A 72,089-nucleotide genomic window follows, 5' to 3' on the forward strand; every position below is an offset into this window, starting at 1 on the left:
ATCTTGAGCACAACAGTCTGAGATAAAAAAACAAAACCAAAAGCAGCTCGGACGTAGGCAGAGTGAAAGCAGGATTGAGAAATGAGCTTGGGGGCTCTTCTGTGGAGGGCCTGCAGACTGGGGGTGGGATGATCAGCCCCAGACCCAGAGGACCCAGCATCCCCACCGGCATCATGCCAAACAGCGCTGAGTCTCAGGGAGCAGCACAGTGCCACCCGCTGGAGGCAAGAGTCACTGAAACCCACCCGGCCCCTGACCCTGCAGGTGCATCACCTAGGCAGATGTGCACCTGACAATCAGCACCATGGGCCATCCCCAGACCCCGCACAGACCACTCACTGCCAACAAGTTGTCGGACCACAGAGGCTGTAGAGATTCAGCACTGCCTGGAAAGTAGGGTCTAGCTTCCTTTGTAATTTGTGCTTTATTTTCATTTATTTTCTTTGATTCTATTTTATTAATTGCCTTATTTTAATTTTTATGTACGTACCATATATATTTCTTATTTTTACACTCATGGTACTTTAATTGTGTTTGTTATTTTGGGATTTAGAATCTTTTAACAAGGAGGCCGAAATAATCTGGTGGTTTTTTTTTGGGGGGGGGGGAGGGAAGTTGTTATTGTTTTTCTTGGTTTTTCTTTTTCTTCCTTCTTTCTTTTCTGGAAAAAATAATGAGATGTAGAAATTCAACTCCATAAAATAACATGAGGTAGTACTCACAGCCAGGAAGTCCATCAATACAAATATATGATGTCTAACTACAGTTTAAAACAATGATTATAAAGATAGCAGCTGGGCTAGAAAAAGAGCACAAAAGAAAACTAGAGCATCCCTTACTGTAGAAATAAAAGAACTAAAATTTAGTCAGGCCAACGTTAAAAATGCTATAACTGAGATGCAGTCCCAAATGGAAGCCTTAAAAACAACGAAGGTTATGGACCACAGAGACAGATTTAGGGAACTCAGCCACTTATTAATAACATTCATGTCATAGGAGACTCAGAAGATGAAGGGAGAGAAAAGGTGGGTCTTGCTCATCCATTAGAAACGACAAATACCCACCATTTGCTTCAACGTGGATGTAACTGGAAGGTATTATGCTAAGTAAGTCAATTGGAGAAGGACAAACATTGTATGTTCTCATTCACTTGGGGAATATAAATAATAGTGAAAGGGAATGTAGGGAAAGGGAGAAGAAACGTGTGGGAAATATCAGAAAGGGAGACAGAACATAAAGACTCCTAACTCTGAGAAACGAACTAGGGGTGATGGAAGGGGAGGAGGGCAGAGGTGGGTGTGAATGTGTGATGGGCACTGAGGGGGGCACTTGACGGAATGAGCACTGAGTGTTATTCTGTATGTTGGGAAATTGAACACCAATAAAAAGTAAATTTATTATTGAAAGAAAGAAAGAAAGAAAGAAAGAAAGAAAGAAAGAAAGAAAGAAAGAAAGAAAGAAAAGAAAGAAATAGGGTCATCTGGGTGGCTCAGTCAGTTAAGCTTCTGCCTTAAGTCAGATCATGATCCAGGTCCCAATGTAGGCTCCCTGTTCAGCAGGGAACCTGCTTCTCCCTGTCCATCTGCCCCTCTCACTCATGGCTTTTCTCTCCTCTCTCTCTCTCTCAAATAAATAAATAACATCTTTGAAAAAGAAAAAAAAACACACAAGGAAGAGAAATCTCACATGTAGAAGAATTTCAAACAATTTTTGCAGACTTTCCACCATCAAGTTGGTGAGCATAGCTTCCCACTCTTACGTGTGGAATACACATAGTAACTTCCCTCTACAAAATATATTATGAAAAACTTAAAATAATAATGATAATATAATGATAATAATAATAATAGGAAGAAGAAGAAAGAAGAAGAAGAAGAAGAAGAAGAAGAAGAAGAAGAAGAAGAAGAAGAAAAGAAGAAGAAGAAGAAGAAGAAGAAGAAAGAAGAAGAAGAAGAAGAAGAAAAAGAAGAATCACTTAACTACGGGGAAAGATGACAAACACTACCTCAGCAAGATGATCAGATCCATACCAAGACGGATAAATCATGTTGATAGTATCTATCCTTTATATGATATAATAAAAATGGCAGTATATCTCTGTATATAATCCACAATAACAGTTCAATCATGAGATAAACAACAGACATGTCTCAATTGAGGGAAATTTACAAAATACTCTACTTCTCAAAGTGTTCCAGTGCAACAACAACAAAGAAAGGCTGAAAGACTGTCACAATCCAGAGGAGCCTAAGAAAACAGGAGGACAAATGGAATGTCATATGAGGGGAGGTAACTTAGCAAAAACTAAGGAAATCTGAATAAAGTATCGTCTTTGGTTAATGCGAATATTTTAATATTGATTCATTAGCTAATATTTGTACCGTACTGATATAAGATATCAATCATTGGAGAAACTGAGTGCAAGTGCATGCAAATGCTCTGTACTATCTTCTCAATTTCCCTATAAATCTTTGTTTTTTTCCTAATAAATAAGATTTATTTGGAAAATTGACTTAAATGAATCAGCCTCCAAGTGTGAAGACATTTTAAGAATGGTTGAATTAACTTTTGCCTTATTCTTAAAGAGTTCCTTTGATGGAAACAAAGTAAGAATTTTATATCAGAAGGAAAGAAAACCACTTATGAACACGTATAATGCCTCCTCAACCTGAAAAGCAGGAACGATTAATAAATAGCAAAAATTAGATAAAAATACTTCTATTATAATAGACACCATATTGCAAGTGCATTTAAAATTAGCAAGGCATAACATTTATTTCCTTGACATTTGTCTTCCAAAGAGTTCAAATTGTTTCAGTGTCAGTTGAAACAGGGGAAGAATCTCAGGGAAGGATCCTTCACATAATGATAGGACCATTGGTAATAATATCTCTCAGTTATTTCCAAATCCATAACGATGCATTTCCTGAGGAGTGACTGAGCTGTGAAGAAAGAGATGAGAAACCCTCATCCCTCTGAATTACTTGTGTCAGAATATTTTAACCATAGTACTACGGATAGTAAATTATCCTTATTAACAGGAAATACGTCTCACATTGGAATCTGAGCAATCAGATGGGCAGACAAAAAAGGCTTTGACTGGCTCTTCATCTTTTGAAGATAGAGGAGAGCTTTTCTATGTATAAAGTCAGTTGTCAAGATAGCCTTAGGGAATGAATCTGCAGCATCAAATCCCGATGCACAGCCGGTATGCCCGCACCCCAGGTCTTCCTGATCCCAAATCCCTGGGCCTGTCCCCCAACAGACCCTGCCAAGCTGAGGTCATTTGCAATTGCTCTCTCAGGAGCTCCGGGGAAGGGGGAAAGTACTAGATAGGATGGGAGGGGTTGCAAGGAGGCCAAGAAAATGAAGGTCTTTCCTCTTTAAATTCAGGGTTCGAACAGGTCCATCCATCCCAGGCCCCTGTGAAGAAGAGGTAAAATTTACATTACTTCAGTTACAGGAAAAAAACAAAAGTTTGCAGCTTAATGTCCTAGAAAGCCCCACAATATAATAAGATCTGAGCCCACTCCAAAGGCTGGAAGCGCCTATTAGAATGAGAACAGAGGTCAATGTCCTTGAAAGCCCCATATCAAAATGTAAACAGAACTTGAGGAATTACTCCAGCCCTTCTGGAGGTCCCTGAGACAAGTCCTAAAAACTAAGCAAAAACCCACCACGAGGTCCAAGTCCCTGCTCCTCTGTGTCGGGTGAACTTGGACGCAAACTCGAGTTTGGAAATCAACCCTTGTGGGTTTGCATCAGTGTCAGCTCCATAGTGGTTTCTTAAATTCACAATCTTGGGCACAACACCTCCATGTCCCCTCCCACCTGGGCTGAACCCCTATCCCCTCCCAACCAGGCTGACACTCAGTCACCTCCCCGCCCACAACAGCTGGGCACAGGCCCTCACACAGGTGTCACGGGCACGGTGGGCACTCCCGCCATGCCCGGCCTCCCAGAGGAAGGAAGGAGGTGTCGGCAGTACACACTCCCATGGTGGCCCCAGGGTTCCCTGCCCAGCACGGCAGCTCGTGAGAAGTCGGGGTCTGTTTCCCTGACGCCTGCTCCTCCTCCCCGGTTTTCCCACAGGAAATGAAGGAGGAGGCCCTGGTCTCCTCCAGGGACATCACGCAGGTAGACTTGGACGTCAACAGGACGTTTGGCAGCCACACCATATTTTCGGATGGCTAGGTGGTCGGGTGAGGCTGCTGGGCCAGGGGGATTCGAGGCCCTGGGGGAGGCCCTGGTCCTTCTGGGTAGGGAAAATGGGGCTTCTGAGGCCGGGGGAGCAATAGAAGCCAAAAACACACGGCTCCATGGTAGGATGCTGGGTATGACTCCCGTGACCACACTCCCGATGCCTCGGGGATGAGGAGCCCAGAAGGATGGGGCCTTCAGGTGTTGTCATGGGAGCTGAACACCAAAGGGGAGAGGGACGGACCCTTGAGAAGCAGGGGATGGGGTGGGGGACGTGGGGGGAGAAACCGGACCTGGTGGCCAGGCTGCATGGCCGCTGCTGGAGCAGGACAAACATCAATCCCATGAGGGTCAGACGGGTCAGAGTGACACCCACTCTTGATGCTTTATATTATTCTAAATTCTATGCATTTAATTTGAGACAATTTGCAATTTGAAAACATACATAGTATAATGATCCTCAGATAATGCTGCTGGTCCAGCCAGGGCAGGGGCAGGTGTCACTGCAAACCCCAGACTAGTCGCCTTTAACTGTAGACGTCTCCTTGTGCATCTCAGAGGAAGGAGATGCCCTGTGTCCGCAGGCCCCCCACGACATCCCCTCATTCCCCACTCCCACAACATCCCCCTACATCATCATCCCCATTGGCATCCCACCTACACCATCCCCCTCAAACCCACACAGCCCCACACAATCCCCACTCACACTATACCCCAACGCCATCACCCCTACACCATCCCCAACACCCCACCACCATCATAACCTTGCTCCCACACCATCCACCACCACACCATCGGCCCTCAGCAAGGACCCGGTGCAGGTGCCCCCTGTGGGACATCCTCAGCCTCCCCGGGTTTCTCTGGATACCCTGCTCCCATCAGAAGCCTGGGTGTCCCATAGAATACCCAGGGGTTACAGGGAGGAGGGAAGACAGGGAACCCCCAACAGGGTGAGTACAGGTGAGTGGTGCAGAGGACCCACTGTGCCCTGCCTCCGCCCACTGTCCCTCATTTAGCGTACACACCCTGCAAAGGACACCAGCCCCTAACCCATGGGGATCTGGGCTGGCCTGGCCCTGGGATCTGTGAGGGTTGGGATGATTTAAGCCTCCGCCCCAGGCCCAACACAAAGACTAATGGGATCCAGCCCTCATGGCCCTGGCCAGCCCTGGATTCTGGCCCTGGGCTGAGCGAGCCCTCTCACAGCTGAATGTTGACTCCTGGACCCTGGGGTAGGATGGTGGGCCTCACCCACACCCACACAAGGAGGCAGACTCCTCCAGGTGCTGGGGCACCAGGGAGCCCGAGGTCGGGTTCCAGCTGCCCTGTTGGGACCCAGCGCAGAAGCCCATGAGCTGCAGGTCCATGTCAGCTCTGCTGTCCTCAGAACCATCTCTCAGACTGAAACCTCAGGACACACGCCCCCACCCAGAGTCCACACATGCTCCCATGTGGGGGACTCCAGCACCCGCCCCCCAACCCATGTCATTCTTGCCCTCCCCTAAAGGACAGAAAGGTCTCCCTCCCCAGGGGAAGGCGTGAACCCTCAGCTCTGAGCCCATTTGCTGTAGAAAGTCAATAAAGTGTTGTGGTGCGAAAATGCACAGCCAGCCCGTTTCTGTGTCTCCCAGAACACTGTTCACGGGGCATGGAGAGAACCCCAAAGAGGAGGACGGGGTACCACCTAGGTCCCACCAGCCCCTGCAGGGGCGCCGCCAGCAACACCCAGCTGACATCCCAACGTGCCTTCCACTGGACCAGACGCTGGGGTCAAGACGCAACAGACTTTACTGGGACTCAGGCTGGGCCCCGCGGGCCAGGAGGGCCTGGGACAGAGTGACAGCCAGGAAGCCTCAGGTCACCAGGGTCTGTGCAAAGCGACCCGGAGGTCTGTGCTCCCTCTGTCCAGGAGGCTGTGGCTGGCTGGGTGTGGGGCTCTTCCTACCCTCACTGCATTCCCTTGACTGTGTGCCTGGGACAGAGAGGGCCTGCAGGGCGGTCAGCATGGCCCTAGAAGGGATGTCAGGACAGTAGGCCCTTGTGTTGTGCCCAACATTGTGAATCTGAGAAACCACTGAGGAGCCAACACCATTGCAAACTCCCAAGGATTTCTTTACAAGCTGGAGCTTGTGTCCAGGTGTACCCGACACAGCAGAGCAGGGACTTGGACCCCGAGACTAAAAGGCATAGCAGCTTTATACGGGCCAGTGGCCCATGGGATACGCAGAAAGTTGCACTGTCATGTCAGTTCACATGCAGGTGGCTGATTGAATTACACCTTACCCTATAATATCCACTTGAGCTGGCCTATTACTTTGGTCGAATCGGCGCACAGATTTGGCGGGCACAAAGCGGGGTTACATTGTTATGAGCTGATTTCTGATTAGGGTGTGTTGAGCAGCCTGACTAGGGTGGGGCAGCGCCCTAAGCAACAATCAGGTCATGTCAGGGTCATAGGGGTAGTGGCGGGTGTAGCACAAAATGGAATCAGTCCTGCTCTGTGTGCCCAGGGGTAGGAGATTTTTGTTAAATTTCCTGGGTCCCACACTTGCAGCTCATGCACCTGGGCCACCCTCACCAGGTGGACTCAGCCTGCACACCTTGTGGTGCTGGATAACTCACACCAGCATATGGAGGACATCTTCCTCACCCTAGTGAGTAGGGGCTGGGTGAGCATGGGTCTCAGCCTGAAGGCCAGGCAGCACAGCAGACTGAAGAACACCAGCCCCATCCCCACCCCGACTCCCACACACAGGCAGTCCCAGGGCTCCCGCCATGGGCAACCGGCTCCTCAGGAGCTCCCCCCAGAGCGGCCCAAAGGTCTGGCTCCCTGCTGACGAGGCATCGGGGAGAATAGAAGCACCCGGCGCCTGGCGGGACCCACTGCAGGTCATGAGAATGTGGTTGAGCCGGAATTTCCAGCTCAGCTGACCCTCCAGCTGAAAGTCATTGCACCAGCGAGCACAGGGTCGGCCAGGAGACCCCAGCTAGCTGCCCAGATCCAGCACCAGAAATGATGTTGTGCCAACTATTTCGGCATTTGGGTGACCCAGCCAGAGGATCCGATAGCTGCACATGATAGCTGCATGTGATAGACACACACACACACCAAAAGCAACAAAAGTCAGAATCCCCCCAATGTTGTCAAAAAGTAGCCGGATGATTCCATACACGATGCTGTGGTCCCCAAAAGGATACATGGAAGATGGTATAAACCACGACTGCAGAGTTGTCAGAGGTACCGAGATGTGCCTGGTGGGTTCCAACAAGAGGTGCAGAGGGGAAGGAAGCATCCTACGGAGGGGGGGGGGGCTCCTTGGAAAGGACACCAGGTCGCTGTGAAGGCTACGGAGGGTGAAATCTGTCCTCCTCCCTTTCAGCTCTGGTTTTCCTCCTAAATGCCATTTTCCTCAATGAAAATAGCAAAAATTTATTTTATGTTTTTAAATTTCTTTTTACAGGTGTCCAATTCATATGAATTCTTTCTTCAGCAAGGGTGTCATTCAGGATAGAAGGAGAGATAAAGATTTCCCAGACAGACAAAGTATAAAGGAGTTCATGACCACTAAACCAGTCCAGCAAGGAATTTTAAGAGGGATTCTTCTAGTGGGGGAAAAAAAGAGACCAAAGCAACAAAGACTAGAAAGGACAAGAGAACGTCACCAGAAACACCAACTCTACCGGTAACACAAAGGCAATAAGTTCATATTTTTCAATAATCACTGTGAATGCTGATAGAAAAATTGCTCCAAACAAAAGATATAGGGTATCAGAGTAGCTTAAAAAACAGGATCCGGGATGCCTGGGTGGCTCAGGGTTTGAGCCTCTGTCTTGGACTCAGTCTGTGATCCTGGAGTCTGGGATCCAGTCTGATATTGGGCTCTTGGTGGGGAGCATGCTTTTCTCTCTGCCTAATTTTCTGCCTCTCTCTCTCTCTCTCTCTCTCTCTCTCACTCCCTCATAAATAAAATCGATATTAAAAAAACAAGATCCATCTGTATGCTGCCAACAAGATGCTCATGTTAGACCTATAGACACCGGGAGATTGAAAGTCAGGGGATGGAAAATCATCTATCACGGTAATGGATACCATACGAGAGCTGGAGGACCCATACTTATATCAGACTAACTAGATTTGAAACCAAACCCTGGGGGACACCTGGTGGGTAAGTGGTTGAACATGTGCCTTCGGCGCAGGGTGTGATCCTGGGATCCCATGACCGAGTCCCACATCGGCCTCCCTGTATGGTGCCTGCCTCTCCTTCTGCCTATGTTTCTGCCTCTGCTGCTCTCTGTGTCTCTCATGAATAAATAAATAAAATATTTACATTTCAAAAAAGAAAGAACAAATATTGTAAGAAGAGATGAAGAAGGGCATTATTTCATAATTAAAAAGACTATCAAGATGAAACAACTAAATATTTATGCTGCCAACATGGGGGTACCTAAATATAGAAACCAATTAACAACAAACTTATAGGAACTCACTGATAATAATACAATGACAGCGGATTTTCACACCCACTTATGGCAATGGACCGATCAACTATACAGAAAATCAACAAGGGAACAATAGCCTTGACACACTGGACCACAGGGACTCAACAGATATAGTCTGAACATTTCAACCTAAAGCAGAGTACACATTCCTTTCAAGTGCACATGGGACATTCTCCAGAACAGATCATATCATGGGCCACAAATCAGCCCTAAACAGGTACAACAGGTACAAGAAGGTTGATATAACACCCTGTACATTGTCGGACCACGACGCTATGAAACTCGAAGTCGACAGTAAGAAAAAATTTGGACAGACCAAAAATACGTTGAGTTTATGATCATCTTACTAGAGAATGGAGCAACCAGGAAATTAAAGAGGAAATTTAAAACAAACGAAAATGAAAATATTTTTCTGCAAGCCTCTTGGATGCAGCAAAGGCAGTCCTAAGAGGGAAGTACATATCAATACAGGCCTACCTCAAGAAACAAGAAGTCTCCAATACACAGCCTAACCCTACACCTTAAGGACCTGGAAAAGGAATAGAAAGGAAAGCCTAAAGCTTATAGAAGAGGGGAAAAATAGAGATGAGAGCAGAAATAAACAATACAGAATCAACGAAGCAGTAGAATGGAATAACGAAAAAAAGAGATGGTTCTTCAAAATAATTAATAAATTGAATCAAGCCCTAGCCAGCCTTATCAACAAGAAAAGAGAAAAGACCTAAATAAATAAAATCACAAATGAGAGAAGAAAGATCACAATCAACACCAGAAAAATAAGACAACTATAAGAGAACACCATGAAAGATTATACGCTAACAGACTGGGAGACCAGGAAGAAATGGACAAATCCCTAGAAATGTCAAATGAGGAAACCTAAATAGGAGGAAATAGAAAATGTGAACAGACATATAAAAGCAAAGGAATTGAATCAGCCAGGCACCTGGGTGCCTCAGTGGTTGAGCATCTGCTTTGGCTCAGGTCATGATCCCAGGGTCCTGGGGGATCACGTCCCACATCAGGCTCCCTGCATGGAGCCTCATTTTCCCTCTGCCTGTACCTCTGCCTCCCTGTGTCTCTCATGAATACATAGATAAAATCTTTTAAAAAGAACAAAGAAAAAAAAGAGAATGGTCCCAAATAAAATCACAAAGGAAAAGAGAAATAACAACGAACACTAGAGAAATACAAACGATTATAAGAGAACATTATGAAAAGTTGTATGCCAGCAACCAAGAACCTGGAAGAAATAGATCAATTCCTGGAAATATATGACATAGCAAAAATGAAGAAGGAAGAAATATAAAACTTGAACAGATAACCAGCAAAGAATTTGAATCAGCATTCAAGGATCTCCCGACCGCAGATGCTTAGATCAGTAGAACAGAATGGAAATCTGAAACAAGATACAAACCTGTAACTCTATGATCCATTAATCGACAACAAGGCAGGAAGGAATATCCAAACGCACAAAGACAGTCTCTTCAACAAACCCTAACCCTGACCGCAGGATAAGAACAAATGGTGTTGGGAAAACCAGGCAGCCACATGCAGAAGAATGAAACTGGACCACTTTCTTATACGATATATATAAAAAATAAATTCAAAATGGATGAAAGACCTAAATGTGAGACCTGAAACCATATAAAGAAGAAAAGATAGGCAGCAACATCTATGACATTGGCCATTGGATCCTCTTTGTAGATATGCCTCTGAGGTGAGGGAAACAAAAGCAAAAATACTATTGGGACTTCATCAAATTGAAAAGCTTCTGCAAAGTGAAGGAAACAACCAAAGCAAAAGGCAACATACAGGAGGAGGGGCAAGATGGTGGAAGAGTAGGGTCCCCAAGTCACCTGTACCCACCAAATTACCTAAGTAACCTTCAAATCATCCTGAAAATCTACGAATTCGACCTGAGATTTAAAAAGAGACCAGATCGAATGCTACAGTATGAAAAGTTCGCGCATGTATCAAGGTAGGAAGATGGGGAAAAAGAAATAAAGAACCAAAGGGCATCCAAGGGGAGGGGTCCTGCGAAGAGCCAGGCTATGGCCACAGCGAGTGTCCCCCAGTCAGGAGAGCTCTGTCCCAGAGAAGCAGGAGCTGAACCAACCTTCCAGGGTGGAATTGGGCCCGCAGGGAGTCAGCACAGGACCTTGGAGGGCGGGGATGCCCTCGGGCTCCCTGGGACACTAACAGACACCTGCATTCCCAAGAGAGTCCACTGAGCAAACTAAGGGGTACACGGCACATGCATTGACCCTGGAGCAGCTCCAAGGGGCTCGGGCGGTGGCTCTGTGCTGAAGGGGCTGCACTAACCTGGGAGGGGCTTGGCAGCGGCGCCTAGGGCAGAGGAAAAGGCTCCGGGCAGAGGGGGCGGTGAGGTTCCAGGAGCAGCTCATTGGGGCTGGGGAGGCGGTTTGGTGGAGAGGCGGCTGCACGGTTGGGAGCTTGAATCCAACAGTGCAGGCCCCGGAGGACAGGACTCCGGTACACAGCCCAGGATCTGGCCTCGCCTGAGACAGGCAGAGGCCGGGGGGCCAGGACCCCAAGGACCCTCCTGCCCAGAGCTGAGCAGATCAGAGGACCTGCCCCGGAGCCTCCTGGACCGTCAGACAGACTGCTCCGGAGTAAGTGGGGGTGCTGAATCCAGGTTTCCAGAGCTGGCCTCTGAAACTGGGATTGTTCCTCCTGGGGCCTCACGGGGTTAACAACCCCCACTGAGCCCTGCACCAGGCAGAGGGCAGAGCAGCTCCCCAAAGGGCTAACACCTGAAAATCAGCATAACAAGCCCCTCCCCCAGAAGGCCAGCTATAGGGACAAGTTCCAGGGGAAGTCAAGGGACTTAAAGTATACAGAATAAGAAGAGACTCCCCCATGTTTTTTTTTTTTTCATTTCTGATTGCTTCCCCCAACCTTTTCCCCCTTTCTTTCTTTTTCTTTTTTTTATTCTCTTTTTTCCCTCTTTCTTCCTTTATTCTTTTTTCTCTTTCTCTTTTCTTTCCTTCTTTCTCTCCTCTATTTTTCTCCTTTTCCCAATACAACTTGTTTTTGACCACTGTGCACTGAGCAAAATGACTAGAAGGAAAACCTCACCTCAAAAGAAAGAATCAGAAACAGTCCTCTCTCCCACAGAGTTACAAAATGTGGATTACAATTCATTGTCAGAAAGCCAATTCAGAAGCACTATTATACAGCTACTGGTGGCTCTAGAAAAAAGCATCAAGGACTCAATAGACTCATGACTGCAGAATTTAGATCCAATCAGGCAGAAAGTAAAAATCAATTGAATGAGATGCAATCCAAACTAGAAGTCCTAATGACAAGGGTTAACGAGGTGGAAGAACAAGTGAGTGACATAGAAGACAAGTTGATGGCAAAGAAGGAAACTGAGGAAAAAAGAGACAGACAATTAAAAGACCAGAAAGACAGATTAAGGGAAATAAACGACAGCCTGAGGAAGAAAACCCTACGTTTAATTGGGGTTCCAGAGGGCGTCGAAATGGACAGAGGTCCAGAATATGTATTTGAACAAATCCTACCTGAAAACTTTCCTAATCTGGGAAGGGAAACAGGCATTAAGATCCAGGAAACAGAGAGATCCCCTCTAAAATAAATAAAAACCGTCCAACACCTCCACATTTAATAGTGAAGTTTGCAAATTCCAAAGATAAAGAAAAGATCCTTAAAGCAGCAAGAGACAAGAAATCCCTGACCTTTATGGGGAGGAGCATTAGGGTAACAGAAGACCTCTCCACAGCGACCTGGCAGGCAAGAAAGGGCTGGCAGGATATATTCAGGATCCTAAATGAGAAGAACATGCAACCAAGAATACTTTATCCAACAAGGATCTCATTCAAAATGGAAGGAGAGATAAAGAGCTTCCAAGACAGGCAGGAACTGAAAGAATAAGTGACCTCCAAACGAGCTCTGCAAGAAATTTTAAGGGGAACTCTTAAAATTCCCCTTTAAGAAGAAGTTCAGTGGAACAATCCACAAGAACAAGGGCTGAATAGATATCATGATGACACTAAACTCATATCTGTTGATAGTAACTCTGAATGTGAACGGGCTTAATGACCCCATCAAAAGGCGCAGGGTTTCAGACTGGATAAAAAAGTAGGACCCATCAATTTGCTGTCTAAAAGAGACTCATTTTAGACAGAAGGACACCTAAAGCCTGAAAATAAATGTTTGGAGAACAATTTACCATTCAAATGGTCCGCAAAAGAAAGCAGGGGTAGCCATCCTTATATCAGATAAACTAAAATTTACCCCGAAGACTGTAGTGAGAGATGAAGAGGGACAGTAAATCATACTTAAAGGATCTATCCAACAAGAGGACTTAACAATCCTCAATATATTGCCCCATATGTGAAAGCTGCCAAATATTTAAAACAATTAATAACCAAAGTGAAGAAATACTTAGATAATAATACACTTATACTTGGTGACTTCAATCTAGTTCTTTCTACCCTCGATAGGTCTTCTAAGCACAACATATCCAATGAAACGAGAGCTTTAAATGATACACTGGACCAGATGGATTTCACAGAAATCTACAGAACTTTACATCCAAACTCAACTGAATACACATTCTTCTCAAGTGCACATGGAACTTTCTCCAGAATCAACCACATACTGGGACACAAATCGGGTCTGAACCGATACCAAAAGATTGGGATTGTCCCCTGCATATACTCAGAGCATAATGCCTTGAAAGTAGAACTAAGGTATCCCTGAGTGGCGCAGCAGTTTGGCGCCTGCTTTGGCCCAGGGCGTGAATCTGGAGACCCGGGATTGAATCCCACGTCGGGCTTCCGGTGCTAGAAGCCTGCTTCTCCCTCTGCCCGTGTCTCTGCCTCTCTTTCTCTCTCACTGTGTGACTATCATAAATTAAAAAAAAATAATAAAATAATGAAAAAAAGAAATTAGAACTAAATCACAACAAGAAGTTTGGAAGGAGCTCAAACACGTGGAGGTGAAGGATCATCCTGCTAAAAGACGAAAGGGTCAACCAGAAAATTAAGGAAGGATTAAAAAGATTCATGGAAACTAATGAGAATAAACATACAACTGTTCAAAATCTTTGGGATGCAGCAAAAGCAGTCCTAAGGGGGAAATACATCACAATACGAACAGGTGCAGCCAATGTGGAAAACACTGTGGAGGGTCCTCGAGAAGTTAAAAAAAGGGGATCCCTGGGTGGTGCAGTGGTTTGGCACCTGCCTTTGGCCCATGTCGCGATCCTGGAGACCCGGGATGGAATCCCATGTCGGACTCACAGTGCATGGAGCCTACTTCTCCCTCTGCCTGTGTCTCTGCCTCTCTCTCTGTGACTATCATAAAAAAATTTTATAAAAGATGTTAAAAATAGGGATCCCTGGGTGGCGCAGCGGTTTAGCGCCTGCCTTTGGCCCAGGGCGCGATCCTGGAGACCCAGGATCGAATCCCACATCGGGCTCCCGGAGCATGGAGCCTGCTTCTCCCTCTGCCTGTGTCTCTGCCTCTCTCTCTCTCTGTTCGGCTATCATAAATAAATAAAAATTAAAAAAAAAAGATGTTAAAAATAGAGCTACCCTACGATTCCAAAATTGCAGAGCTACGTATTTACCCCGAGGATACAAAATTCGTTTAGTAGTTTCAAAGAGGGACACGCAGCCCAGTGTTTGTAGCAGTATTATCAACAAGAGCCAAACTGTGAATACAGCCCAGATGTCCATCGACTGATGAATGGGCAGAGACGATGTGGTAAATATACCCACTGCGACATCACTGGGTCATCAGAAGGGATGAAATGAAGCCATTTACAATGACGTAGGAGAAGTGGAAAGGACTTATGCTAAATGAACTCAGTCAGAGAAAGACAGATACCAAATACCATACAATTGCATTCACATGTGAATTTTAAGAAACCAAACAAACTGGCAAAGGGGCAGAGGGGGGGATGACAGAAGCAAACAAAAAAAAACCACACTCTTAACCACAGAGATTAAACTAATAAATACCGGAGATATGTTTGGGGGATGGGGAATCAGGGGATGGGGATAGTGGAGTGCACCTGTGACCAGTACCAGGCGTTCTATCCAAGGGTTGAATCACTATGTGGTAAACCTGAAACTATATCATACTGTGTTAGAAACAGTAATTCAAGTAAAACTTTAAAATAATAATTGGTCGTATTGATGAAATATGTGTGCACTAGAGATAAAATCAGAAAGGCAACTGAAAATCCAAATAAAGAGTCTTTAGAGCCTCAAAGCCCCTCCTCACCTCAGCTCGGGAGAATCCTGCCATGTCTATTCTGACCCCAACAGAAGCCTGTATTTTGATTCTCTGGGGAGGTCAATGACTTGGTGGAGTCAGGCTATCTTTGAACCCAAAACCTAAATAGAGTGCATAAATCTAAACTGCACAAGATACTAGGAGTTCCCGTGGAGGCACATGCCAAGACCCAAACTCTAACCATACACAGACATAACCCTAACCCTACACTTAATCATAATGTTAACCTAACCCATAAACAAGACCCATCACTAATCGAAAAACACACACAAACCCCAAGACCAAAACACATTCACTGAACCTTCCTGCCAACCCTCACGCTAACTCTTAATCCTATTATGAACTCTTCATCCTGACCCCTAACTTAAATCTAACCCGAACACTGACCTCTAACCCTAACCTTAAAATAAGGTATTCAAATCCTATTCCTAACCTTAACCTGTACCCTAACCTTAACCCTCTAATACTAATCCTATCTCATACCCCAAACTGTACCCTAACCCGTACCCTAAAACCAACCCCTAACCCACTCCCTAACCCTATATCTTACCCTTTTCCAAAACCGTACCCTGACCCTGACCTGACCCTAACCCTAAACCCTAACCAAACACTAACCCTAACCCCTATCCTAATCCTAACCATCACCCTAACCCTAAACCTAGCACTAACTTTAACTCTAACCCTTAACTCTAACCCCTAACTCTAACCCCTAACCCTAACTCACACCCTAACCCCTAACCCTAACTGCAAACCTAAGCCCAACACTAACTCTAACCATAACCCTAAACCCAACTCCAAAACTCATGCCCTAATCCCTAAAGCCTAAACCCTAACCTAACTCTAAATCCTATCCCTACCCCTAACCCACATCCTAACTCCTAGCCACTGACCCTTACCCTTATCCTTCACCCTAACCTCTAATCCATAACCATAAGCATAATCACTAACACCTAACATCTAACCTAAGGCTAACCACCAATTGCCTCCCCTCCCCTGACCCTACCATTCATTCTACCCATTCACTTACCCTGTGGTTCAGAGGAGTCCCTTCTGATATGGACGTGGCCCCCAACGGCGCCTCCAGGTCCTCCAGGGGGTCCTGAGGAAGCCAGGCTCCTGTGAGTGCGGACATGGCCCCACGTGTTCCTGTGTCATAGTCAGTGGGTCCAGAGGATGCCGCATCTCCTGTCACTGTGGACTATGCCTCACATCCTCTGGAAGCCTCACAGCAAGTCCTCAGGAGGCCAGGGGCTCCTGTCAGCCTAGACATGGCCTCACATCCCCCAGAAAACTCACTGTGGGTCCTGATGAAGCTGTGGGCTCCTGTCAGCATAGACCCAGCCGCATATTTTCCGAAGCCAAAGTGCAGGTCCTGATGAGGACGGGGGTCCTGTCAGTGTTGACGTGGCCCCACATTTTCCTCAAGCCTCACCATAAGACCTGAGGAGGCTGGGGGCTCCTGTCAGCATTGACAGGGCTCCAAATCTTCCCAAAACTTCACAGTGTGTCCTGAGGAGGCCGGAGGTTCCTGTCAGTGTGCATGCGGCACCCACATCTTTCGTAAGCCTCACCAAAGGCCCTGACAAGGCTGGGGTCTTCTGTCCGCATGGACGCATACCCATATTTCCCAAAGACTAGACCAGGGGTCCTGAGGAAGTCAGCGTCCTTTTGTGTGGACATAACCACACGTACTACCAAAATGTCACTGAGGGTACTGAGGAGGCCGTTGCTCCTGTCACTCTGAATGCGGCCCCCAGCTTCCAGAAGCCTCAACTTATATCCTGAGGGGCCTGGGAGTTTCTGCCAGAGTTGATGCGGTGCCACATCTTCATGAACCCTCCCCGCGGGTCCTGAGGTGGCCCAGGGGCTCCTGTCAGCGTGAATGCGGGCCCACAATATCCTGAAGCCTCCCCGCGGGTCCTGAGGTAGCTCAGGGTTTCCTATCAGGGTGTATGCAGGCCAACATCTTCCTGAAGCCTCACCGAGGGTCCTGAGAGGACCGGTGCTCCTGTCAGCATGAACACGGCCCAATATCCCCCTTTAGACTCCCTGCGCGTCCTGAGGAGGCTGTGGCTCATCAGGGTGGATGCGTCCCCATGTCTTCATCAGGTTTCCCCAGCACAGGCTGGCTACTATTAGTGTAGGCAGACGAGGCCTACTGCACGTGAGTGCATCCTGGGTGAGGCCTGGGCTTGGGCTCCAACTTTGCGATGCTAGGCGCTGCAGGAGGCTGTGCAGGAGGCGGCTTGCTGGTGCAGGCGGCCGCACCTGCCTCCTTCCAGGCTCCAGCTGTGGCCTGTTAGCATTGGAAACGTCTCACTGAAAAGGAGCCCAACACCCGGCTTCCCAGGAAATACTTAAGGACAAGGAATTGGAGCCCACAGACTGCAAAATGAAATGTGGACCAGACATTAGCAAGTCCTGCAAAATTCACTCAACTCCCTTCCACTGTGGGTGGGACTGCGGGCTGGTGCAGCCGCCCTGGAAACAGTGTGGAGGCTCCTCAGGAAGTTACAAATACAGACGCCCTGCGACCAGCAGGTGGAGGGCCTGAAGCTGACTCCGAAATACAGATACAGTGAGACTCGGGGCACCTGCACCCCAATGTCCACAACAGCCAGGTCCACAGTAGCCACACTGTGTGAGGTATCTCGGTGCCCTCAGGCAGATGATGAATAAAGAGGATGGGAGATAGATGATGGTCATAGAGAGAGGAATGGTGCTCAGGTATCAAAGAGAAGGAAATTTGCCATTTGCAATGACGTGGATAGAACTAGAGAAATCATGTTAAGTGAAATAAGTCAGTCGGGAAAGAGAATGACTGTGGGTGTCATTCATAGGTGGAATTAAAGAAGCAAAGCAGATGAACATCTGTGAAGGGAAGGAAAAACAAATAAGATGAAAACAGATGCAGGAAATACAGACTCTTAATTATAGGAAACAAACTGAGGGTCGCTGGAGGGTAGGGGACGGGTGAGGGGATCACAGTGGACCGGCATGCAGGAGGGCACGTGATGTCACGTGCACTGCTGTTATCTCCAACTGGTGAATCCCTGAATTCTTCCTCTGAAAGTATAATACAATATCCGTTAATTAATTGGGTTTAAATTAAGTTAAAAAAATCAGTGGTATCAGAGCACAATTCCTTCTAGAATCTCTGTTCTGCTCCTTCAGCTTACGCCGGGACCACCCCCGTTGAGTCTGGTTTGTTTAAGTAGGCTCCATGCCTCATCCATGGCCGAGCCCACGGCTAGAACTCACGACCCCGAGATCAGGACGGGAGGCGAGGTCAGGTGTCGAATGCTTAACTGACAGCCAGCCTGGGGCGCGAGTACAACACTGCTATATCCTGTGTCTCTGTGACATCGTTTGAAATAGGAAAGTGCCATGTCCCTCTCTGGTCTGCTGCTCCAATACTGATTTGCTGTCCGGGGTCACTTTGGGGGGCGGATGGATGTTATGGTTTTTTTTTTCCTATTTCTAAGATCTGCGACCATGATTATGATTGGAATGACATTGAAACTGAGGGCGGCTTCAGGAACTGCGGACATTTTCACAAGATGAGGCTCCCACCCCCGAGCCCAGGAAGGCCTCCCAGAGCCTGGTATGGCTCAGTGCACGAGTCTTGTGCTCCTTTGTTTCTGTCTCATTATTTATTCTCTGTGATGCTCCTGAGAAGGGAGTCACGTCCTTCATTTACTTCCTGAGTGCTCATTGTCAGGATACAGCAAGGCTATTCTGCTCTGTAGGGTCAGTTTGTGTCCCCTGACTTTACTGAACTCACTCCTCAGTTCTAACAGGCTTGATGGAGGCTCTCGACTTTCCTGTTTCTAGTACCATGTCTTCAGCATACAGGGACAGTGTGAATTCCCCTTCCAGTTGTGGAATCTTTGCTGTTTACAGCTTAATGTCCTAGAAAGCCCGACAATAGAATAAAAACTGAGTCCAGGCAAAGGGCAGGAAGCCCTTATTAGAATGAGAACAGAGCTCAATGCCCTTGAAGGCCCCATATCAAAATGTAAACAGAACTTGAGGAAATTGCTCCAGCCCTCCTGGAGGTCCCGAGACCAGCACTTAAAACTAAGCTAAAACCCACCTCGGGGTCCAAGTCCGTGCTCCGCTATGTCGGGTGCACTTGGACACAAGCTCGAGCTTGTAAATAAACCCTCGTGTGTTTGCATTGGTGTCGGCTTCTCGGTGGTTTCTCGGATTCGGAATCTTGGGCAAAACAGTCTGAGAAAAAAAACAAAACCAAAAGAAGCTCGGACGCAGGCAGAGTAAAAGCAAGGTTCTGAGAGAAGCAATGGAGAGCCGGGGTGTTGGCTGGTCTTTTGTGTAGGCCCTTGCAGACTGGGGTGGTAGTGGTGGTGGCGGGGCTGGGGTGGGGGGGATGCTCAGCCCCAGAGCCAGAGGACTCAGCGTCCCCACCCACATCCCGCCCATCAGGAGAGTCTCAGCGAGCAGCACAGCGCCGCCCGCTGGAGGCCAGAGGCGCTGACGCCCACCCAGCCTCTGACCCCACAGTTCCATCTCCCAGGCAGATGTGCACCTAAGAATCAGCACCATGGCCCATCCCGAGACCCTGCACAGACTACTCACTGCCACCAAGCTGTCGGACCACAGAGGCTGCAGAGCTTCAGCTCTGCCTGGAAAGTAGGGTCTAGCTTCCTTTGTTCTTTGTGCTTTATTTTCATTTATTTTCTTTGATTCTTTTTTATTAATTGCCTTATTTTAATTTTGATGTATGTTCCTTATATATTTATTATTTTTACTATCATGGTACTTTAATTGTGTTTCTTATTTTGGAATTTAGAATCTTTAAAAGGCAGTCCAAAATAATCTGGTGTTTTTTTATTTTGGGAGGTTAGTTTTTATTTTTTTCTTGGTTTTCCTTTTTCTTTCTTCTTTCTTTTATGGAAAAAATAATGATATGGAGAAATTCAACTCCATAAAATAACATGAGGTAGTACTCACAGCCAGGAAGTTCATCAATACACATATATGATGTCTAATTACAGTTTAAAACAATGATTATAAAGGTAGCAGCTGGGCTGGAAAAAGAGCACAGAAGAAAACTAGAGAATTCCTACTATAGAAATAAAAGAACTAAAATCTAGTCAGGCCAATGTTAAAAATGCTATAACGGAGATGCAGTCCCAAGTGGAAGCCTTCAAAACAAGAAAGGTTATGGACCACAGAGGCAGACATAGGGAACTCAGCCACTTATTAAAATAATAACATTCATATCATAGGAGACTCAGATGATGAAGAGAGAGAAAAGGTGGGCCTTGCTCAGCCATTAGAAAAGACAAATGGCCACCATTTGATTCAATGTGGATGGAACAGGAAGGTATCATGCTGAGTGAAGTAAGTCAATCAGAGAAGGACAAACATTGTATGTTCTCATTCACTTGGGGAATATAAATAAGAATGAAAGGGAATATAAGGGAACGGAGAAGAAATGTGTGGAAAATATCAGAAATGGAGACAGAACATAAAGACTCCTAACTCTGAGAAATGAACTAGGGGTGATGGAAGGGGAGGAGGATGGGGGTGGGGGTGAATGGGTGACGTGTACTGAGGGGGGCACTTGACGGGATGAGCACTGGGTGTTATTCTGTATGTGGGCAAATTGAACACCAATTAAAAGTAAATTATTATTAGAAAGAAAGAAAGAAAAAGTGGCATCTGGGTGGCTCAGTCAGTTAAGCTTCTGCCTTAGGCTCAGATCAGATCCAGGTCCCAAGGCAGGCTCCCTGAAGCAGGGAACCTGCTTCTCCCTCTCCATCTGCCCCTCTCGCTAATGGTTTTTCTCTCCTCTCTCTCTCAAATAAATAAATAACATCCTGAAAAAGAAACAAACAGAAGGAAGAGAAATCTCCCATGTAGTAGAATTTCAAAGAAGTTGTCCAGACATTCCACCCTCAAGTTGATTAGCATAGCTTCCCACTCTTATGTGTGGAATACACATAGTAACTTCCTTCTACAAAATACAATATGAAAATCTTAATATAAAAATAAAAATAATAATAATAAAATCACTTTACCTTGGAGAAATCTGACAAACACTACCTCAGCAAATTGATCAGATCAATACCAAGACTGATAAATCATGTTGATAATATCTATCCTTTATATGATATAACAAAAATGGCATTATATCTCTGTATATAATCCACAAAAACAGTTCAATGATGAGATAAACAACAGACATGTCCCAACTGAGGTAAATTTTATAAAATACTCTACTTCTCAAAGTGTTCCAGTTCAACGACAACAAGGAAAGGCTGAAACACTGTCACAATCCAGAGGAGCCTAAGAAAACACGAGTACAAATGGAATGTGATATGAAGGATAGTAAGTTAGCAAAATCTAAGGAAATCTGAATAACGTATGGTCTTTGGTTAATGCGACTATTTTAATATTGTTTCATTAGCTAATATTTGTACCGGACTAATATAACACCACAGTCATATCCCTGCCCCACACCATCTACCACCACACAACCGGCCCCCAACAAGGACCCAGTGCAGCTGCCCCCCTGTGGGACATGCTCAGCCTCCCCAGGGTTCTCTGGATACTCTGCTCCCATCAGAAGCCCGATTGTCCCATAGAGAACCCAGGGCTTGCAGGGAGGAGGGAAGGCAAGAATCCCTGAAATGGTGGGTGCAGGTGAGTGGTGCAGAGGACACATTGGGCCCTGCCTCCGCCCACTGTCCCTCCTGGAGGTCGGCACACCCTGCACAGGACACCAGCCCCTAACCCAAAGGGACATGAGCTGACCTGGCCCCGCGCTCTGTGGGGGCTGAGGTGACTTGAGCCCCACCCAGGCCAACACAAAGACTAATGGGATCCAGGCCCCCATGGTCCTGGCTAGCCCTGGATTCTGGCCCCAGGCTGAGTGAGCCCTCTCACAGCTGGACGTGGCCTCTTGGGCCCTGTGTGTGCCCCACAGATCCAGGTCACTGACCTAGGGCAGGCTGGGGGATCCCGGGACAACCCAGGGTGGGGAGAGGATGGATAGGCCGGTTGGCCACACCCAACCCCACACATGGAGGCCAGCTCCAGGTATTGGGTATTGGGGCCCCAGAGGGCCCAAGGCCGGGGTCCAGCTGCCCTGTAGGTCCCAGTCAGGAGCCATGAGCTGCAGGTCTAGGTCATCTCTGCTGTCCTCAAAACAGTCACTCAGGCTGAAATCTCAGGACACACGCCCCCACCCGGAGTCCACACATGCTCCCACAATATGGTCTCTAGCAGCCGCCCCCCCACACTGTGTGATTCTTGCCCTCCCCTAAAGGACAGAAAGGTCTCCCTCCCCAGGGGAAGGTGCTCATTAGGCTCTGAGCCCCTTTGCTGTAAAAAGTCAATAAAGTTTTGTGGTGCGAAAATGCATAGCCAGGCCATTTCTGTGTCTCCCAGAACTCTGCATGGGGCGTGGAGAGATACCCAGAGAGGAGGATGGGGCACCATCCAGGCCCCAAACAACCCTTGCAGGGGCGCCGCGAGGTACACACAGCTGACGTCCCCACGTGCCTTCCAGGGGCGGCCAGATGCCAGGGTCACGACCCACAGACTTTCCTGGGACTCAGGCTCTGCCCACCGGGCCAGGAGGGGCTGGGACAGAGTGACAGCCAGGGAGCTTCAGGTCACCAGGGTCTGTGCACAGCGACCTGGGAGGTCTGTGCTGCCTCTGTCCTGATGAACGGAGATGGCCGAGTTCCGGGGCACTTATTCTCCTCCCCGCATCCCCGTACCTGTGTGCCTGGGGCACAGAGGGCCTGTGGGGCGGTCAGCGTGGCCCTGGAAGGGATGCCAGGACACCAGGCCCTGGTGTTGTGCCCAAGATTGTAAATCAGGGGAACCACCAAGGAGCCCACACCGATGGAAACTCCCGAGGGTTTCTTTACAAGCTGGAGCTTGGGTCTAATTGCACCCAACACAGCGGAGCAGGGACGTGGATCCCGAAACTAAGAGGCATAGCAGCTTTATAGGGGCCAGTGGCACATGGGATTCGCAGAAAGTTGCACGATCATGCCGGTCCACAAGCTGTTGGCTGATTGAATTACACCTTACGCTATAGTATCCAATTGAGCTGGCCTATTACTTTGGTCAGAATCGTCGCACAGTTTTGGGGGACACAAAGCAGGGTTACATTGTTATAAGCCGATTTCCGATTAGGGTGTGCCCAGCGGCCTGACTAGGGAGGGGAAGCACCTTAAGCAATAAGCAGGTCATGTGGGGGTCATAGGGGAGGTGGCGGGTGTAGCACAAAATGGAATCAGTCCTGCTCTTCTTGTCCAGGAGTAGGGGATTTTTGTTAACTTTCCTGGGTCCCACACTTGCAGCTCATGCACCTCGGCTACCCTGACCAGGTGGACTCAACCTGCACACCTTGTGGTGCTGGATCTCTCACACCAGCGTGTGGAGAGCACCCTCCATGCCCTAGTGAGTAGGGGCTGGGTGAACATGGGGATCGCCACAAGGCCAGACAGCACAGGGGACCGAGAACCCCAACCCTCACCCCAACTCGACTCCCACACACAGCCAGCAACAGGGCTCTCCGCCATGGGCAGCTCCTCAGGAACTCCCCCAGGCAGCGCTGATGTCTGGCTCCCTGATGGAGAGGCATCGGGGAGAAGAGAAGCAGCCTGTGCTCAGCGGGACCCCCTGCTGGACATGGGAATTTGGCCTAGTCGGATCATCAAGCTCAGCTGACCCTCCAGAGAATGTCACTGCAGGAGCGAGTCCCGAGTAAGCAAGGAGAGCCCAGCTATCTGCCCAGCGCCAGCACCAGAAATGATGTTCTGCCAACCATTTCGGCATTTGGGTGACCCAGCCAGAGGATCAGATACCTACACTTGATATCTGCATGTGATAGACACACACACAACCCAAAACCAACAAAAGTCGGAATCCTCCAATGTTGTCAAACAGCAGTCGGATGGTTACCTACACGACGCTGTGGTCCCCAATAGGATACATGGAAGACGCTATAAACCATGACTGCAGAGGTACTGGAGGCACGGAGATGTGCCTGCTGGGTTTCAAAAAGGAGCACAGAGAGGTTGGAAGCATCCTACGGACGGGGTGCCCCTCCTAGGAAAGGACACCAGGTCCCTGTGAAGGCTACAGATGGTGAAATCTGTCCTCCTCTATTTCAGCTTCTGGTTTTCCTCCTCTTTTGTTCTTCCTAATTCTAGTTTAGCCTCCACCTTGCATCCAAGACAATGACCAAAGAGGCTTCGTTATGACATCGCGTCCCAAAGGAGACCGAGCTCTGGCTACCGGGTTCAGAAATGGTCATTGCCTAAGTGTATGCTGATCCCCCGAAGTCGTGGCTTCACGGCTCTTCTCTCCCAGCAGAACGAGGGGAACCACAGGTCTTAAATGAAAGACGCCCACTTACACTGAGGCAGGACTATCCCTTGTGGAGGACGTCATCTGGGCTAAGTAGTACAAGCGGGGCGATCAAGAATAGTTCGTAGGTGAGACATAAGCAAACACTTACCTTTGATGTCATGCTTTATTTGTTCATCCATTTATTATTTTTAAATATTTTCGTTTCATGTCCTCTCTATACCCAACATGGAGTTCAAACTCACAACCCTGAGATCAAGATCCCCCAACCAGGCCAGCCAGGTACCCCACTGCCATGTTTCATAACTCTTTGCTTCCTTGCCTATCTCTGCATCGAACTGGAACATTAAGTCCTGGACGGGAAGCTTTAGTTACCTCCGAATCCTAGAACGTTCTCACTGTATCCCAATCCTAGATTGACATTTACCATTGAATAGCACTTTAAATAAATAGTAAAATAACTACTACAGTAAAGGAAATTATCAACTTTTCACGTGTGTGGCCCTGCTTCCTGGGCTCCCAGGGAAGCTATGGTTTCTTTCACATTGATCAGGTCCAAATGACTCCACCACACCTCAAAGCGTGGGCTCAGTTTCTGCCCTGACACATGCAAGACCCCTGCTTCATTTAACATGTATCAATCAATCAAAGAGAGCCTGACCGGCTCAGTGTGGTTCGTAAGAACATGGGACTCTTGTTCTTGGTGTAGCAAGTTCAATCCCCATGTTGGCTGTAGAGATTACAGAAAAATATAATCTTAAAAAAATCAATCAGTTGATCTTGGAGAGACATAGCCCCAGATCTCACAAGTGCAGAGAGCCAACTGACGAATCTACTCACAATATTATAAGCAGCAGTGCACAAAAATTGAACTTTCAGATGTCTCCTAGAGTGGGGGACACACCAGCCTTAAGGTGTTCAGGTGGAGAGGTGGGGGACAGTCCCTGGAGCGACAGGGTGGGCTCAAGATCCCAGAGGTCCCAAGGATGGTGGCGCCAACTGTTCCCAGGCACAGGATCAGGAACCCGGCTGAGAGCAGCGGGGCTCGGGCCAGCTGTCTGCCCTGTGTGGCCATAAGCTGCAAACCCCTGTGCAGTCATGGGGCCCAGTTCCTGGGACAGACCAGCAAAGGCCAGGAGTGTGAGGACACCCTCCCGGGCAGGAAGAGAACAGGTCTCCACCAGGGCAACCCCTAAAATTTGGAGTTTTAAACTTCAGTCACTTGTCTGTGGGGAGGCTGAGAAAATTGAGGCTGTTCCACTTGAAGTTCACGGTTAGCACAAGTACTGCCATCCCAGGACCCTGTGTATAAGAGCTAAAATTTACATTTCTTCAGTTTCAGGAAAAAAAGAAAAAAATCTTACAGCTTAAGGTCCCAGAAAGCCCCATATTAGAATGAGAACAAAGCTCAATGCCCTTGAAGGCCTCATATCAAAATGTAAACAGAACTTTAGGAATTGCTCCAGCCTTCTGGAAGACCCTGAGACCAGCCCTTAAAACTAAGCTAAAACCCACCTCGGGGTCCAAGTCCCTGTTCCGCTGTGTGGGGTATACTTGGACCTAAGCTCGAGTTTGTAAATCAACCCTCCTGTGTTTGCATTGGTGTCGGCTCCTTAGTTGTTTCTCCGATTAAGCATCTTGGGCACAGGGATCCCTGGGTGGCGCAGCGGTTTGGCGCCTGCCTTTGGCCCAGGGCACGATCCTGGAGACCCAGGATCGAATCCCACATCGGGCTCCCGGTGCATGGAGCCTGCTTCTCCCTCTGCCTGTGTCTCTGCCTCTCTCTCTCTCTCTGTAACTATCATAAATAAATAAAAATTAAAAAAAAAAGAATCTTGGGCACAAGACCCCCATGTCCCCTCCCCACCTGGGCTGATCCCCTGTCCCCTCCAACCCAGGCTGACCCTCAGTCACCTCCCTCCGACAGCAGCTTGGCACAAGCCCTCACAGAGGTCCCACGGCCACGGTCGGCACTCTCGCTGTCCCCGGCCTCCCAGGAGAAGAAAGGAGGTTTCGGTAGGACACATTCCCATGGTGGCCCCAGGGCTCCCTGTCCAGGATGGCAGCTGGGGACAGGCTGTGGTCTGTGTCCCTGATGCCAGCTCCTCCTCCCCGGTTTTCCTGCAGGAAATGAAGGAGGAGGCCTCGTCTCCTCCAGGGACATCACGCAGATAGACCTGGACATCAACAGGACGTTCGGCAGCCAAATCATGTTTTGGGATTGCTAGGGGGTGTGGCTGATGAGTCAGGGGGCTTCAGGGTCCCAGGGGAGTCCCAGAGGCTTCTAGGTAGGGAACACAGGGCTTAAGAGGCCGGGGGAAGCAACAGCAGCCAGCAACACACCACTGTATGGTAGGGTGCCAGGGATGACCACCGTGCCCCAAAACCCAGGGCTTCGGGGATGAAGAGGTCACTACATTGGTGCCTCTAGGGGTTTCCATGGGAGCTGAACCCCAAAGGGGTGAGGGACAGCCCCTTGAAAAGCAGGGGGCTGCGGTGGGGTCCGTGGAGGGCAGTAACCGGACCTGGGGGCCAGGCGGCATGGCCATGGCTGGAGCAGGACACATATCCATCCGATGAGGGTCGGACGGGTCAGGGAGACACCCACACTTGGTGTTTTATATATATCTAAATTCTATGCATTTAATTTGAGACAATTTGCAATTTCTAAACATATATAGTATGATGATCCCCAGATAATGCCCCCGGTCCAGCCAGCGCCCTTCACTGACCACACGGGGCCCCAGGGGCAGGTGTCAAAGCAAACCCCAGACTAAGGTCGCCTTTATCTGTAGTCGTATCTGTGTGCATCTGAGTGAATGTGGATGCCCTGTGTCGGCAGGCCCCCCATGTCATCTCCTCTTTCCCCACCCCCACACCATCCCCCTTCATCATCATCCCCAATTGCATCCCACCTATACCATCCCCCCACACCCACACAGCCCCACACAATCCCCACCCACACCACACCCCCACCATCCCCCCTACACCATACCCCACACGCCACCACCATCATGCCCCTGCCCCCACAACATCTACCCCCACACCATCTGCCCCCAGCAAGGACCCAGTGCAGCTGCCCCTTGTGGGACATACTCAGCCTCACCAGTGATCTCTGGACATCCTGCTCCCATCAGAAGACCGGGTTTCCCATAGAGTACCCAGGGGTGGCATGAAGGAGGGAAGGCAGGGAGCCCCTGACAGGGTTGGTGCAGGTGAGTGGTGCAGAGGATCCACTGTGCCCTGCCTCCACCCACTGTCCCTCCTGGAGGGCGTCACACCCTGCATCGGACACCAACCCCTAACCCAGAGGGACATGGGCTGGCCTGGCCCCGGACTCTGTGGGGGCTGCGGGGATTTGAGCCCCCCTAGGCCCAACACAAAGACTAATGGGATCCAGCCCCCCAATGGCCCTGGCCAGCCCTGGGTTCTGGCCCCAGGCTGAGAGAGTCCTCCCACAGCTGGATGTGGCCTATTGGGCCCTGGGCGTGCCCAACACGTGCCTAGGTCGCTGAACTAGGGCAGGCCTGGGGATTCCGGGACACCCCAGGTTGGGGAGAGGAGGGGTAGGCGGTGGGCCCCACCCACACCAACACCAGGAGACAGGCTCCACCATGTTCTGGGCCCCCAGGGGGGCCAAGTCTGGGGTCCAGCTGCCCTGCGGGGACCCAGCGCATGAGCCCATGACCTGCAAGTCCAGGTCAGCTCTGCTGTCCTAAGAACCATCTCTCAGGCTGAAACCTCAGGACACGTCCCCACCCGGAGTCGAAACATGTTCCGAGGTGGGGGACTCCAAAACCAGACCCCACCCCACATGTGATTCTTGCCCTCCCCTAAAGGACGGAATGGTCTCCCTCCCCAGGGGAAGGCACACACCCTCGGCTCCGAGCCCATTTGGTGTAGAAAGTCAACAGAGTGTTGTGGTGCAAAAATGCACAGCCAGCCCCTTTCTGTGTCTCCCAGGACTCTGTGCAGAGGGTGAGGAGAGACCCCGAGAGAGGAGGAGGGGGTACATCCACGCCCCAAACAGCCCCTGCAGTGGCGCTGCCAGGCACACCCAGCTGACATTCCCACGTGCATTCCAGGGGCGGCCAGATGCCAGAGTCAGGCCCACAGACTTTACTGGGACTCAGCCTGTGCCCCGCAGGCAAGGAGGGGCTGGGACAGTGTGACAGCCAGGGAGCCTCAGGTCACCAGGGTCTGTGGAAAGTGACCTGGGAGGTCTGTGATCCCTCTGTCCAGGGGGCCGGGGCTGGCCGGGTTCCGGGGCACTTCCTCCCCTCCCTGAACCCCTGTGCCTGTGTGCCTGGGGCACAGAGGGCCTGCGGGGCGGTAGCGTCGCCCTGGAAGGGATGTCAGGACAACAGGGCCTTGTGATTTGCCCAAAATGGCGAATCCGAGAAACCACCAAGGAGCTCACACCGATGCAAACTCCCGAGGGATTCTTTACAAGCTGGAGCTTGGGTCCAAGTGTACCGGACACAGAGGAGTAGGGACTTGGACACCGAGACTAAGAGGCGTAGCAGCTTTATAGGAGTCAGTGGCCCATGGGAATGCTGAAAGATGCGTAGTCATGTTGGTCCACACGCAGGTGGCCGATTGAATTACACTTTACCCTATAGTATCGACTTGAACTGGCCTATTACTTTAGTCAGAATTGGCACGCAGATTTATGGGGCACAAACCAGGGTTACATTCTAATGAGCCATTTTCAAATTAGGGTGTGCCCAGCGCCTTGAGTCGGGTGGGGCAGCACCTTAAGCTATAAGGAAGTCATGTGGGGTCATAAGGGAGATGACAGGTGGAGCACAAAATGGAATCAGTCCTGCTCTGCTTGTCCAGGGGTAAGGGATTTTTGTTAAATATCCTGGGTCCCACACTGCAGCTCACGCACGTGGGCCACCCTCACAAGGTGTACTCGGCGTGCACAACTTGTGGTGCTAGATCTCTCACACCAGGGTGTGGAGGGAACCCTCCTCGCCCTAGTGAGTAGGGGCTGGGTGAGTATGGGGCTCATCCTGAAGGCCAAGCAGCACAGGGGACCAAGGAACCCCAGCCCAGTCCCCACCCAGACTCCCAAACACAGGCAGCCCCAGGGCTCCCCCCTCCATGGGCAGGGTGGCCCCAAGTTCTGGCTCCCTGATGGAGAGGCATCAGGGAGAAGATAAGCAGCCAGCGCATGGGAGGACCCACTGCCGCACATGGGAATATGGCCAAGCCAGACCTTCCAACTCAGCTGACCCTCCAGCTGAAAGTCACTGCACGAGGGAGCCCTGGGTCTGCCAGGAGAGCCTAGCTACCCGCCTAGCACCAGCACCAGAAATGATGTTGTGCCAATCATTTCAGCATTTGGGTGACCCACCCAGAGGATCAGATAGCTGCACGTGATAGCTACATGTGATAGACACACACACACACACCAAAACGAACCGAAGTCGGAATCCCCCCCAATGTTGTCTAACAGGAGCCAGATGGTTACATACATGACGCTGTTGTCCCCAGTAGGATACATGGAAGATGCAATAAACCATGACTGCAGAGGTGCTAGAGATACAGAGATGTGCTTGCTGGTTTCCAACAAGGAGCACAGAGGTGCAGGAAGAATCCTACGGAAGGGAGGCCCCTTCATGGAAAGGACACCATGTCTCTGTGATGGCTATGGATGGTGAAATCTGTCCTCCTCTCTCTTAGCTTCTGGTTTTCCTCCTAAATGCCATTTTCCTCAATCATAAGACCAAAAATTTATTTTATGTTTTGAAATTCCTTTTTATTGGAGTCCAATTTGTATGAATTCTTGCTTCAGCAAGGGTGTCATTCAGGAGAGAAGGAGAGAGAAAGATTTTCTGGACAGTCAACATATCAAGGATTTCATGACCACTTAACCAGTCCAGTAAGGGATTAAGAGGGACTCTTCTAGTGGGGGACAAAAAGAGACCAAAAGCAATAAAGACTAGAAAGGACCAGAGAACGTCACCAGAAACACCAACTCTTCTGGTAACACAAAGGAACAAAGTTCATATCTGTGAATAATCATTCTGAATGCTGATAGACTAAATGTTCCAATCAAAAGATATAGGGTATCAGAGTGGCTTAAAACACAGAATCCGGGATACCTGGGTGGTTCAAGGGGTTGAGCATCTGCCTTTGACTCAGGCTGTGATCTGGAGTCTGGGATTGTGTCCCATACTGAGCTCCTGGTAGGGAGTCTGCTTCTCCCTCTCCCTAATTTTCGGCCTCTCTCTCTCTCTCTCTGATAAATAAAATCGTTATTAAAAAAAAAGATCCATCTGTATGCTGCCTACAAGATGCTCACCTTAGACCTATAGACACCAGCAGATTGATAGTCAGGGGAGGGAAAATCATCTACCACGCTAATGGATATCAAAAGAAAGCTGGAGGACCCATACTTGTATCAGACAAACGAGATTTGAAACGAAACCCTGGGGGACACCTGGTGGCTCAGTGGTTGAGCATCTGCCGTCGGCTCAGGGTGTGATCCTGGGATCCCAGGATCGAGTCCCACATCATCCTCCCTTTGGGGAGCCTGCCTCTCCCTCTGCCTATGTTTCTGCCTCTGCTTCTCTGTGTATCTCTCAAAAATAAATAAATAATATATTTAAATCTCAAAAAGAAACAACAAATATTGTAAGAAGAGATGAAGAAGAACATTATTTCATAATTAAAAAGACTATCAAGATCAAACAACTATTTATGCTGCCAACATGAGTACCTAAATATAGAAACCGATTAACAACAAACGTATAGGAAATCACTGATAATAATACACTGACAGAATATTCCAACACCCACTTATGGCAACGGACCGATCGTCTATGCAGAAAATCAACAAGGGAACAATAGCCTTGACACACTGGACCACAGGGACTCAACAGATATAGTTAGAATATTAGATCCAAAGGGAGAATAAACATTCTGTTCAATTGCATATGGGACATTCTCCAGAACAGATCATATCAGGGTCCACAAATCAGCCCTCAACAGGTACAACAGGTACAAGAATGTTGATTTCACACCCTGTACATTTTCAGACCAAGGCGCTATGAAACTGGAAGTCGATAGTAAGAAAAAAATTGGACAGACCAAAAATACGTGGAGTTTATGATTATCCTACTAGAGAATGAATGGTGCAACCAGACAATTAAAGAGGTAATTTAAAACAAATGAAAATGAAAACATGTTTCTCCATAAAAAAAAAGAAAAAAAGAAAACATGTTTCTCCAACCCTCTGGGATGTAGCAAAGGCAGTCCTAAGAGGGAAGTACATAGCAATACAGGCCTACCTCAAGAAACAAGAAGTCTCCAATACACATGGTAACCCTACACTTGAAGGAGCTGAAAAAGGAATAGCAAACAAAGACTAAAGCCTACAAAAGAAGGGAAAAAATTAAGATCAGAGCAGAAATAAACAATACAGAAACAACAAAAAAGTAGAATGGAATAACAGAACTAAGAGCTAGTTCTTTAAAATAAGTAATAAAATGGATCAAGCCCTAGCCAGCCTTATCAACGAGAAAAGAGAAAAGACCTAAATAAATAAAATCACAAATGAGAGAAGAGTGATCACAATCAACACCAGAAAAATAAGACAATTATAACGGGATACTATGAAAGATTATATGCTAACAAACTGGGAGACCTGGGAGAAATGAACAAATCCGTAGAAATGTGCAAATGAGCAAACCCAAAATAGGAAGAAATAGAAAATGTGAACAGACCCATTACTAGCAAAGAAATTGAATCAGCAAGGCACCTGGGTGCCTCAGTGGTTGAGCATGTGTTTGGCTCACGTCATGATCCCGGTGTCCTAGGGGTTCAAGTCCCACATCAGGCTCCCCGCATGGAGCCTCATTTTCCCCTCTGCCTATACCTCTACATCTTTGAGTCTCTCATGAATACATATATAAAATATTTAAAAAAGAAAAAAGATAAAAAGTTGAGAAAGGACCCAAATAAAATCAGATGAGAAAAGAGAAATAAAAACCAACACTAGAGAAATACAAATGATTATAAGAAAATATGATGAAAAATTATAAGCCAGCAACCTAGAACCTGAAAGAAATAGATAAATTCCTAGAAATATATAACATAGCAAAAATTAAAAATGAAGAAATAAGAAATTTGAACAGACAGATAACCAGCAAAGAAATTGAATCAGCAATTAGGGTTCTCCCAACAGGAGACGCTTAGATCAATAGAACAGAATGGAAAGCCAAAACAAGATACAAACCTGTATCTATGAACCATAAAGGATAACAAGGCAGGAAGGAATATTCAATGGCACAAAGACAGTCTCTTCAACAAACCCTAACCCTGACCCCAGGATAAGAACAAATGGTGTTGGGAAAACCAGGCAGCCACATGCAGAAGAATGAAACTGGACCACTTTCTTACACCACATATATAAAAAATAAATTCAAAATGGATGAAAGACCTAAATGTGAGACCTGAAACCAATCAAAGAAGAAAAGATAGGCAGCAACGTCTTTGACATTGGCCACTGATTTTTCTTTCTAGATATGTCACTGAGGTGAGGGAACAAAAGCAAAAATGCTATTGGGACTTCATCAAAATGAAAAGCTTCCGCAAAGTGAAGGAAACAACCAAAGCTAAAAGGCAACATACAAAATGAAAGGAGATATTGGTAAACAACACATCCAATAAAGAGTTAGTATGCAAAACTCATAAAGGAAATATAAATCTCAAGATCCTAAAAACAAATTATGCAACTAGAGATGGGCACAAAAATGAATGGACATTGTCTCTGACAAGACAGCCAGATGGCCACCAGACTCACGGAAAGACACAAAGCGTCACTCATCATCAGGGAAATGCAAACCAAAACCACAATGATGTGTCACCTGAGAGCCGTCATAATGGCTAAAATTAACAACACAAAAAACAACAGGTGTTGGTGAGGCTTTGGAGAAAGGGTAGCCTCCTTACATTCCTGGTGGGAATGTGAACAGATTTAGCCACTGTGGAAAACAGTGTGGAGGGTCCTTGAGAAGTTAAAAAAATTGGATCCCTGGGTGGTGCAGTGGTTTGGTACCTGTCTTTGGCCCAGGGTGCGATCCTAGAGTCCCGAGATCGAATCCCACTTTAGGCTCCAGGGCATGGAGCCTGCTTCTCCCTCTGCCTGTGTCTCTGCCTCTCTCTCTGTGACTATCATAAAAAAAATTTTAAAAAAGAAATTAAAAATAGAGCTACCCTACGATTCCAAAATTTCACAGCTAGGTATTTACCCCGAGGATAGAGAAGTACTTTAGTAGATTCGAGGAAGGACACACAGCCCAATGTTTATAGCAGCGTTATCAACAACAGCCAGACTGTGGATACAGCCCAGATGTCCATCGACTGATGAATGGGCAGAAAGATGTGGTAAATATACACACTGCGACATCACTGGGTCATCAGAAGGGATGAAATGACTCCACTTACGGTGACGTGGGAGGAGTGGAAAGGATTTATGCTAAATGAACTCAGTCAGAGAAAGACAGATACCAAATACCATACAATTGCATTCACATGTGAATTTTGAGAAACCAAAAAAACTGGCAAAGGGGCGGAGGAGGCATGAGAGAAGCAAACCAAGATACACACTCTTAACCACAGAGAATAAACTAATAAATACCAGGGGAAGGTGGGGAGGATGGTGAATGAGGGGATGGGGATAGTGGAGGGCACCTGTGACCAGTACCAGGCGTTGTATCCAAGTGTCTAACCACTATGTGGTAAACCTGAAACTATATCATACTGTGTTTACAAACAGGAATTCAAGTAAAACTTTAAAATAATAATTGGTAGTATAGAGAAAACATGTGCACACAAGAGATAAAATCAGAAAGGCAACTGTAAATCCAAATAAAGAGTCTTTAGAGCCACAAATCCCCTCCTAGCTCAGCTCGGGAGAAACCTGCCATGTCTATTCTCACCCCAGCAGAAGCCAGGATTTTGATTCTCTGGGGAGGCCACTGACTTGGTGGAGTCAGGTTATCTTTGAACCCAAAACCTAAATAGAGTGCATAAAACTAAACGGCCCAAGATAGTAGGAGTCCCAGTGCAGGCACATGCCAGGACCCAAACTCTAACCATACACAGTCATAAGCCTAAACCTACACTTAATCTTAATGTTAACCTAACCCTTAAATAAGACCCATCACTAATCGAAAACCAAACACAAACCCCAAGACCAAAACACATTCACGGAGCCTTCATGCCAACCCTCACCCTATATCCTAAACCTATTCTAAACCCTTAACCCTGACCCCTACCTTAAATCTGACCCTAACCTCTAACCCTAACCTTAACTTAATGTACTCAAATCGTATTCCTAACCTTAACCTGTACCCTAACCCTAACCATCTAATAGTAATCCTATCTCATACCCCTAACTGTACTCTAACCTGTACCCTAAAACTAACTCCTAAACCACTCCCTATACCTATTTATTACCGTTTTCCAAAACCGTACCCTGACCCTGACCTGACCCTAAACCCTAACTAAATACTAATCCTATCCCTAGCCCTAACCCCTATCCTAAACCTAACCCTTGCCTGAACCCTAAACCTAGCCCTAAATTTTACCCTAACCCCTAACCCTTATCCCTAACCCTAACTCACACCCTAACACCTCACCCTAACTGCAAACCTAAGCCCAACCCTAACTGTAACCATAACCCTAACCCCACCTCCAATCCTCCTGCCCTAAACCATAACCCTAACCCTAACTCTAAATACTGTCACTAACCCTAACCTCATTCCCTAATCCCTAAACCCCCACCCTAACTCCTAACCACTGACCCTTACCCTTATCCCTCACCCTAACCTCTAATCCTTAACCAGAAGGTTAATCACAAACACCTAACATCTAACCTAAGCCAAACCACCAACTGCCTCACCTCCCCTGACCCTACCATTCATTCTACCCATTCACTTACCCTGTGGTTCTGAGGAGTCCCTTCTGATATGGACGAAGCCCCCAATGTCTTGTGCTCTTTTTGTTCAGTCTCCTTATTTATTCTCTGTGATGCTCCTGAGAAGGGAGTCACATCCATTATTTCCTTCTTGAACGCTCACTGTCAGGACACAGCAAGCCCCACAATAGAATAAAAACTGAGCCCAGACCAAGGGCAGGAAGCCCCTATTAGAACAGATCTCAATGCCCTTGACGGCCCCATTCCAAAATGTAAACAGAACTTGAGGAATTACTCCAGCGCTTTGGGAATTCCCCGAGACCAGCCCTTAAAAATAAGCTAATACCCACCTCGGGGTCCAAGTCCCTGCTCCGCTCTGTCGGGTATACTTGGACACAAGTTCGAGCTTGTAAATAAACCCTCGTGTGTTTGCATTGGTGTTGGCTTCTCGGTGATTGCTCAGATTCGCAATCTTGGGCACAACAGTCTGAGATAAAAAACAAACAAACAAACAAAAGAAGCTCGGACGCAGGTAGAGTGAACACAGGGCTCTGAGAGAAGCGGCGGAGACCCGGGGGCTTTGGGGCTCTTCTGTGGAGGCCCCAGTAGACTGGGCGGCGGGATGCTCAGCCCCAGAGCCAGAGGACCCAGCTGCCCCACCGGCATCCCGCCCATCAGAGCCAGGACTCAGGGAGCAGCACAGTGCCGCCCGCTGGAGCCCAGAGGCACTGACGCCCACCCTGCCTCTGACCCCCGCAGTTGCAACTCCCAGGCAGATGTGCACCTGACAATCAGCGCCAAGGCCCATCCCCAGACCCCACACAGACCATTCGCTGCCACCAAGTTGTTAGACCACAGAGGCTTCAGAGCTTCAGCTCTCCCTGGAAAGTAGGGTCTATTCCTTTGTAGTTTCTGCTCTAATTTCAATTATTTTCTTTGATTCTTTTTTACTAATTGCCTTCTTTTAATTTTATGTATGTACCTTATATATTTCTTATTTTTACTTTTATGGTAGTTCAATTGTGTTTCATATTTTGGGATTTAGAATCTTTTAACAAGCAGGCCAAAATAAATTGGTGTTTTTTTTTTGGAGGGCACTTGTTATTGTTTTTCTTGGTTTTCCTTTTCTTCCTTCTTTCTTTTCTGGAAAAAATAATGAGATGGAGAAATTCTCCATCATAAAATAACATGAGGTAGTACTCACAGCCAGGAAGTTCATCAATAAACATATATGGTATCTAACTAGAGTTTAAAACAATGATTATAAAGTTAGCAGCTGGGCTGGAAAAAGAGCACAGAGGCAAACTAGAGAATCCCTTACTGTAGAAATAAAAGAACTAAAATCAAGTCAGTCCAACGTTAAAAAATCTATAACTGAGATGCAGTCCCAACTGGAAGCCTTAAAAACAAGAAAGGTTATGGATGACAGAGGCAGACGTAGGGAAGTTAGGCACTTATTAAAACAATAACATTCATATCATAGGAGACTCAGAAGATGAAGAGAGAGAAATGGTGGGCCTTACTCAGCCATCAGAAATGACAAATACCCACGATTTGCTTCAAGGTGGATGGAACTGGAAGGTATTATGCTGAGTGAAGTAGGACAATCGGAGAAGGACAAACATTGTATGTTCTCATTCATTTGGGGAATATAGGTAATAGTGAAAGGGAATATAAGAGAAGGGAGTAGAAATAAGTTGGAAATATCAGAAAGGGAGGCAGAACATAAAGACTCCTAACTTGGAATTGAACTAGGGGTGACTGAAGGGGAGGAAGACAGGGTTGAGGGTAAACGGGTGACGGGAACTGAGGGGGGCACTAGATGGGATGAGCACTGGGTGTTATTCTGATTTGGCAAACTGAACACCAATAAAAAATAATTTATTATTTAAAAAAAAGAAAGAAAGAAAGAAAGAGTGGCACCTGGGTGGCTCAGTTACGCTTCTGACTTAGGCACAAATCATGATCCAGGTCCAAGGCAGGCTCCCTGTTCAGCAGGGAACCTGCTTCTCCCTCTCCCTCTGCCCCTATCGCTCATGTTTTTCTCCTCTCTCTCTCCTGTAAATAAATAGCATCTTTGAAAAAAAAAAACAAACAAACCCAGAAGGAAGAGAAATCTCCCATGTAGAAGAATTTCAAACAATTTGTGCAGACATTCCACCCACAAGTTCATGAGCATAGCTTCCCACTCTTATGTGTGCAATACACAAAGTAACTTTCCTCTACAAAATATATTTAGAAAAACCTAAAATAATAATGATAATATAATAATAATAATAATAATAAAATAATAACAATAATGAATCAGTTTACTACGGAGAAATCTGACAAACATTACCTTAGCAAGATGATCAGATCGATACCAAGACTGATAAATCATGTTGATAGTATCTATCCTTTATATGATATAATGAAAATGGCATTATATCTCTGTATATAATCCACAAAAACTGTTCAATCATGAGATAAACAACAGACATGTCCCAACTGAAGGAAATTTTTCAAAATACTCTACACTTCTCAAAGTGTTCCAGTTCAACAACAACAAGGAAAGGCTGAAAGACTGTCACAATCCAGAGGAGCCTAAGAAAACAGGAGGACAAACGGAATGTGATATGTGGGTTGGTAACTTAGCAAAAACTAAGGAAATCTGAACATAATATGGTCTTTGGTTAATGCGACTATTTTAATATTGATTCATTAGCTAATCTTTGTACCGTACTAATATAAGATATCAATAATTGGAGAAATTGAGTGCAAGTGCATGTGAATGCACTGTACTATCTTCTCAATTTCCCTATAAATCTTTGTTTTTTTCCTAATAAATAAGATTTATTTTGAAAATTGACTTAAATGAATCAGGCTCCAAGTGTGAAGAAATTTTAAGAATAATTGAATTAACTTTTGCCTTATTCTTAAAGAGTTCCTTTGATGGAAACAAAGTAAGAATTTTAGATCAGAAGGAAAGAAAAACACTTATGAACACGTATAATGCCTCCTCAACCTGAAAAGCAGGAACGGATAATAAATAACAAAAATCAGATAAAAATACTTCTAGTATAATAGACACCATATTGCAAGTGCATTTAAATTTAGCAATGCATAACATTTATCTCCTTGACATTTGTCTTCCAAAGAGTTCACAGTGTTTCAGTGTCAGTTGAAACAGGGGAAGAATCTCAGGGAAGAATCCTTCACATAATAATAGGACCATTGGCAATAATGTCTCTCAGTTCGTTCCAAATCCATAAAGATGCATTTCCTGAGGAGTGACTGAACTGTGAAGAAAGAGATGAGAAACCCTCATCCCTCTGAATTACTTGTGTCAGAATATTTTAACCATAGTACTACGGATAGTAGTAAATTATCCTTAACAGGAAATACGTCTCAGATTGGAATCTCAGCAATGAGATGTGCTGAGAAAAAATGCTTTAACTCGCTCCTCATCTTTTAAAGACAAAGGAGAGGTTTTCTATGTAGAAAGACAGTTGACAAGATAGCCTTAGGGAATAAGAGTCTGCAGCATCGAACCCCGCTGCACAGCTAGGACGCTCGTGCTCCAGGTCTTCCTGATCCCAAATCCCTGGGCCTGTCCCCCAACACAGGATGCCATGCTGAGGTCATTTGCAATGGCTCTCTTAGGAGCCCTGGGGAAGGGGGAAGGAGCTAGATAGGATGGGACAGGACACATGGAGGCTTAGAAAATTAAGGCCATTCCCGTTTAAATTCAGTGTTAGCACACGCCCAGCCATCCCAGGCTCCTGTGAAGAAGAGCTGAATTTTACATTACTTCAGTTACAGGAAAAAAACAAAAGTTTACAGCTTAATGACCTAGAAAGCCCCACAATAGAATCAAAACTGAGCCCAGGCAAAGGGCAGGAAGTCCCTATTAGAATGGGAAGAGAGCTCAATCCCTTGAAGGCCCTATATCAAAATGTAAACAGAAATTGAGGAATTGCTCCAGCCCTTCTGGAGGACCCAGAGACAAGCCCTTAAAACTAAGCTAAAACCTACCTCGGGGTCCAACTCTCTGCTCCGCTATGTCGGGTATAATTGGACACAAGCTCGAGCTTGTAAGTAAACCCTCGTGTGTTTTCATCAGTGTCGGCTTCTTGGTGGTTTCACGGATTCGCAATCTTGGGCACAAGAATCTGAGATAAAAAAACAAAAACAAAAGATGCTCGGACGCAGGTAGAGTGAACACAGGGTTCTGAGAGAAGCAGCGGAGACCCGGGGGCTTGGGGGCTCTTCTGTGGAAGCCCCTGCAGACTGGGGGGCAGTATGCTCAGCCCCAGAGCCAGAGGACCCAGAGACCCCTCCCGCATCCCGCCCATCAGGGTCAGGTCTCATGGAGCAGCAGAGCGCCTCCTGCTAGACTCCAGAGGCGCTGAAGCCCAACCCGCCTCTCACCCCTCAGTTCCATCTATCAGGCAGATGTGCACCTGATAATCAGCGCCACAGCCCATCCCCAGACCGGGCACAGACCACTCACTGCCACCAAGTTGTTGGACCACTGATGCTGCAGAGCTTCAGCTCTGCCTGGAAAGTAGGGTCTAGCGTCCTTTGTACTTTGTGCTTTATTTTCATTTATTTTCTTTGATTCTTTTTTATTAATTGCCTTATTTAATTTTTATGTATGTACCTTATATATTTCTTATTTTTACTTTCATGTTACTTTAATTGTGTTTCATATTTTGGGATTTAGAATCTTTTAACAAGCAGGCCAAAATAATTTGGTGTTTTTTTTTTAGAGGGCAGTTGTTATTGTTTTTCTTGGTTTTCTTTTTCTTCCCATTGTCTTTTCTGGAAAAAGTAATGAGATGGAGAAATTCACCTCCATAAAATAACATGAGGTAGTACTCACAGCCAGGAAGTCCATCAATACACATATATGATGTCTAACTACAGTTTAAAACAATGATTATAAAGTACCAGCTGGACTGGAAAAAGAACACAGAAGAAAACTAGAGAATCCCTTACTATAGAAATAAAAGAACTAAAATCTAGTCAGGCCAATGTTAAAAATGCTATAACTGAGATGCAGTCCCAAGTGGAAGCCTTAAAAACAAGAAAGGTTATGGACCACAGAGGCAGATGTAGGGAAGTCAGCCACTTATTAAAACAATAACATTCATATCATAGGAGACTCAGAAGATGAAGAGAGAGAAAAGGTGGGCCTTGCTCAGCCATCAGAAATGACAAATACCCACCATTTGCTTCAACGTGGATGGAACTGGAAGGTATTATGCTGAGTGAAGTAAGTCAATCGGAAGGACAAATATTGTAGGTTCTCATTCGTTTGGGGAATATAGGTAATAGTGAAAGGAAATATAAGAAAGGGAGTAGAAATGTGTGAGTAATATCAGAAAGGGAGACAGAACATAGACTCCTAGCTCAGGGAAATGAACTAGGGGTAATGGAAGGGGAGGAGGGCAGGCGGTGGGGGTGAATGGGTGATCAGCACTTGGTGTTCTTCTGTATGATGGCAAACTGAACACCAATAAAAAAATAAATTTGTTATTAAAAAAGAATGAAAAAAAGAAAGAGTGGCACCTGGGTGGCTCAGTCAGTTAACCTTTTGCCTTAGGCTCAGATCATGATCCAGGTCCCAAGGCAGGCTCCCTGTTTAACAGGGAACTGCTTCTCCCTCTCCCTCTGCCCCTCTCTCTCATGCTTTTTCTCTCCTCTCTCTCTCAAATAAATAGAAAACATCTTTGAAAAAGAAACAAACAAAAAACCCAGAAGGAAGAAAAATCTCCCATGTAGAAGAATTTCAAACAATTTGTGCATACATTTCACCGTCAAGTTCATGAGCATAGCTTCCCACTCTTATTTCCGGAATACACATAGTAACTTCCTCCTAGAAAATATAATATGAAAAACTTATTATAATATTGATAATATAATAATAATAGTAATAATTAATAACAAGAATAATAAAGAATCAGTTTACTATGGATAAAGCTGAGAAACACTACCTCAGCAGGATGATCAGATCGATACCAAGACTGATAAATCATGTTGATAGTATCTATCCTTTATATGATATAATGAAAATGGCAGTATATCTCTGTATATAATCCACAAAAACAGTTCAGTCATGAGATAAACGAAAGACATATCCCAAATGAGGGAAATTTTACAAAATACTCTACTTCTCAAAGTGTTCCAGTTCAACAACAACAAGGAAAGCCTGAAAGACTGTCACAATCCAGAGAAGCCTAAGAAAACAGGAGGACAAATGGAATGTGATATGAGGGATGGTAACTTAGCAAAAACTAAGGAAATCTGAATAAAGTATGGTCTTTGGTTAATGCGAATTTTTTACTCTTGATTCATTAGCTAATATTTGTACTGTACTAATATAAGATATCAATAATTGGAGAAACTGAGTGCAAGTGCATGCGAATGCTCTGTACTATCTTCTCAATTTCACTATAAATCTTTGTTTTTTCCTAATAAATAAGATTTATTTTGAAAATTGACTTAAATGAATCAGGCTCCAAGTGTGAAGACATTTTAACAATTGTTGAATTATCTTTTGCCTTATTCTTATAGAGTTCCTTCAGTGGGAACAAAGTAATAATTTTATATCAGAAGGAAATAACAACACTTAGGAAGACGTATAATGCCTCCTCAACCTGAAAAGAAAGGATAATAAATGCAAAAATCAGATAAAATACTTCTAATATAATAGGCACCATATTGCAACTGCATTTAAAATTAGCAATGCATAACATTTATTTCCTTGACATTTGTCTTCCAAAGAGTTCACAGTGTTTCAGTGTCAGTTGAAACAGGGGAAGAATCTCAGGGAAGAATCCTTCACATAATAATAGGACCATTGGTACTAATGTCTCTCAATTATTTCCAAATCCATACAGATGCATTTCCTGATGAGTGACTGAGCTGTGAAGAAAGAGATGAGAAACCCTCATCCCTCTGAATTACTTGTGTCAGAATATTTTAACCATAGTACTACGGATAGTAAATTATCCTTATTAACAGGAAATACGTCTCAGATTGGAATCTGAGCAATCAGATGGGCAGAGTAAAAAAACTTTGACTCGCTCCTCATCTTTTAAAGATAAAGGAGAGCTTTTCTATGCACAAGGTTAGTTGTCAAGATAGCCTTAGGGAATAAGAGTCTGCAGCATGGAATCCCGGTGCACAGCTGGGGCGCCCATGAGCCAGTTCTTCCTGATCCCAAATCCCTGGTCCTGTCACCCAACACACGCTGCCAAGCTGAGGTCATTTGCAATTGCTCTCTTAGGAGCTCCAGGGAAGGGGGAAAGAGCTAGATAGGATGGGACAAAATGGAAAGAGGCCGTTGAAATGAAGGCCTTTCTACTTTAAGTTCAGTGTTCGAACAAGTCCAGCCATCCCAGGCCCCTGTGAAGAAGAGCTGAAATTTACATTATTTCAGTTACAGGAAAAAAACAAAAGTTTACAGCTTAATGTCCTAGAAAGCCCCACAATAGAATCAAACTGAGCCCATGCCATGGGCTGGAAGCACCTATTAGAATGAGAGCAGAGCTCAATACCCTTGAAGGCCCCAAATCAAAATGTAAACAGAAATTGAGGAATTGAGGAAACCCTTCTGGAGGACCCCGGGACAAGCCCTTAAAACTAAGCTAAAACACACCTCGGGGTCCAAGTCCCTGCTCCGCTGTGTTGGGTGTACTTGGACACAAGCTCGAGTTTGGAAATCAACCCTTGTGTGTTTGCATTGGTGTCAGTTCCTTAGTGGTTTCTCGGATTCACAATCTTGGGCACAACACCGTCATGTCCTCTCCCACCTTGGCTGAACCCCTATCCACTCCCACCCAGGGTGACACTCAGTCACCTCCCCGCCTACAACAGCTGGGCACAGGCCGTCACACAGTTCCCATGGGCATGGTGGGCACTCCCGCCTTCCCTGCCCTCCCAGAGGAAGGAAGGAAGGTTTCGGTAGGACACACTCCCATGGTGGCCCCAGGGCTCCCTACCCAGCACGGCACCTCGTGACAGGTCGGGTCTGTGTCCCTCACGCCTGCTCCTTCTCCCCGGTTTTCCCACAGGAAATGAAGGAGGATGCCCTGGTCTCCTCCAGGGACATCTCACAGATAGAGCTGGACATCATCAAGAAGTTCAGCAGCCACATCATGTTTTACGACTGCTAGGGGGTCAGATGAGGCTGCTGGGCCAGGGGGCTTTGGGGCCCTGGAGGCTTCTGGGTAAGCAAAACGGGGCCTCTGAGGCCAGGGAGAGCAATAGCAACCAACAACACACCGCTCCATGGTAGGGTGATGGGGATTACCACACCCCCGTGGCCTCAGGGATGAGGAGGCCTCAAGGATGGGGCCTCCAGGGCTTGCCATGGGACCAGAACACCAAAGGGGAGAGGGATGGCCCCTGAGAAACAGGGGATAGGGTAGGGGATGTGAGGGGCATGAACCGGACCTGGGGGCCAGGCGGCATGTCTGCAGCTGGAGCAAGACACATATCGATCTCAAGAGGGTCAGACGGTTCAGAGTGACACCCACTCTCGGTGCTTTATATATTTCTAAATTCTGTGCATTTAATTTGAGACAATTTGCAATTTTAACCATACATATTATGATGACCCCCAGATAATGCCCCCAGTCCAGCCAGGGCCCTGCACTCACCACATGGGTCCCCAGGGGCAGGTGTCACAACAAACCCCAGAATGGGGTCGCCTTTATCTGTAGATGTCTCTGTGTACATCTTAGAGAACGGGGATGCCCTGTGTCCGCTGGCCCCCCATGCTATCCCCCCATTCCCCAGACCCACACCATCCCCCTACATCATCATCCCCCATGGTATCGCCACTACCCCTTCCCCATCACACACACACAGCCTCACATAATCCCCCCACAGTATACCCCAACACCATCCCTCCTATACCATCCCCCACATTCCACCACCATCATACCCATGCCCCCACACCATCGACCCCGAGCAAGGGCCCGGTGCAGCTGCTCCCTGTGGAACATGATCAGCCTCCCCGGGGTTCTCTGGATACCTTGCTCCCATCAGAAGCCCAGGTATCCCATAGAGTACCCAGGGGTTGCAGGGAGGATGGGCGGCAGAGAGCCCCCAACAGTGTGAGCAGGTGAGTGAATCAGAGGACCCACTGTGCCCTGCCTCCACCCACTGTCACTCCTGGAGGGTGGGACACCCTGCACAGGACACCAGGCCCTAACCCAGAGGTACCTGGGCTGATTGGGCCCAGGCTCTGTGGGGGATGGGCTGATTTGAGCCCCTACCAGTCCCAACACAAAGAATAATGGAATCAGGCCCACATGGCCCTGGCCAGCCCTGGATTCTGGCCCCGGGCTGAGCAAGCCCTCTCACAGCTGGATGTGGCCTGCTGGGCCCTGGGCGTGCCCCACAGATCCAGGTCGCTGATCTAGGGCAGCCCTGGGGATCCTGGGACACCCCAATATGGGGAGAGGAGGGGCAAGCTGGTGGGCCCCACCCGCACCCACACCAGGAGACAGGCTCCTCCAGGTGCTGGGGCCCACAGAGGGCCCAAGGCCGGGGTCCAGCTGCCCTGCGGGAACCCAGTGCAGGAGCCCATGAGCTGCAGGTCCAGTTCAGCTTTGCTATCCTCAGAACCGTCTCTCAGGCTGAAACCTCAGGACACACGCCCCCACCGGAGTCCACACATGCTCCCAGGTGGGGGACTCCAGCACTCGACCCCCAACCCATGTGATTCTTGTCCTCTCGTAAAGGACAGAAAGGTCTCCCTCCCCAGGTGAAGGCACGCACCCACAGCTCTGAGCCCGTTTGCTGTAGAAAGTCAATAAAATGTTGTGGTGCGAAAATGCACAGCCAGCCCATTCCTGTGTCTCCCAGAACTCTGTGCACAGGGCGTGTAGAGACCCCCAGAGAGGAGGAGGGGGCACCACCTAGGCCCCAACTAGCCTGTGCAGGGGCGCCACCAGGCACACACAGCTGACGTCCCCACGTGCCTTCCAGGAGCGGCCAGACCCACTGCTGGACATGGGAATGTGGCCGAGCCAGAACTTCAAGCTCAGCTGACCCTCCAGCTGAAAGTCACTGCATGAGCGAGCCCCAGCGCTGCCAGGAGAGCCCAGCTAACTGCCCAGCGCCAGCACCAGAAATGATGTTGTTCCAACCATTTCGGGGTTTCTTGGTGACCCAGCCAGAGGATCCGATTGCTGCACTTGATAGCTGCATGGGATAGACACACACAACACCTCAAAAGCAACAACAAGGGATCCCTGGGTGGCGCAGCGGTTTGGCGCCTGCCTTTGGCCCAGGGCGCGATCCTGGAGACCCGGGATCGAGTCCCACATCGGGCTCCCGGTGCATGGAGCCTGCTTCTCCCTCTGCCTGTGTCTCTGCCTCTCTCTCTCTCTCTCTGTGACTATCATGAATAAATAAATAAAATCTTTAAAAAAAAAAAGCAACAACAAAAAAGCAACAAAAGATGGAATCCCCCCAATACTGTCAAACAGCAGCCAGATGGTTACTTACACAATGCTGTGGTCCCCAATAGGATACAGGGAAAACGCTATAAGCCACGACTGCAGAGGTGCTAGAGATGTGCCTGCTGTGTTCCAACAAGGAGGCAGAGGGGCAGGAAGCATCCTCCGGCGGGGGAGCCCCTCCTAGGAAAGGACACCAGGTCCCTGTAAAGGCTACGGAGGGTAAAATATGTCCTCCTCTCTTTCTTCTTCTGGTTTTCCTCCTAAATGCCATTTTCCTCAATCATATTAGCAAGAATTTATTTTATGTTTTTAAATTTCCTTTTATTGCAGTCCAATTTGTATGAATTCTTTCTTCAGCAAGGGTCTCATTCAGGAGAGATAAAGATTTTCCCAGACAGGCAACATATAAAGGAGTTCAGGACCACTTAACCAGTCCAGTAAGGAATTTTAAGAGGGACTCTTCTAGTGGGGGGAAAAAAAGAGACCAAATGCAACAAAGACTAGAAAGGACGAGAGAACGTCACCAGAAACAACAACTCTTCCGGTAACACAGAGGCACAAAATTCATATCCTTAAATAGTCACTCTGAATGATGATAGACTAACTGCTCCAATCAAAAGATATAGGGTAACAGAGTAGCTAAAATCAGGATCCGGGATGCCTGGGTGGCTCAGGGGTTGAGCCTCTGCCTTTAACTCAGGGTGTGATCCTGGAGTCTGGGATCGAGTCTAATACTGGGCTACTGGTGGGGAGACTGCTTCTCTCTCTGCATAATTTCCTGCCTCTCTCTCTCTCTTTCTCTCTGATAAATAAAATTATTATTAAAAGAACAACATTCATCTGTACGCTGCCAACAAGATGCTCACCTTAGACCTATAGACACCAACAGATTGAAAGTCAGGGGATGGAAAATCATCTATCATGCTAATGGATATCAAAAGAAAGCTGGAGGACACATACTTATATCAGACAAACGAGATTTGAGACCAAACCCAGGGGGACACCTGGTGGCTCAGTGTTTGAGCATCTGCCTTCAGATCAGGGGATGATCCTGGGATCCCAGGATCGAGTCCCACATCTGCCTCCCCTTAGGGAGCCTGCCTCTCACTCTGCTATGTTTCTTCCTCTGCTCCTCTGTGTATCTCTCATGAATAAATAAACAAAATATTTAAATTTCAAACAAGAACAAATACTGTAAGAAGAGATCAAGAAGGGCATTATTTCATAATTAAAAATACTCTCTATCAAGATCAAATAACTAAATATTTATGCTGCCTACATGGCAGTACCTAAATATAGAAACCAATTAACAACAAACGTACAGGAACTCACTGATAATAATACAATGACAGGGGATTTTAACACCCACTTATGGCAATGGACTGATCATCTATGCAGAAAATCAACCAGGGAACAATAGCCTTGACACACTGGACCACAGGGACTCAACAGACAGATATAGTATGAACATTTCATCCTAAAGCAGAATACACACTCCTTTCAAGTGCACATGGGACATTCCCCAGATCAGATCGTATCACGGCCCACAAATCAGCCCTCAACAGGTGCAACAGGTACAAGAAGGTTGATATCACACCGTGTACATTTTTGGAACACGACGCTATGAAACTTGAAGTCGACAGTAAGAAAAAAAATGGACAGACCAAAAATACGTGGAGATTATGAACATCCTACTAGAGAATGAATGGAGGAACCAGGAAATTAACGAGGAAATTTAAAACAAATGAAAATGAAAACATGTTTCTCCAAGCCTCTGGGATGTTTCAAAGGCAGTCCTAAGAGGGAAATACAGAGCAATACAGGCCTAGCTCAAGAAACAAGACGTCTCCAATACACAACCTAACCCTACACCTAAAGGAGCTGGAAAAGGAATAGCAAACAAATCCTAAAGCCTACAGAAAGGAAAAAATAAAGATGAGAGCAGAAATAAACAATGCAGAAACAACAAAACATTAGAATGGAATAACGAAACTAAGAGCTGGTTCTTCAAAATAATTAATAAAATGGATCAAGCCCTAGCCAGCCTTATCAACGAGAAAAGAGAAAACTTAAATGAATAAAATCACAAATGAGAGAAGAGAGATCAAATCAACACCAGAAAAATAAGACAATTGTAAGGGAATACTATGCAAGATTATACGCTAACTGGGAGACCTGGAAGAAATGGACAAATCCCTAGAAATGTGCAAATGAGCAAAACTGAAAGAGGAAGAAATAGAAAATATGAAGAGACCCATAACTAGCAAGGAAATTGAATCAGGAAGGCACCTGTGTGCCTCAGTGGTTGAGCATCTGCTTTCGCTCAGGTCATGATCCCGGGGTCTGGGGGATCACATCCCACATCTGGCTCCCCGCATAGAGCCTCATTTTCCCTCTGCCTATAACTCTGCCTCTCTGTGTCTCGCATGAATACATAAATAAAGGTGCCGCCACTGTGGAAAACAGTCTGGAGGGTCCTCGAGAAGTTAAAAATAGGGGATCCCTGGGTGGCACAGCAGTTTGGCGCCTGCCTTTGGCCCAGGTCGTGATCCTGGAGACCCGGGATCGAATCCCACATCGGGCTCCTGGCATGGAGCCTGCTTCTCCCTCTGCCTGTGTCTCTGCCTCTCTCTCTGTGACTATCATAAAAAAAATTAAAAAAAGAAGTTAAAAATAGAGCTACCCTACGATTCCAAAATTGCACAGAGGATACACAGAGGACACAAAAGTAGTTTAGTAGATTCGAAGAGGAGCACGCAGCCCAGTGTTGGTCGCAGTGTTATCAACGACAGCGAAACTGTGTATACAGCCTAGATGTCCATCGACAGATGAATGGTCAGAGACGATATGGTAAATATACACACTGCGACATCACTCGTTCATCAGAAGGGATGAAATAAAGCCATTTTCAATGACATGGGAGAAGTGGAAGGGACTTATGCACAATGAACTCAGTCAGTCTGAGAAAGACAGATACCAAATACCATACAATTGTATTCACATGTGAATTTTAAGAAACCAAACAAACTGGCAAGGGGCGAAGGATGGATGGGAGATGCAAACCAAGAAACACAGTCTTAACCACAGAGAATAAACTAATAAATACCAGAGGAAAGTGAGGGGGATGGGGAATCAGGGGATGGGGATAGTGGAGGTCACCTCTCACCAGCAGCAGGCATTGTATTCAAGGGTTGAATCACTATGTGGTAAACCTGAAAGTATATCATACTGTGTTATCACTATGTGGTAAACCTGAAACTATATCATACCTTGTTTATAAAGAGGAATTCAAGTAAAACTTTAAAATAATAATTGGTAGTATAGAGGAAACATGTGTGCACAAGAGATAAATCAGAAAGACAACTGAAAATCCAAACAAAGAGTCTTTAGAGCCACAAATCCCCTCCTTAGCTCAGCTCAGGAGAAGCCTGACATGCCTATTCTCACCCCAGCAGAAGCCTGGATTTTGATTCTCTGGGGAGGCCACTGACATGGTAGTCAGGCTCAAAGAACCAAAAACCTAAATAGAGTGCATAAAAATAAACTGCCCAAGATGCTAGGAGTCCCAGTGCAGGCACACGCCAAGACCCAAACTCTAACCATACACAGACATAACCCTAACCCTACACTTAAGCCTAATGTTAACCTAACCCTTTAACAAGAACTATCACGGGATTCTTAGGGGGCGCAGCATTTTGGCGCCTGCCTTTGGCCCAGGGCGCGATCCTGGAGACCCGGGATCGAATCCCACATCGGGCTTCCGGTGCATGGAGCCTGCTTCTCCCTCTGCCTGTGTCTCTGCCTCTCTCTCTCTCTGTGACTATCATAAATAAATAAAAATTTAAAAAAAGAACTATCACTAATCAAAAACCAAACACAAACCCAGACAGAAACACATTTACTGAACCTTCCTGCCTACCCTCACCCTAACTCCTAAACCTAATCTAAACCCTTAACCCTGACCCTTACCTTAAATCTAACCCTAACCCTAACCTCTACCAATAACCTTAACTTAATGTACTCAAATTCTATTCCTAACCTTTACCTATACCCTAACACTAACCCTCTAATACTAATCCTATCTCATACCCCAAAGTGTACCCTAACCCGTACCCTAAAACTAATCCCTAACCCACTGCTGAACCCTCTCTTACCCTTTTCCAAAACCGTACTCTGACCCTGACCTAACCCTATACCTAACCCCTAACCAAACACTAACCCTAATCCTAGCCCTAACCCCTATCCTAAAACTAACCCTCGCCCTAACCCTAAACCTAGCCCTAACTTTAACTCTAACCCCTAACCCTAACCCTAACTCACACCCTAACCCCTAAACCTAATTGCAAACCTAGCCCAACCCTAAATCTAACCATAACCCAAACCCCAATTCCTAACCTCCTGCCCTAATCCCTGAAATCTTAACCCTAACCCTAACACTAACTCCTGTCCCTAACCCAAACCTCCATCCTAACTCCTAACCACTGACCCTTACCCTTATCCCTCACCCTAACCTCTAATCCATAACCATAAGCATAATCACTAACCCCTAACATCTAACCTAAGCCTAATCACCAACCCCCTCCCCTCCCCTGATCCTATCATTCATTCTACCCATTCACTTACCCTGTGGTTCTGAGTAGTCCCTTCTGATGTGGATGTGGCCCCCAACGGCGCCTCCAGAGTCCTCTAGGGGGTCCTGAGGAAGCTGGGCTCCTGTGAGTGCGCACGTGACCCCACGTGTTCCAGAGTCATAGTCAGCGGGTCCTGAGGACACCGGGTCTCCTGTCACTGTGGAGTATGCCTCACATCCTCTGGAAGCCTCACAGCATGTTTTCAGGAGGCCGGGGGCTCCCGTCAGCCTGGACATGGCCCCACATCCCCTGAAAACTCACCGCGCATCCTGAGGAGGCTGTGGGTTCCTGTCAGCCTTGATGGAGCCCCATGTGTCCCGAAGCCAAAGTGCAGGTCCTGAGGAGGATGGGGGTCCTCTCAGTCTTGACGTGGCCCCACATTTTCCTCAGCCTCACCATAAGACCTGAGGAGGCTGGGGGCTCCTGTCAGCATGGACGTGGCCTCAAATCATCTCAATCCTTCACAGTGCATCTTGAGGAGGCTGGAGAAACCTGTCAGTGTGGATTCGGCATCCACATCTTTCTTAGGCCTCACCACAGGCTCTGACAAGCCTGGGGTCTTTTGTCCGCATGGACACATCCCCATATTTCCCAAAGTCTACACCGGGGGTCCTGAGGAAGTCAGCATCCTGTTGTGTCCATGTGGCCCCAAGTCCTTCCGAAGCGTCACCGAGGGTTCTGAGGAGGCCGGGGCTCCTGTAACCATGTATGCGGCCCCTAGCTTCCAGATGTCTCAACTTATGTCCTGAGGGGCCCAGGAGCTCCTGCCAGAGTGGACGCGGTGCCACATTTTCCTGAAGCCTCCCAGCAAGTCCTGAGGTTGCTCAGGGGCTCCTGTCCGCGTGGATGCGGGCCCATATCTTCCTGAACCCTCCCCGCGGGTCGTGAGGCTGCTCAGGGGCTCCTGTCAGCATGGATGTGGGCCCACAATTCCTGAAGCCTCCCGGCGGTCCTGAGGAGACTCAGGGTTCCTGTCTGTGAGGATGTCAGCCCACATCTTCCTAAAGTTCCCCGCGGGTCCTGAGGCGCCCAGGGGCTCCTGACAGGGTAGATGCGGGCCCACATTTTCCTAAAGCCTCACCTTGGGTCCTGAGGAGACCAGGGTTCCTGACAGCGTGAACACGGCCCAATTTCCCCCTGAAGACTCCCTGCGGGTCCTGAGGAGGCTGCAGCTCATCAGCATAGATGCGTCCCCATCTCCTCTTCAGGCCTCCCCAGCACAGGCTGGCTCCTGTTAGTGCAGGCAGAGGAGGCCTACTGCACATGCGCGCCCTATGGGAGGGTTCTGGTCTCGGGCGCCACGTGCGGGATGCTCAGGTGCTGTAGGAGGCTGTGTAGGAGGCAGCGGGTGCTTCATGGGCCGCACCTGCCTCTTTCAGTCTCCAGCTGGGGCTGTTAGCTTCGGAAACATCTCACTGAAAAGGAGCCCAACACCTGGCTTCCCCATTAATACTTAAGGACAAGGAATTTGAGCCCACAGCATGCGAATAAAATGTGGAACAGACTTTTACCACGTCCTGCAAAACTCCTCAATCCTCTTCCACTGTGGGCGGGACAGCGGGTTGGTGCAGCCGCAATGGAAACAGTGTGGAGGCCCCTCAGGAAGTTACAAATAGAGCCGCCCTGCGACCAGCAGGTGAACGGCCTGGAGCTCACTCTGAAGATACAGATGCAGTGAGACTCGGGACACCTGCACCCCAATGTCCACAGCAGCCGGGTCCACAGTAGCCACACTGTGGGAGGAGACTCGGCAGATGATGGATAAAGAGGATGGGAGATAGATGATGGTCATAGAGAGAGGAATGGTACTCAGCTATCAAAGAGAAGGAAATCTTGCCATTTGCAATGATGTGGATAGAACTAAAGGGATCATGTTAAGTGAAGTAAGTCAGTTGGAAAGAGAATAACCGTGTGGTGTCACTCATAGATGGAAATATAGAAGCAAAGCAGATGAACTACTGTGAAGGGAAGGAAAAACAAATAAGATGAAAACAGATGCAGGAAATACAGACTCTTAACGATAAGAAATGAACTCAGGGTCTCTGGAGGGGGGAGGATAACAGGGGACCAGTCAAAGAAGGGCACGTGATGTCACGGGCACTGCTGTTATCTCCAACAGGTGAATCCCTGAATTCTTCCTCTGAAAGTATAATACACTATACATTAATTAATTGGGATAAATTAAATTAAAAAAATCAGTTGTATCAGAGCACATTTCCTTCTGGACTCTCTGTTTTGCTCATTCAGCTTATGCCGGGACCACCCCACGTGGGTCTGGTTTGTCTTAGTAGGCTCCACGCCTCGTCCATGGCCCAGCCCAGGGCTAGAACTCAAGACCCCTGAGATCAGGACCAGAGGTGAGGTCAGGAGTCGGATGGAGCCAGCCATGGGCCTGGAACCACACTGCTTTATCCTGTGTCTCTGTGATATCATTTGAAATAGGAAAGTGCTGCATCCCACTCTGTCATGCTTCTCCAGTACTGATTCGCTGTTCGGGGTCATTTGTTGGGGGGATGGATGTTATAGTTTTTTTTTTCCTATTTCTAAGATCTGCCACCATGATTTTGATAGGAATGACATTGATACTGAGGATAGCTTCAGGAACTGCGGACATTTTCACAAGATGAGGCTCCCACCCCACGAGCCCAGGACGGCCTCCCAGAGCCTGGTATGGCTCAGTGCACAAGTCTTGTGCTCCTTTGGTTCAGTCTCATTATTTCTTCTCCTTGATGCTTCTGAGAAGGCTTTCATGTCCTTCCTTTCCTTCCTGAGTGCTCATTGTCAGGACACAGCAAGGCTACTCTGCTTTGTAGGGTCAGTTTGTGTCCCGTGACTTTACTGAACTCACTCCTAAGTTCTAACAAGTTTTGGTGGAGGCTCTGGGGTTGCATGTTTCTAGTTCCGCATCTTCAGCATATAGGGACAGTTTGACGTCCCCCTTCCAAGTGTGGAACCTTTGCTGTTTACAGCTTAATGTCCTAGAAAGCCCCACAATAGAATCAAAACTGAGCCCAGGCCAAGGTTCATGAAGCCCCTATTAGATTGAGAACAGGGCTCAATGCCCTTGAAGGCCCCATATAAAAATGTAAACAGAAATTGAGGAATTGCTCCAGCCCTTCGGGAGGTCCCCGAGACCAGCCCTTAAAACTAAGCTAAAACCCTCCTCGGGGTCCAAGTCCTTGCTCCGCTGTGTCGGGTATACTTGGACACAAGATCGAGCATGTAAATAATCCCTCATGTGTTTGTATCGGAATTGGCTTCTCGGTGGTTTCTCAGATTCGCAATCTTGGGCCCACAGTCTGAGATAAAAAAAAAACAAAAGGAGCTCGGACGTGGGCAGAGTGAAAGCAGGGTTCTGAGAGAATCAGCAGAGACTCGGGGGCTTGGGTGATCTTCTGTGGAGGGACTGCAGACTGGAGGACGGAATGCTCAGCCCCAGAGCCAGAGGACCCAGTGTCCCCACCCGCATCCCGCCCATCAGTGCGGAGTCTCAGGGAGCAGCCCAGCACTACCCACTGGAGGCCAGAAGTGCTGACGCCCACCACGCCTCTGACCCCACATGTCCGTCCCCCAGGCATATGTGCACCTGACAATCAGAGCCATGGCCAATCCCCAGACCCCACACAGACCACTCACTCCCAGCATTGTGTCAGACCACAGAGGCTGCAGTGATTCAGCTCTGCCTGGAAAGTAGGGTCTAGATTCCTTTGTACTTTGTGCTTTATTTTCATTTATTTTCTTTGATTCTTTTATATTAATTGCCTTATTTTAATTTTTATGTATGTACCTTATATATTTCTTATTTTTAGTTTCATGGTATTTTATTTTATTTTATTTTATTTTAAGATTTTATTTATTTATTCATGATAGTCACAGAGAGAGAGAGAGAGGCAGAGACACAGGCAGAGGGAGAAGCAGGCTCCATGCAGGGAGCCCGACGTGGGATTCGATCCCGAGTCTCCAGGATCGCGCCCTGGGCCAAAGGCAGGCGCCAAACCACTGCGCCACCCAGGGATCCCAGTTTCATGGTATTTTAATTGGGTTTCTTATTTTGGGATTTATAATCTTTTAACAACCAGGCCAAAATAATCTGGTGGGTTTTTTTTTGGGAAGGCAGTTGTTATTGTTTTTCTTGGTTTTTCTTTTTCTTCATGAGGTAGTACTCACAGCCAGGAAGTCCATCAATACAAATATATGATGTCTAACTACAGTTTAAAACAATGATTATAAAGATAGCAGCTGGGCTGGAAAAAGAGCACAACAGAAAAGTAGAGAATCCCTTACTGTAGAAATAAAAGAAGTAAAATCTAGTCAGGCCATCGTGAAAAATGCTATAACTGAGATGCAGTCCCAAGTGGAAGCCTTAAAACAAGGAAGGTTATGGACCACAAAGGAAGACTTCGGAACTCAGCCACTTATTAAAACAATAACATTCATATCATGGGAGAGTCAGAAGATGAAGAGAGAGAAAAGGTGGGCCTTGCTCAGCCATTAGAAATGACAAATACCCACCATTTCCTTCAATGTGGATGGAACTGGAGGGTATTATCCTGAGTGAAGTAAGTCAATCAGAGAACGACAAATATTGTATGTTCTCATTCACTTGGGGAATATAGATAATAGTGAAAGGGAATATTAGGGAAGGGAGAAGAAATGTGTGGGGAATATCAGAAAGGGAGACAGAACATAAAGACTCCTAACTCTGGGAAACGAACTAGGGGTGATGTAAGGTGAGGAAGGCGGGGGTGGGGGTGAATGTGTGACGGGCACTGAAGGGGGCATTGACGTGATGAGCACTGGGTGTTATTCTGTATGTTGGCAAATTGAACACCAATAAAAAGTAAATTTATTATTAAGAATAGAAAGAAAGAAAGAAAGAAAGAAGAAAGAAAGAAAGAAAGAAAGAAAGAAAGAAAGAAAGAAAGAAAGAAAGAAAGAGAGAGTGCCACCTGGGTGTCCTAGTCTGTTAAGCTTCTGCCTTAGGGTCAGATCATGATCCAGGTCCCAAGGAAGGCTCCCTGTTCAGCAGGGATCCTGCTTCTCTCTCTCCCTCTGCCCCTCTAGCACATGTTTCTCACTCCTCTCTCTCTCAAATATAAAATAGCATCTTTGATAAAGAAACAAACAAACACAGAGGGATGAGAAATCTTCCATGTAGAAGATTTTCAAACAATTTGTGCAGACATTCCACACTCAAGTTCATGAGCATAGCTTCCCACTCTTATGTGTGGAATACACATAGTAACTTCCTTCTACAAAATATATTATGAAAAACTTAATAATGATAATATAATAATAATAATATTAATAACAATAAAGAATCAATTTACTACGGAGAATCCTAACACTACCTCAGCAAGATGATCAGATCGATATCAAGACTGATAAATCGTGTTGATAGTATCTATCCTTTACATGATATAATAAAAATGACAGTATATCTCTGTATATAATCCACCAAAACAGTTCAATCATGAGAGAAACAACAGACATGTCCCAACTGAGGGAAATTTTACAAACTAATCTACTTCTCAAAGTTTTCCAGTTCACCAAAAGCAAGGAAAGGCTGAAAGACTCTCACAATCCAGAGGAGCCTAAGAAAACATGAGGACAAATGGAGTGTGATATAAGGGATGGTGACTTAGCAAAAACTAAGGAAATCTGAATAAAGAATGGTCTTTGGTTATTGCAAATATTTTAATATTGATTAATTAGCTAATATTTGTACCGTACTGATATAAGATATCAATAATTGGAGAAATTGAGTGCAAGTGCATGAGAATTCTCTGTACTATCTTCTCAATTTCCCTATGAAGCTTTGTTTTCTTTCTAAGAAATAAGATTTAATTTGAAAATTGACTTAAATGAATCAGGCTCCAGTGTGAAGACATTGTAAGAATCGTTGAATTAACTTTTGCCTTATTCTTAAAGAGTTCCTTCGATGGGAACATAGTAAGAATTTTATATCAGAAGGAAAGAAAAATACTTATGAACACGTATAATGCCTCTTCAACCTGAAAAGCAGGAAAGGATAATAAAGAACAAAAATCAGATAAAAATACTTCTAGTATAATAGACACCATAGGGATCCCTGGGTGGCGCAGTGGTTTGGCACCTGCCTTTGGCCCAGGGTGCGATCCTGGAGACCAGGGATCGAATCCCACGTCGGGCTCCCAGTGCATGGAGCCTGCTTCTCCCTCTGCCTATGTCTCTGCCTCATTCTCTCTCTCTCTCTGTGACTATCACCAAAAATTAAAAATTAAAAAAAATAGACACCATATTGCAAGTGCATTTAAAATTAGCAATGTATAACATTTATTTCCTTGACTTTTGTCTTCCAAAGAGTTCATAGTGTTTCAGTGTCAGTTGAAACAGGGGAAGAATCTCAGGGAAGTATCCGTCACTTAATAATAGGACCATTGGTACTAATGTCTCTCAATTATTTCCAAATCCATAAAGATTCATTTCCTGATGAATGACTGAGCTGTGAAGAAATAGATGAGAAAGCCTCATCCCTCTGAATTACTTGTGTCCGAATATTTTAACCATAGTACTACGGATAGTAAATTATCCTTAATAACAGGAAATATATCTCAGATTAAAATCTGAGAAATCAGATGGGCAGAGAAAAAATGCTTTAAATCGCTCCTCAATTTTTATTTTTTTTTAATTTTTTAAAATTTATTTATGATAGTCACAGAGAGAGAGAGAGAGAGAGAGAGAGAGGCAGAGACACAGGCAGAGGGAGAAGCAGGCTCCATGCACCGGGAGCCTGATGTGGAATTCGATCCCGGGTCTCCAGAATCGCGCCCTGGACCAAAGGCAGGCGCCAAACCACTGCGCCACCCAGGGATCCCGCTCCTCAAGTTTTAAAGACAAAGGAGAACTTTTCTATGTACAAAGTCAGTTGGCAAGATAGCCTTAGGGAATAAGATTCTGCAGCATCGAATCCTGCTGCACTGCTGGGATACCCGTGCCCCAGGGCTTCCTGATCCCATATCCCTGGGCCTGTCCCCGAACACAGGCTGCCAGGCTGAAGTCATTTGCAATTTCTCTCTTAGGAGCTCCAGGGAGGGGGACATGAGCTAGATAGGACAGGACGGGATGCGTGGAGGCCGAGAACATTACGGCCATTCTAATTTAAGTTCAGTTTTAGCACACGTCCAGCAATCCCAGGCCCCTGTGAAGAAGAGCTGAAATTTGCATTACTTCAGTTACTGGAATAAAACAAAAGTTGACAGCTTAATGTCTTAGAAAACCCCACAATAGAATAAAAACTGAGCCTAAGCCAAGGGCTGGAAGCCCCAATTAGAATGAGAAGAGAGCTCAATACCCTTGAAGGCCCAATAACAAAATGTAAACAGAACTTGAGGAATTGCTCCAGCCCTTCTGGTGGTCCCCGAGACCAGCCCTTAAAACTAAGCTAAAACCCTCCTCAGGGTCCAAGGCCCTGCTCCACTGGGTGGGGTATACCTGGACCCTTGCTTGAGTTTGTAAAACAACCCATGTGTGTTTGCATGTGTCGGCTCCTTAGTGGTTTCTCGGATTCGCAATCTTGGACACAACACCGCATGACCCCTCCCCACCTGGACTGACCTCCTGTCCCCTCCCACCCAGGCTGACCCTCAGTCACCTCCCACCCACCACAGCTGGGCACAGGCCCTCACACAGTTCCACGGGCACGGTGGGCACTCCCGCCATCCCTGGACTCCCAGGGGATGGAAGGAGGTTTCGGCAGGACACACTCCCATGGTGGCCCCAGGGCTCCCTGCCCAGGAGAGCACCTGGTGACAGGTCGGGGTCTGTATCCCTGATGCCAGTTCCTCCTCCCAGGTTTTCCCGCAGAAAATGAAAGAGGAGGACCTGGTCTCCTCCAGGGACATCACGCAGGTGGACCTGGACGTCAACAGGATGTGCAGCAGTCACATCATATTTTGGGACTACTATGGGGTAGGGTGAGGTTGAGGGGCCAGGGGGGATCAGGACCCAGTGGAGGACCGGGGGATTCTGGGTAGGGAAAACGGGGCTTCTGAGTCGGGGGGCAGAATAGAAGCCAACAACACAACGATCCATTGTAGGGTGTTGGGGATGACCTCTGTGCCCCCACCCCTGGGGCCTCGGACATGAGGAGGACACTAGGATGGGGTCTCCAGGGCTTGCCATGGGAGCTGAACCCCAAATGGGAGAGGGACGGTCCTCTGAGTAGCAGGGGATGGGGTGGGGGACATGGGGAGCAGGAACTAGACCTGGGTGCCAGGCGGCATGGCCACAGCTGGAGCAGTATACACATCGATCCCATGAGGGTCGGAAGGGTCAGAGTGACACACACTCTCAGTGATTTATATATTTCTAAGTTCTATGCATTTAATTTGAGACATTTTGCAATTTGAAAACACACATAGTATGATGAACCCCAGATAATGCCCCCGGTCCAGCCAGGGTCCTGCAGTGACCACACCCCGCCCCAGGGGCAGGGGTCACAGCAAACCCCAGACTGGAGTTGCCTTTAAGTGTAGACATCTCCTTGTGCATCTTAGAGGAAGGGGATGCCCTGTGTCCGCAGGCCCCCCATGACATCTCCCTCATTCCCCACTCCCACTCCATCCCCCTACATCATCATTCCCCATGGCATCCCACCTACATCATCCCCCTCAAACCCACACAGCCCCACACAATCCCCACCCACACTATACCCCAACACCATGCCCCCACACCATCCACCCCCACACCATCAGCCCCCGTCAAGGACCCGGTGCAGGTGCCCCCTGTGGGACTTGCTCAGCCTCCCCAGGGATCTCTCGATACCCTGCTCCCATCAGAAGCCCAGGGCTCCCATAGAGTACCCAGGGATTGCAGGGAAGAGCGAAGACAAGGGGCCCCCGACAGGGTGTGTGCAGGTGAGTGGTGCAGAGGATGCACTGTCCCTCCTGGAGGACGGCACACCCTTCACAGTACACCAGCCCATAACCCAGGGGGATCTTGGCTGGCCTGGCCCCAGGCTCTGTGAAGGTGGGGGTGATTTCAGACCCCGCCCCAGGCCCAACAAAAAGACTAATGGGATCCAGCCCCCCATGGCCCTCTCTAGCCCTGGATTCTGACCCTAAACTGAGCGAGCCTTCTCACACCTGGATGTGGCCTCCTGGGCCCTGGGGGTGCCCCACAGATCCAGGTCGCTGACCTAGGGCAGCCCTGGGGATCCCGGGACACCAATGTTGGGGAGAGCAGAGGTAGGCCGGTGGACCCTACCCACACCCACACCAGGAGGCAGGCTCCTCCAGGTGCTGGGGCTACAGGGACCCCACGACCGGGGTCCACCTGCCCTGCGGGGACCCAGTGCAGGAACCCATGAGCTGCAGGTCAAGGTCAGCTCTGCTGTCCTCACAACCATCTCTCATGCTGAAACCTCAGGACACACGCCCCCACCCGGAGTCCACACATGCTCTCTGGTGGGGGACTCCAGCACTTGCCCCCCCACCCATGTGATTCTTGTCCTCCCCTAAAGGACAAAATGGTCTCCCTTCCCAGGGGAAGGCATGCACCCTCGGCTCTGAGCCCATTTGCTGTAGAATGTCAATAAAGTATTGTGGTGTGAAAATGCACAGCCAGCCTGTTTCTGTGTCTCCCAGAACTATGTGTATGGGACGTGGAGAGACCCCCAGAGTGGAGGAGGGGACACCACCCATGCCCCACCATCCCCTGCATGGGCACTGCAAGGCACAGCTGACGTCCCCACGTGCCTTCCAGGGGCGGCCAGATGCCAGGGTCAGGACCCCACAGAGTATACTGAGACTCAGCCTGTGCCCCATGGGTCAGTGGGGCCTGGGACAGAGTGACAGCCAGGGAGCCTCAGGTCACCAGGGTCTGTGAAAAGCGACATGGAGGGTCTGAGCCCTCTCTGTCCAGGGGGCCGAGGCTGGCCCGGTTCCGGGGCACGTACTCCTCTCCCTACATCCCCGTGCCAGTGTGCCTGGGGCACTGAAGGCCTGTGGGGCACTCAGAGTGGCCCTGGAAGGGATGTCAGGACAGCAGGCCCTTGTGTTGTGCCCAAGACTGCGAATCTGAGAAAATACCAATGAGCTGACACCGATGCAAACTCCTGAGGGTTTCTCTACAAGCTGTAGCTTGGGTCCAAGTTCACCCGACACAGCTGAGCAGGGACTTGGACCGCGAGACTAAGAGGCATAGCAGCTTTATAGGGGCAGTGGACCGTGGGATATGCAGAAATTTGCAGTCATGTTGGTCCACACACAAGAGGCTGATTGAATTACACCTTACCCTATAGTATCCAATTGAGCTGGCCTATTACTTTGGTCAGAATTGGCTCACAGTTGTGGGGGGCACAAAGCAGGGTTACATTGTTATGAGACGATTTCCAATTAGGGTTTGCCAAGCGGTTTGACTTGGGTGGGGCAGCGCCTTAAGCCATAAGCAGGTCATGTGGGGGTCATAGGGGAGGTGGCGGGTGTAGCACAAAATGGAATCAGTCCTGCACTGCTTGTCCAGGGGTAGGGGATTTTTATTAAATTTCCTGTGTCCCAACTTGCAGCTCACCCACCTGGGCAATGCTCACCAGGTGGACTCAGTGTGCACACCTTGTGGTGCTGGATCTCTCACACCAGCGTGTGGAGGGCACCCTCCTTGCCCTAGTGAGTAGGAGCTGGGTGAACATGGGGCTCGGCCTGAAAGCCAGGCAGCACAGGGGACCAAAGAAACCCTGCCCCGTTCCCTCCCCGACCTCCACACACAGGCCGCCCCAGGGCTCCCCGCCATGGGTACCCGACTCCTCACGAGCTCCCCCCAGGGTTGCCCTGAGGTCTGACTCCCTGTTGGAGAGGCATCGGCGAGAATAGAAGCAGCCGGTGCTCGGCGAGACACACTGTCGGACATGGTAATTTGGCCGAGCCAGTCCTTCGACCTCAGCTGAACCTCCAGCTGAAATTCATTGCAGGAGCGAGCCCAGGGTCAGCCAGGAGAGCCCAGCTAGCCACCCAGTGCCAGCACCAGAAATGATGTTGTACCAACCATTTCGGTGTTTGGGTTACCCAGTCAGAGGATCCGATAGCTACAAGTCATAGATTCATGTGATAGACACACACACACCCCACAACGAACAAAAGTCAGAATCACCCCAATGCTGTCAAACAGCAGCTGGATGGTTACATACATGACACCGTGGTCCCCAATAGGATACATGGAAGACGCTATAAACCACGACTGCAGAGGTGCTGGAGGCACAGAGATGTGCTTGATGGGTTCCAAAAAGGAGCGCAGAGGGGCAGGAAGCATCCTACAGAGGGGGGGCTCCTTAGGAAAGGACACCAGGTCCCAGTGAAGGCTAAGGATGGTGAAATCTGTCCTCCTCCCTTTCAGCTTCCGGTTTTCTTCCTAAATGCCATTTTCCTCAGTCATACGAGCAAAAATTTATTTTATGTTTTTAACTTTCTTTTTATTGGATCCAATTTGAATGAATTATTTCTTCAGGAAGTGTGTCATTCAGGAGAGAAGTAGAGAGAAAGATTTTCCCTGACAGGCAAAGTATAAAGGAGTTCATGACTGCTAAACCAGTCCAGTAAGGAATTTTAAGAGGGACTCTTCTAGTCGGGGAAAAAAAAGATACCAAAAGCAACAAAGACTAGAAAGGACCAGAGAACGTCACCAGAAACACCAACTCTACCACTAACAACAAGGCACAAGTTCATATCTTTGAATAAGCACTCTGAATGCTGATACTAAATGCTTCAATCAAAAGATATAGGGTGTCAGAGTGGCTTAAAAAACAGGATCCGGGATGCCTGGGTGGCTCAGGGGTTGAGCCTCTGCCTTTGACTCAGGGTGTGATCTTGGAGTCTGGGATCGAGTCCCATATTGTGCTCCTGTTGGGGAGCATGCTTCTCTCTCTGCCTAATTTTCTGCCTCTCTCTCTCTCTCCTCTCTCTCCCTCATGCTCTCAAAAATAAAATTGTTATTAAAAAATCAAGATCCATCAGTATGCTGCCTACTAGAGGCTCACCTTAGACCTATAGACACCAGCAGTTTGAAAGTCAGGGGATGGAAAATCATCTATCACGCTAATGGTTATGAAAAGAAACCTGGAGGACCAATACTTATATTAGAGAAACTAGATTTTAAACCAAACCCTGGGGGACACCTGGTGGCTCAGTGGTTTAGCATCTGCCTTCGGCTCAGGGTGTGTTCCTGGGATCCTAGGATCGAGTCCCACATTGGCATCCCTTTGGGGAGCCGGTCTCTCCCTCTGCTATGTTTCTGCCTCTGCTCCTCTGTGTATCTCTCATGAATAAATAAATAAAATATTTAAATCTCAAAAAGAAAGAACAAATACTGTAAGAAGAAATGAAGGAGGGCATTATTTCATAATTAAAAAGACTCTCTATCAGGATCAAACAAATAAATATTTATGCTGCCAACATGGGAGTACCTAAATATGGAACCCAATTACCAATAAACGTACAGAAACTCACTGATAATGATACAATGACAGGGGATTTTAACACCTACCCAGTAATGGCAATGGACTGATCTTCTATGCAGAAAATCAACAGGGGAACAATAGCCTAGACACACTGGGCCACAGGGACTTAACAGATATAGTCTGAACATTTCTTCCTAAAGCAGAATACACATTCCTTTCAAGTGCACATGGGACATTCTCCAGAACAGATCATATCATGGCCACAAATCAGCCCTCAACAGGTACAACAGGTACAAGAAGGTTGATATCACACCCTGTACCTTTTCGGACCACGACGCTATGAAACTCGAAGACAACAGTAAGAAAAAAATTGGACAGACCAAAAATACGTGGAGATTATGAACATACTACTAGAGAATGAATGGAGCACACAGGAAATTAAAGAGGAAATTTAAAACAAATGAAAATGAGAACATGTTTCTCCAAAACTCTGGGATGTAGAAAAGGCAGTCCAAAGAGGAAAGTACATAGCACTACAGGCCTACCTCAAGAAACAAGAAGTATCCAATACACAGCTTAACCCTACACCTAAAGGAGCTGGAAAAGGAATAGCAAACAAATCCTAAAGCCTACAGAAGAAGGTAAAAAATAAAGATGAGAGCAGAAATAAACAATACAGAAATAAAAAACATTAGAATGGAATAACGAAACTAAGAGCTACTTCTTCAAAATAATTAATAAAATGGATCTAACCCTATCCAGCCTTAGGAACGAGAAAAGAGAAAAGAACTAAATGAATAAAATCACAAAAGAGAGAAGAGTGATCACAATCAACACCAGAAAAATAAGACAATTATAAGGGAATACTATGAATGATTAAATGCTAACAAACTGGGATACCTGGAAGAAATGGATAAATCCCTAAAATGTGCAAATGAGCAAAACTGAAATAGGAAAAAATAGAAAATGTGAAGAGACCCGTAACTAGCAAAGGAATTGAATCAGCAAGGCACCTGGGTGCCTCAGTGGTTGAGCATGTGCTTTGGCTCAGGTCATGATCCCAGGATCCTGGTGGATCAAGTCCCACATCAGCCTCCCCGCATGGAGCCTCATTTTTCCTCTGCCTATACCTCTGCCTCTCTGCATCTCGCATGAATCCATAAATAAAATCTTTAAAAAAGAAAAAAGATAAAAAGATGAGAAAGGACCCAAATAAAATCACAGATGAGAAAAGAGAAATAACAACCAACACTACAGAAATACAAACGATAATAAGATAATATGATGAAAAAGTATATGCCAGCAACCTAGAACCTAGAAGAAATAGATCAATTCCTGGAAATATATAACATAGCAAAAAGGAGAAATGAAGAAATAAGAAACTTGAACAGACAGATAACCAGCAAAGATATTGAATCAGCACTCAAGAATCTCCCAACAGGAGACTCTTAGATCAATAGAACAGAATGCAAAGCCGAAACAAGATACAAACATGTATCTTTATGATCCATTAATCGACAACAAGGCAGGAAGGATTATCCAATGGCACAAAGACAGTCTCTTCAACAAACCCTAACCCCGACTCCAGGATAAGAACAAATGGTGTTGGGAAAACCAGGCAGCCACATGCAGAAGAATGAAACTGGACCACTTTCTTACACCATATATATAAAAAATAAATTCAAAATGGATGAAAGACCTAAATGTGAGACCTGAAACCATACAAAGAAGAAAAGATAGGCAGGAACATCTTTGACGTTGACCATTGGATCTTCTTTCTAGATATGCCTCTGAGTTGAGGGAAACAAAAGCAAAAATACTATTGGGACTTCATCAAATTCAAAAGCTTCTGCAAATTGAAAGACACAACCAATGCTAAAAGGCAACATACAAAATGAAACGAGATATTTGTAAACAACACATCCAATAAACAGTTAGTATGCAAAATACGTAAAGCAAATATAAATCTCAGCAACCTAAACACAAATTATCCAACTGCAGATGGGCAGAAGACATAAATGGACTTTGTCTCTGAGAAGACATCCAGATGGCCACCAGACACCGAAAGACACTCAGCGTCACCCATCATCAGGGAAATGCAAATCAAAACCACAATAAGATGTCACCTGACAGCCATCAGAATGGCTAAAATTAACAAGAGAAGAAACAACAGGTGTTGTTGAGGCTTTGGAGAAAGGGTAGCCCCCTTACACTCCTGGTGGGCATGCGAACAGGTGCAGCCACTGTGGAAAACACTGTGGAGGGTCCTCGAGAAGTTAAAAATAGGGGACCCCTGGGTGGCTCAGTGGTTTGGCACCTGCCTTTGGCCCATGTCGCGATCCTGGAGACCCGGGATCGAATCCCACGTCGGACTCACAGTGCATGGATCGTGCTTCTCCCTCTGCCTGTGTCTCTGCCTCTCTCTCCGTGACTATCATAAAAAAAATAAAAAGAGACGTTAAAAATAGAGCTACACTACGATTCCAAAATTGCAGAGCTATGTATTTACCCCAAGGATACAGAAGTCATTTAGTAGATTCCAAGAGGGACACGTAGCCCAGTGTTTGTAGCAGCATTATCAACAACAGCCAAACTGTGGATACAGCACAGATGTCCATTGGCAGATGAATGGGCAGAAAGATGTGGTAAATATACACACTGCGACATCACTCAGTCATCAGAAGGGATGAAATGAAGCCATTTACAATGCCGTGGGAGAAGTGGAAAGGACTTAGGCTAAATGAACTCACAGTCATAGAAAGACAGATACCAAATACCATACAATTGCATTCACATGTGAATATTAGGAAACCAAAAAAACTGGCAAAGGGGCAGAGGGGGGATGAGAGAAGCAAACAAAAAAACACACTCTTAACCACAGAGAATAAAATAATAAATACCAGAGGAAGGTGGGGCGGATGGGGAATCAGGGGATGGGGATAGTGGAGGGCACCTGTGACCAGTACCAGGCATTGTATCCAAGGGTTGAATCACTATGTGGTAAACCTGAAACTATATCATACTGTGTTTACAAAGAGGACTTCAAGTAAAACTTTAAAATTATAATTGGTAGTATTGATGAAACATGTACACACTAGAGATAAAATCGAAAGGCAACTGAAAATCCAAATAAAGAGTACTTAGAGCCTCAAAACCCCTCCTTACCTCAGCTCGGGAGAAGACTGCCATGCCTATTCTCACGCAAGTAAAAGCCTGGATTTTGATTCTCTGGGGAGGCCACTGACTTGGTGGAGTCAGGCAATCTTTGAACCCAAAACCTAAATAGAGTGCATAAAACTAAACTGCCCAAGATACTAGGAGTCCCAGTGCACACACAGGCCAAGACCCAAACTCTAACCTACACAGACATAACCCTAACCCTACACTTAATCCGAATGTTAACCTAACCCTTAAACAAGACCTATCACTAGTCGAAAACCAAACACAAAGCCCAAGACCGAAACACATTCACTGAACCTTCCTGCCAACCCTCACCCTAACTCCTAAACGTCGGTTCACCTAAACTTAGGTTTCCTTACCCCTGAACCCTACATTAAATTTAACCTGAACCCTAACCTCTAACCATACGTAACCTTAAAATAAGGTATTCAAATCCTATTCCTAATCTTAGCCTGTACCATAACACTAACCCTCTAATACTAATCCTATCTCATACCCCAAACTGTACCCTAACCCGTACCCTTAAACCAACCCCTAATACACTCCCTAACCCTATATCTGACCCTTTTCCAAAACCGTACCCTGACCCTGACCTGACCCTAACCCTAACCCCTAACCGAACCTTAACCCTAACCCTAGCCCTAACCCCTATCCTAATCCTAACCCTCGCCCTAACCCTAAACCTAGCCCTACCTTTAACTCTAACCCTTAACTCAAACCCCTAACTCTAACCCCTAACCATAACTCACACCCTAACCCCTAACCCTAACTGCAAACCTAAGCTCAACCCTAACTCTAACCATAGCACTAACCCCAACTCCGAACCTCCTTCTCTAATCCCTAAAACCTAAACCCTAACCCTAACACCAAATCCTGTCCCAAGCCCTAACCCACATCCTAACTCCTAACCACTGACCCTTACCCTTATCCCTCGCCCTAACCTATAATCCATAACGATAAGCATAATCACTAACACCTAACATCTAACGTAAGGCTAACCACCAATTGCCTCCCCTCCCCTGACCCAACCATTCATTCTACCCAATCACTTACTCTGTGATTCTGAGGAGTCCCTTCTGATATAGACGTGGCCCCCAATGGCACCTCCAGAGTCCTCCAGGGGGTCCTGAGGAAGCCGAGCTCCTGTGAGTGCGGACATGGCCCCACGTGTTCCTGTGTCATAGTCAGTGGGTCCAGAGGACGCCGCATCTCCTGTCACTGTGGACTATGCCTCACATCCTCTGGAAGCCTCACAGCAAGTCCTCAGGAGGCCAGGGGCTCCTGTCAGCCTAGACATGGCCTCACATCCCCCAGAAAACTCACTGTGGGTCCTGATGAAGCTGTGGGCTCCTGTCAGCATAGACCCAGCCCCATATTTCCCGAAGCCAAAGTGCAGGTCCTGAGGAGGACTTAGACACAAGCTCGAGCTTGTAAATAAACCCTCGTGTGTTTGCATCGGTGTCAGCTTCTCGGTGGTATCTCAGATTCCCAATCTTGGGTAAAACAGTCTGAGATAAAATATCAAAACCAAAAGAAGCTCAGATGCACGCAGAGTAAAAGCAGGGTTCTGAGAGAAGCAGCAGAGACCCGGGGAGTTGGCGGCTCTTCTGTTGAGGCTCCTGCAGATGGGGCAGGGATGCTCAGCCCCAGAGCCAGAGGACCCAGCGTCCCCACCCGCATCCCACCCATCAGCGCGGAGTCAAAGGGAGCAGCACAGCGTCGCCCAATGGAGGCCAGAGGCGATGACACCCACCCAGCCTCTGACCTGCAGGTGCATCTCCCAGGCAGATGTGAACCTGAGAATCAGCGCCAAGGCCCTTCCCGAGACCCTGCACAGACCACTCAATGCCACCAAGTTGTCAGACTACAGAGGCAGCAGAGCCTCAGCTCTGCCTGGAAAGTAGGGTGTAGCTTCCTTTTTACTTTGTGCTTTATTTTCATTTATTTTCTTTGATTCTATTTTATTAATTGCTTAATTTAATTTTAATTATGTACCTTATATATTTCTTACTTTTACTATCATTGTACTTTAATTGTGTTTCTTATTTTGGGATTTAGAACCTTTAACAAGCAGGCCAAAATAATCTGGTTTTTTTGGGGGGAGGGTAGTTGTTATTGTTTTTCTTGGTTTTCCTTTTTCTTCCTTCTTTCTTTTCTGAAAAAAAAATAGTGAGATGGAGAAACTCAACTCCATAAAATAACATGAAGTAGTACTCACAGCCAGGAAGTTCATCAATACACATATATGATGTCTAACTACAGTTTAAAACAATGATTTTTTTTAAAGTTTTATTTATTTATTTATTTACGATAGTCACAGAGAGAGAGAGAGAGAGAGGCAGAGACACAGGCAGAGAGAGAAGCAGGCTCCATGCACCGGGAGCCCGACGTGGGATTCGATCCCGGGTCTCCAGGATCGCGCCCTGAGCCAAAGGCAGGCGCCAAACCGCTGCGCCACCCAGGGATCCCTAAAACAATGATTATAAAGATAGCATCTGGGCTGGAAAAAAAGCACAGAAGAAAACTAGAGAATCCCTTACTGTAGAAATAAAAGAACTAAAATCTAGTCAGGCCAATGTTAAAAATGCTATAACTGAGATGCAGTCCCCAGTGGAAGCCTTAAAAACAAGAAAGGTGGGGATCCCTGGGTGGCGCAGCGGTTTGGCGCCTGCCTTTGGCCCAGGGCGCGATCCTGGAGACCCGGGATCGAATCCCACGTCAGGCTCCCGGTGCATGGAGCCTGCTTCTCCCTCTGCCTGTGTCTCTGCCTCTCTCTCTATCTCTGTGTGACTATCATAAAAAAAAAAAAAACAAGAAAGGTTATGGACCACAGAGGCAGATATAGGGAACTCAGCCACTTATTAAAACAATAACATTCATATCATAGGAGACTCAGATGATGAAGAGAGAGAAAAGGTGGGCCTTGCTCAGCCATTAGAAACGACAAATACCCACCATTTGATTCAACGAGGATGGAACTGGATGGTATCATGCTGAGTGAAGTAAGTCAATCGGAGAAGGACAAACATTGTATGTTCTCTTTCACTTGGGGAAAGAAATAAGAGTAAAAGGGAATATAAGGGAACGGAGAAGAAATGTGTGGGAAATATCAGAAAGAGAGACAGAACATAAAGACTCCTAACTCTAGGAAATAAACTAGGGGTGATGGAAGGAGAGGAGGGCGGGGGTGGGGGTGAATGGGTGAGGTGTACTGAGGGGGGCACTTGACGGGTTGAGCACTGGGTGTTATTCTGTATGTGGGCAAATTGAACACCAATTAAAAGTAAATTTATTATAAAAAAAAGTTTGAAAGAAAGAAAAAGTGGCATCTGGTTGACTCAGTCAGTTAACCTTCTGCCTTAGGCTCAGATCATGATCCAGGACCCAAGGCAGGCTCCCTGTTCAGCAGGGAACCTGCTTGTCCTTCTCCATCTGCCCTTCTTGCTCATGGTTTTTCTCTCCTCTCTCTCTCAAATAAATAAATAACATCCAGAAAAAGAAACAAACAGAAGGAAGAGAAATCTCCCATGTAGAATAATTTCAAAGAAGTTGTGCAGACATTCCACCCTCAAGTTGATTAGCATAGCCTCCCACTCTTATGTGTCGAATACACATAGTAACTTTCTTCTACAAAATATAATATGAAAATCTTAATATAAAAATGATAATAAATAATAATAATAATAAAAAGAATCACTTTACTATGGAGAAAGCTGACAAACACTACCTCAGCAAGATGATCAGATCAATACCAAGACTGATAAATCATGTTGATAATATCTATTCTTTATATAATAAAAATGGTATTATCTCTCTGTATATAATCCACAAAAACAGTTCAATCATGAGTTAAACAACAGACATGTCCCAACTGAGGTATATTTTACAAAATACTCTACTTCTCAAAGTGTTCCAGTCCAATGACAACAAGGAAAGGCTGAAAGACTGTCACAATCCAGAGGAGCCTAAGAAAACATGAGTACAAATGGAATGGGATATGAGGGATGGTAACTTAGCAAAAACTAAGGAAATCTGAATAAAGAATGGTCTTTGGTTAATGCGACTATTTTAATATTGATTCATTAGCTAATACTTGTACCGCACTAATATACCATCACAGTCATATCCCTGCCCCACACCATCCACCCCCACACCATTGGCCCCCAGAAGGACCCAGTGGAGCTGCCCGGTGGGACATGCTCAGCCTCCCCAGGGTTCTCTGCATACCCTGCTCCCATCAGAAGCAGGATTGTTCCATAGAGAACCCAGGGGTTGCAGGGAGGAGGGAAGGCAGGGATCCCCGAAATGGTGGGTGCAGGTGAGTAGAGCAGAGGACATATTGGGCCCTGCCTCCGCCCACTGTCCCTCCTGGAGGGTGGGCACACCCTGCAAGGGACACCAGCCCCTAACCCAGAGGGACCTGGGCTGACCTGGCTCCACGCTCTGTGGGGGCTGAGTTGATTTGAGCCCCCCACCCAGGCCCAACACAAAGACTAATGGGATCCAGGCCCCCATGGTACTGGCTAGCCCTGGATTCTGGCCCCAGGGTGAGCCAGCCCTCTCACAGCTGGATGTGGCCTCCTGGGCCCTGGGTGTGCCCCACAGATCCAGGTCACTGACCTAGGGCAGGCCTTGGGTTCCCGGGACACCCCAGAGTGGGGACAGGATGGATAGGCCAGTTGGCCCCACCCGACCCCACTCCAGGAGGCAGGCTCCTCCAGGTATTGGGGCCCAGAGGGCCCAAGGCCGGGGTCCAGCTGCCCTGCGGGGGCCCAGTGCAACAGCCCATGAGCTGCAGGTCCAGATCATCTCTGCTGTCCTCAGAACAGTCACTCACTCAGGCTGAAATCTCAGGACAAACGCCCCCACCCAGAGTCCACACATGCTCCCACGATGTGGACTCTAGCACCCGCACCCCCACACCGTGGGATTCTTGCCCTCCCCTAAAGGACAGAAAGGTCTCCCTCCCCAAGGGAAGGTGCGCAGTAGGCTCTGAGCCTATTTGCTGTAGAAATCAATAAAGTGTTGTGGTGTGAAAATGCACAGCCAGGCCATTTCTGTGTCTCCCAGAACTCTGTGCATGGGGTGTGGAGAGACACCCAGAGAGGAGGAGGGGGCACCATCCAGACCCCAAACAGATCCTGCAGGGGCGCCGCCAGGTAAACACAGCTGATGTCCCCATGTGCCTTACAGGGTCGGCCAGATGCCAGGGTCAGGACCCACAGACTTTACTGTGACTCAGGCTCTGCCCCCCGAGCCAGGAGGGGCTGGGACAGAGTGACAGCCAGGGAGCTTCAGGTCACCAGGGTCTGTGAACAGCGACGTGGGAGGTCTGTGCTCCCTCTGTCCAGAGGGCTGCGAATGGCCAAGTTTTGGGGCACTTCCTCCCCTCCCCGCATCCCTGTGCCTGTGTTCCTGGGGCACAGAGGGCCTGTGGGGCGGTCAGCGTGGCCCTGGAAAGGATGTCAGGATACCAGGCCCTGGTGTTGTGCCCAAGATTGCAAATCAGGGAAACCACTAAGGAGCCCACACCGATGGAAACTCACGAGGGTTTCTTTACAAGCTGGAGCTTGGGTCTAATTGCACCTGACACAGCAGAGCAGGGACGTGGATCCCGAGACTAACAGGCATAGCAGCTTTATAGGAGCCAGTGGCCCAAGGGAACGCTGAAAGATGTGTAGTCATGTCGGTCCACGTGTTGGTGGCCGATTGAATTACATTTTTTCCTATAGTATCGACTTGAACTAGCCTATTACTTTGGTCAGATTTGGCGCACAGCTTTGTGGGTCACAAAGCAGGGTGGCATTGTTATGAACGGATTTCAGATTAGGGTGTGCCCAGCGGATTGAGTCGGGTGGGGCAGCGCCTTAAGCCATAAGTAGGTCATGTGGGGTCATAGGGGAGATGGCCTATGACCAATTGGAGCACAAAATGGAATCAGTCCTGCTCTGCCTGTCCAGGGGTAAGGGATTTTTGTTAAAATTCCTGGGTCCCGGGGGAGGAGCAAGATGGCGGAAGAGTAGGGTCCCCAAATCACCTGTCTCCACCAAACTACCTAGAAAACCTTCAAATTATCCTGAAAATCTATGAATTCGGCCTGAGATTTAAAG

Source organism: Canis lupus, chromosome 32 (genome assembly GCF_048164855.1).
Source record: "Canis lupus baileyi chromosome 32, mCanLup2.hap1, whole genome shotgun sequence".
Classification (NCBI taxonomy): domain Eukaryota; kingdom Metazoa; phylum Chordata; class Mammalia; order Carnivora; family Canidae; genus Canis; species Canis lupus.